The sequence below is a fragment of the Vulpes lagopus genome, chromosome 11 (assembly GCF_018345385.1).
Source record: "Vulpes lagopus strain Blue_001 chromosome 11, ASM1834538v1, whole genome shotgun sequence".
NCBI classification, from domain to species: Eukaryota; Metazoa; Chordata; class Mammalia; order Carnivora; family Canidae; genus Vulpes; species Vulpes lagopus.
In genome coordinates, this window is record NC_054834.1 from 90259631 (window position 1) to 90331719 (window position 72089).

At 38.4% G+C, this 72089-nt stretch overlaps 1 protein-coding gene across 2 annotated transcripts; it reads right to left on the minus strand.

Annotated features, from left to right (window-relative positions):
• Nucleotides 1-568: 568 nt before the first annotated feature.
• Nucleotides 569-43718, minus strand: GALNT3 (polypeptide N-acetylgalactosaminyltransferase 3). Of its 2 annotated transcripts, none has more exons than XM_041723671.1 (11): nucleotides 43506-43718; nucleotides 23369-23990; nucleotides 18706-18878; nucleotides 14174-14323; nucleotides 12027-12261; nucleotides 11422-11539; nucleotides 9543-9743; nucleotides 7045-7176; nucleotides 6748-6849; nucleotides 2505-2657; nucleotides 569-1663 (listed from the first exon to the last, which is right to left on the minus strand). In XM_041723671.1, the coding sequence occupies exons 2-11, from the start codon at nucleotides 23878-23880 to the stop codon at nucleotides 1541-1543; spliced, it is 1899 nt and encodes a 632-aa protein (XP_041579605.1). In that variant the 5' UTR covers nucleotides 23881-23990; nucleotides 43506-43718; the 3' UTR covers nucleotides 569-1540. The 2 variants fall into 2 exon arrangements, with proteins under 2 accessions (XP_041579605.1, XP_041579606.1); XM_041723672.1 differs by lacking the exon at nucleotides 43506-43718 and adding an exon at nucleotides 43182-43474.
• Between the last annotated feature and the right edge of the window lie 28371 nt (nucleotides 43719-72089).

The following is a 72089-nucleotide window of genomic DNA, read 5'->3' on the forward strand; positions in this document are numbered from 1 at the left end:
CCCCGAGATCATGAGCCGAGCAGAAACCAAAAGTTGGTTGCTCACTGACTGCTAAGCCACCCAGGCACCCCCAGACCCCAAGAATGCAGGTCTTTTAATGCAAGTTCAAAGTTACAAATAGTGAGACGATGGGACCAATAATTTAAAAATATTTTTTTAGTACAACTGAGTGTCAGCAATATTTAAAATATGAAGCTAATCATACTTTACTTCTTGAATAAGAATATAAGAGATCTCTATATAAAATGGACCAAAAAGAAAAGAGTGATAAATCTATCAGGTACCACATCTTTTTTTTTTTTTTTTTGGTATCATCTTTTAAAAATTACTCTATCAGATGTTCAAGGAATATCAGAATTTCATATAAAACTTCAAAATATCTAGCATAGAATCTTGTCCATTCCCTATTCTTTATGCCATTATCACGAAATACTTGAGTACTCCTTAAGAAATATCTGAGGACTCTATGACAGGTACTCAGAAATTAAGTATACAAAATTCATGCTCCCCTCATCTAACATGAATTATATATTTTATCCAAAACAGGAAAGAAATTTAAAGCAAATAATTACAACAGTGATAAGGATTCATTTTATTGTGTTTTCCACATAGAAGGCTTTTTTGATGAAAAAAATTCTTTACAAAGACAATCTAGATTGAATCAGTAAGAAATAAAATTTTAGGTCTTAAATGAGTCAAGTATTCTGCATTTGAAATTCAATTTCACAAACATTCAAGATTAGTGAATTTTGGTAAGAAAAAAAGGCCAGCAGAAAGAAAAGACACCTTTTCAACAGATAGTAATTTATGTTTTTTTTAAAAAAAAATTGCTTTGGGAAAACACACAGTATAGTTATTTAAGAAATGTCTTTTAAGCAAGATTTAAGTGCTTCAAGTCAAGTGGGCTTCAGACTAAAAAATATTTTAAAATTTGCCAAGATATTGAAGTGTTAAAAATATTCTCCTTATTCATTTAATTTTATGTTTAAGGAAACCTATGACAGATAAGTAAACAAAAGGCAAATAAGTTTACCTGCATTTTTTTTATATAATAAATTCTAGATCTATAAAAGTTTCCTGGTTTGTACACAAAGGCCAATGCTTGACCTTCATTGATCCATTTCTATGTAGTTAAAAAAATACAATATCAAATCTTTCTCCCTCCCCCCAAAAGCTAGAAGAAATATTTTAAATTGTGAGTGTGCGAATGTAGCTATGAGTATCTTTAAGGTACAAAACACACACATATCACTTTACTTAGAAAATTATTTTCATCATACTGTAAACATCTCTTTCCCTACATCTGGACATTTCAAAATAGTCTTTGGTATTATTAGTCATTGTGCTTTGAAACGGAAACTTAAAAAGATTTCTGTAGCAGTGCTACATAGATATTTTAAGATATAAATAAGAAAAATGCACTTGGAATAAGTTACAATTAGCTGCTTTTGCATAATTTTCAAAAACTACAGTGTATGCCTAGTCACAGTTTTATGAGAAAGAATATCTCCTTTTTCAACTCCTTAATTTTAAGGAACACTTAATCATTTTGGCTAAAAATCCATTTTTGGAGTGGATCTGATGGATTGCATGACACTAAGCTCGGATGCTCTCCATTTGCTGAAAGGCACATTTTTAAGAATGGATTATATAGAAGTTGATCCTAGAAAAAAAAGAAACACAACAGGCATTAAATTTCAAGATTCACAGTTAACTCATAAACATGAAAACTACATTATGATCTTATCTAAGCTAAAGGAGACTGACCTACCAAATGTACACTATTCTCAATTTTTAATCTTTCTCAGGTCAGCCTTGTCTGATAAGATCTTGTTGGTTTCTGTTGTAAACAATACCATTTATGACACTACTTGTTCAATTCACAGAAGGTAGTACATAAATATACGTACAGAGAGTAAGGTCTGAGTCACATTTTCAAGTAAGAACCATCCCGTCGGTATATCCGTAAGTGACAAATTCTTTAAAAATTATGTTATAAAAATCAGTCTTTTAGTGTTCTAGTAGGGCACAAAACAATTTTTAGGTAAGAATTGCTATATCCCAGCTAAGCCTTAACACATAGATTTAAAAACAGAAAAGATCTTTTGTGTGTTCTCTCAATTCTAAATTCATATTTGAAAAAAGTACTACAAGAGGAGAAAAGGATCACTTTAGGTGAGAGAAAGATAATGGCTTTTTTTCTCTCCGCCACGATTTTTAAAATGTGACTGTTGCCAGAAGCACTGTAAGAAACTCCAAAAAGACAAATATGAGCAACTATTATTAATAATGCACAAAAGTGTTGATCTGCATAAATCATGTTTTCACTATGCATAGATTCATTCTCTCTTATCACATTGATAGACTTACACAATAACAAAGTTAACAAAGAGAAATTCTGATGGATAACATTAATATGCTATGTTTAATGCATTTTCCCAGATAAGCAATTAGAGCTAATCAAAATAATTACATAAAGGGATGAATTAATTGCTCTGAGGTACCTTCTGGATCTCCCATATCTGCTCTCCACTGGCCACTGTCCTGTGACCTTTGTAGGTACATGCTCTCAGCTGAACAAGACCTTGAGCAGCATGAAGACACAATTCCTTCTGGATGTTATGCCGAATTTCATGTTGAGCCGAGTATTCAAAATACTGTGAAAAGAACAACACTATTACTGACCTGTATCCTCATCATATGTCCTCAGCTGCAAGATAATGGTCCAATAATATTGATTTTTAAAAAATGAGCAACCCTCTGAATAATGAAGTCATTATTTTGTTTATGTACTCAACAAAATAATACTAAAAAAAATAGGTATTAGAAACATAAGCTGAGCTTTTAATGACAGAAGATGCTATAACCCTTTTCCAGCCTATCACCAGCAGGTAGTTATGTAAGAGACTATCTTCCTCCCATGTCAGAAATGGAAGTAAGCAGGTGGGATGGAGGTTAGCTAGGGCAGGTACACCACAGGAAAGGACCCGGAAACGTCTAGCAAGCACATTAACTGCCTCTTTCTCTCCATAAATGTTCCTTCTCTCTTATTCATCTCAATTAATGGAGTTTCTATTAACACTAGGAATAAGTAAATGAGGTACTCTCCATGTCTTAGTTTCCTTGCCTGTGAAAATGGGTTCCTACCTCACAGGGTTATGAGGATAAAAGGGTTAATATATGTAAAAACACTCAGAACAATAACTGGTACATGGTAAGCTTTTAATTCATCTTAGCTATTATTACCAGGATTAATGTTTCTTTCTCTCCATTATGTCCAATGAACTAATTAGTTTCTTAGTTCTACTGAATTTTCCTCTCAGATGTCACCATCCCGCTTTGCTCTGTACCCCATTTCTCTTATTCCGGCACTCAGAATCTCTACCGTAATAGGTCAAGCTACCTGCAATTTCTGCAATTTCACTCTGCTGCCAGTTAGTCTTTCATAACACCTACCTGATGCCCTACCTCCCTTACTTGAGTGAGTCACTACTGTTGCTTAGAGGAAGTCCACACTCCTTAACTAGTACATGAATTCTTCCGTTTTCAAGCTTCTATCAACCACTGCCTGCACTGTACAGCATGCTCTTTTCACACAATTTTACCAATGCAGAACACGTGCACCCATAACTCTAAGGCTGCTTTACTGTGTTTTGCCTGAAATATCCTTCTGGATCCTCCTCTGCCCAGCAAATTCCTTTTTAATCCTTTGAAAGTCAATTCAAATGTTACTTTGCTTCTTTAGTTTCCCTGAGCTTGTCGTACTGAACGAGATTACAGCCTTTTCCAGGGTTCCTATGGTACACCAGAAATAACTTTGGTAGCACTCTATTGGAATTGTGAGTGCTAGTAGCTAGCTGGCTTTACCATGGACCAAAGTCAGGCAGCGTATCTTGTAATAACATCCACTACAAAGCAAATATGTCATAATGTTGACATTCCAAAGATAAAATAAGTGAACATAATGGATTTTCAATAATGAAATAATTAGTCTTAGCAATAATATTTATTGAGCCCTTATTATGGGCTAAGCAGGGGCTGTTCTAACCCCTTTATGTGCACTCCACAAACATTAGCTGAATTAATCTTGAATTCCCCTGGTCTTGGCCTCATGCTTAATTTAGCTCCTTCCACAAATATATCCATCATTTTTATAACCGATAGTTCTTCAGATGGAGACACTGAATGAAAATGAGAGGAGATCATGAAAACAGCACTTTGGTTATACTTCTTTAAGAAAGATAAATCTTAGGATTTCAAAGATGGTACAAAAGTCTGTCCAGTATTTTACTTCACCCACATTATTTTTTTTAACCCTTGAAAGGCAAGTTATAAGGAACAAGAAGTAGTTGAAGATACTTGGGCAACCAAAAAGAATATGTAAATAGCCACCTGGGAACACTGGAGAGACATAGCCTAGAATGAGGACGAATACCCTGGAATAGAAAGCCAGAGAAGCAAAGTATTAAGTGCTACAAAACCATAATGACTTACACTGCATTGCACCAGTATATTGGTCAACAGAGCCACATTACCAAAATACTTTTTTAATTTTTAATTTATTTTTTAAAGATTTTATTTATTTATTCATGAGAGACACACAGAGAGAGGCAGAGACACAGGCAGAGGGAGAAGCAGGCTCCATGCAGGGAGCCCGATGTGGGACTCGATCCCGGGCCTCCAGGATCATGCCCTGGGCCGAAGGCAGACACTTATCTGCTGAGCCACCCAGGCGTCCCCAAAACACTTATTTTTACTTGGCATATACAAGTGCTGTTACAGTGGAGTTTTATGTTACAAAAATATCATTATCTGGTCAAAACAGTAAAAGGGAGCATAAAGAAATGATCAAGTTGGATGATAGCTCTAAAACACTTAGTGCTCAAGTAAATTTGCAAAGGAGTTCAAATGCAGTGCTTAACTTAAAAAAAAAAAACAACCAAATTTAAAGGGAATAAACCAAAATAAAACCAATGGCTATATTATAGTGCTAGAAATCAGAGTCATTTTCTTCCTTTTTTTTTTTTTTTAAGATTTTATTTATTCATGAGAGACATAGGGAGAGAGGCAGAACCATAGGCAGAGGGAGAAGCAGGCTCCCTATGGAGAGCCGGATACAGAACTTGATCCCAGGACCCCAGGATCATGCCCTGAGCCAAAGGGAGATGCTCAATCACTGAGCCACCCAGGAGTCCCCATTTTCTTAAAATATAAACCAGGAAATATTATTCTCCTGCTCAAAACCTTCAGATGGCTTCTATCACACACAGAATTAAATCCAAGTTTACTAGGGGAGGCCTGCAAAGCTTTCTATGACCAGGCCCCTTTTCAACATTCCTGACCTTGTTTCCCACCCTGTCCTCCTGGACCACTCTGCTGCGGCCACACTGGCTTTCTGACGGCTCCATTTACCTGCCACTGGCCTCTCACCATGCACCCCCTCTGCTGGAACATGGTTCCTCCCCAGACCCTTTAAGCCTCTACTCCAATGTTGCCTTCTCAAAGAAGTCTTCCTGAACCTCCAAAAACAAACACCTTTCCCCCTCCCGCATGTTCACATTATCCACCTACCCTGTTTTATTTTTCTTTATGCCCAAAATTACATGTTTTTCTTCTCCTTCAAGAATACAAGTTCTCATTCCCACCAGGTTCCTCACTAACTCCTAGGCACCTTCCAAAAAATGTTTTCAAATGTCCTCTTTCCAAGGAAAATGTATGGGCATCCAGCCTAATCCACTCAGATGCCCTCCTCCATAAAGCAGTCTGAATGCTTTATCCCAGACCTTATCATGCTGACTGTAACCACTGTCTTTGAAGTGTAGATTTCCTGCAGGAGTTAGAATCTAAATTGCTTGAACCCAGTAGAATATCCTGCAAGCAGGGGTCACTCAGTGAATTTGTTGAATGAACAAATGAAAGAGTCCAATCTTTCCAGGAGTTAACTTGTAAAAGGCAAGGCAAGAAGCTCAATACTAGAAATGATATTTTAATAAGTTCTGTGCCCAGAGTAGGCCAAGTAGTGACATGTGACATTTGAGTCTTGATTGTTTAAACAAAGAGTGGTAACAAGCAGATATATCATCAGTGGAGGATAATCAAGAACATGCCTTTACCTAACAACATATTGAAATAATATCACGACTTGCAAAGAACTTATAATACTGCTCTTTTGGTATTAACACTGAATAGAACTTGCTATTTTTTTTTAAAGATTTTCTTTATTTATTCATGAGAGAAAGAGAGAGAGAGAGGCAGAGACACAGGCAGAGGGAGAAGCAGGCTCCATGCAGGGAGCCCGACGTGGGACTCGATCCCAGGTCTCTGGGATCACACCCTGGGCTCCAGGCAGCACTAAACCGCTGCGCCACCAGGGCTGCCCTAGAACTTGCTATTGAGTACGGTTAAATAAATACAGCCTTTATGCATAATTTTGCAAAATCACCTTGCCAGTAGTACCCAACATCTTCTCCATACAGAAGATCCCATTTTTAAATTTCAAATGGCTTTGTTCTATTATTTTCTCATCTGCCTTTTTACAGAATGGGTAAGCCATTTCAAATTGTTTTCAGAATCAGAATGAAGTCAGAATGAAGTACTCAGCAACTTTAATATTAATTGCCAAACTTAACCTAAAACATTTTAAACACTCATTTAACTGAATACAAAGCTGATTTGGGACTTCTGACAACCTACTCGTGTTTGTAAGTGCCAGTGAGAAGGGAGGACTTTGAGTAGTGCAGGGCTTACCTGGTTTCCCCCGAGTCCATGACACGTGTACAAAATTAATGGTTTGCCTCCTTGATTATTTTCTCCAACATCCAGACACAGAGGCTGACCAATGCTTTTTATCTAAAGGAAAAAAAAAAGCATTTTAATCTATGTGGTTGATATTTTTTCAAATAATTTCAGGAAATAGTATTAATAAATAGTAATGTGAAATCTTAAAAGCCATAAACCAAAAAGTATTTCAGCAATTTTCCCTGAACCATGTAAATATCTGTGGTGAGGCATATCCCAAGTAAAAAGGATCAGGAAAATACTCACATATCCAGATATAACAGGATTAAGGTCTGGCACATATGCTTCGGGATAAATAGTATTCAGATACCATGTAAAATTTTTACATTGAAGGCGGTGCTTTATTTCAAATCTTTTTGAAAGATCACCAAATGATTTCTAGAGAAAGATGAGAAGTAAAAAGAATGCTTAATCAAAACAGTACTGATAAAGAAGTTCAAATGCTATGATTTGCATTTATATTTGTGTCTTAAAAAAATTCTAGGCCAAAATATAAGATGTAATTTAACTGCATTCACCATTTATTCAGGCAATAAAGATGCCTGCCTGCTTGTTTCTGCCTTGAAAGAGAATTAAGTTACCACGGTGGGTGCTCACATAATGTTATTTTATTCTTTCTTTGTGCTATTCAACCTCCCTCATGAGGCAAAGATCTCTAGAGAAATGGTAGCGGGAGAATTCAAAATTGATCCTAATTTTATGTCCAAAAATTATCTGCAAAGTGAGGTGTGAGGAAGCAGGTATAAAGAAATAGTTGCTGGGGCACCTGTGTGGCTCAGATAAGTGTGGCCCTTGATTTTAGCTCAGGTTGTAGAATGAGCTCCACCTCGGCTCTGCACTAATTGAACCAGTTCTAAAATATTTTTTTAAAGATTTTATTTATTCATGAGAGACACAGAGAGACAGAGAGGCAGAGACACAGGCAGAGGGAGAAGCAGGCTCCATGCAGGGAGCCTGATGCGGGACTCAATCCCGGAACCCTGAGATCATGATCTGAGGTGAAGGCAGATGTTCAACCACTGAGCCACCCAGGTGCCCCAAGAAAACAATTTTCAAAGAACACTATTAAACTGAAAATATATTTGGTCTATAGGCAAAGTTTTAAGGAAAAATTATATTTGTTACCTAAATATGCAAAAAGTTTAAATGCCCAAGCTTACCATTTCAATTAAGGTAAATATTCTCTCTGCCAATGTCTAAGTTTTTGCAAAACGTATGAAACTCTAAAGGACTTCTGGCTAGGTTATGCATTTTATCACAAGATCTGTTTGCCCTGTGGTAAAAATAGGGGTTTACTGGTTCACTTCCCCCCTTGTGAGTGATAAGGGAGCGTAAGCTGCATTTAGCACATGCTTATCTGCTTGGCCAAGGACCCGTGTGCAGTACACTGTCTGCCCAATTTGGCCTGGTGGCCTTAAATAAAAAGATGGCTATCTGACCCAGGCATGCTCTGACTTTGCATCTTACTGACATGTTACAGGGAGATACTGGAGAGAAAAGCTGGAAAGAGGTAACCAGACCTTTTGTTATAACAGTCAAAATGTTGATGCCCTTTAATTTCAATATATACCCTCTTAAAATCAGCACTGTTTCTTACAGAGGGTTGGGTGCCATTCACTGAGGCACATTCCTAAAAGTCTAGTTCATTAACTACAGCCAGTACTGAACCTGTTGGAGCTCAGTTCCAATGTATTAGGCATCATAATTCTGCAGAGCTTTTATCCATGTGAGATCAGTAACAAGAGTGCCATAACTACTCTGGGCGACAGGCAAGTATTTCGCCTGTCAAGACGGGGAAGCAGAGAAAAGGTTGGCTGAGCACACACCCCGTGTTGAGCCAATCTCTCGACCACCCTATAAAGTGTCATCCCATTTAACAGTTGCAAAGGGGGCTCTGCCGAGGTAACCCAGCAAGCAGTGGAACCAGAACTTGAAAGAAAAAAAGCCTTGATATTCCTGGGTTTATTCTCCTGCCACATTCTGACACTGTCTCCATACCCAGTTAAAAAACCAACTTAGCACCTTTATTTAGGTGTCAATCACATCTCCCAAAACCAGTTAAAAGTGGTTCCACTTAACTTTAGTTTGAGGAAAATACTGAACCAAGGCAGTTACAAAAACTAAATATCTTCCATTTTATTTTTTTTTAAGATTTTTTATTTATTTATTCATGAGAGACACAGAGAGAGAGGCAGAGACACAGGCAGAGGGAGAAGCAGGCTCCATGCAGGGAGCCCGATGTGGGACTCCATCCTGGGATTCGATCCCGGGACTCCAGGATCACACCCTGAGCCAAAGGCGGAGGCTCAACCGCTGAGCCAACCCAGGCGCCCCAATATCTTCCATTTTAAAGAGCAACAAGGGGAATGCCTGAATTTTTTTTAAAAAGCAGTTTATTTGATTTTTCCTTAAAAAAAAAGAAAAAACTGGCATCAATAAGTTATATATGTTGCATTTAAAAAACCGACTCAAAAAATAAATTTTAAAAAAGTTTTTTACTTGGGGGCACCTGGGTGGCTCAGTCAGTCAAGTGTCTGCCCACGATCATGGGTCTCTGCTCAGCGGAGAGCCTGCTTCTTCCTCTCCCCCCGTTCACGTTCTCTTTTGCTATTCTCCATCTCTCTCTCTCTCAAATAAATAAATTCTTTTAAAAAAAAGTTTTATACTTAAACTGACTCAAATAAGAAAAAGAATATGTGAACTTGGTGTGGACTTTTATTGTAACTTATTTAGCTCTAACTTACTTGTTTAACAATTTTTGCTGCATCTGTGTTTCTCCTATAAAATATTTCCTTGTATTCATCCATCCAGACTTCTGCAAGGCGAACTTGGTTGCGAGCAATCACCTGAGTGCCTTTTGGAAAGGTATGAGGGCTTTTGCTGCGAAAAACATGTCCAACAACAGAGCAAGGCATAATCTCCAACTGCCCACCACATTGCCATACCTGATAATTAATGATATTTGTTTAATTTACAGTATTTTTAAAAAATCAGTGTTGCTTTTAAGTTCATCATTAAGATATTAATAAAAACAAAATATAGAAATTTATATATAGTCTCCACAAATAGTCTCTGTCCCTTGCCAGTTCAACTTAAATTCTTAAATATAAAAAACAATTTTATGAAATGGTACAAAAACTAAAGACGACAAAGGCATATTTTCAGAAAGTAATTTAACAAAATAGTGATTTCAGAACTTTCAAAAAAATCAAGCCCCACACTTCTCTTTTTGCAAACAATTATGCAAGCTCTCTCATACCAAAGACCAAAGATTCTTCTGTTTTTGACTTCTATCTTCTTATACAAGGCACATGACCACCTCACTTGAACCAAAGATTCTCTCTTCTATGGCAGGAATTAGCAGTCTTAGAGTGGGCAGACCCAGACTCTTATTTCCCCCTTGCATATTCAATTTTGTAATTAAGAAACAAGTCCTGGGGCAGCCCTGGTGGTTCAGCAGTTTAGCGCTGGGCGTGATCCTGGAGACCCTGGGCCCAGGGTGTGATCCTGGAGACCCGGGATCGAGTCCCACATGGGGCTCCCTGCATGGAGCCTGCTTCTCCCTCTGCCTGTGCCTCTGCCTCTCTCTCTCTCTGTCTCTCTCTCATGAGTAAATAAATAAAATCTTAAAAAAAAAGAGAGAGAAAGAAGTCCAGATAATAACCAAGTACAATCTTTTAAGCTTGTATAGTACTCAGTCATTATAAAAAAATTCACACCTATTTAGAAACAGAGGGTCAAAAACATTTATTTGCATTAACTCTAAATAAAATGGAAAATTATTAAATCAATACCTACTGACTTAAATATCTTAGCAATCAGTTCTGCCATAAATAGTAACTAAGCAAAAAATCTAAAATGAATATATGTTTAATAATCTGTGCTAGTATTAGGGCAAATGAGACAACCCAGTGGTATTTTTAATTCAACAAATTGTGCCTGTAATCTAACATGTGTTAGGGGTTGGAAATACTTAAATGGATAAAAAAAAAGACTCCTCCTTTGAGCAGTTCAAATTTGGCTACAGTCATCACTGCCATTATGTGATGGAACCAGAGCTAAAACTTAAATCTTCTAACTCCTAGTTATTTTCCCACTATGTTCCAGTCTGAAGGATGAAAGATGAATGAGAGAGTCCTTGCAGAAAATAAACTCATCAAATCAAATAAGTATATGTGGAGGCCATCCAGAGTTTGTTTTGTTTCTCATATTAACTTTTAATATGCATAGGGAAAAAAAGCTCATTTAATCCCAAGAGTTAATGTCTTTTAAAAATTATACATAAATGTTTTTCCATTCTGACTCCCTTGATAATCAACTCATTTCCTGAAGCACTAGATTGAATTATATTTATCTTGGCTAGAATTCAGTAGCTACAAGTGCATTAATTGGTGCTATTGGCTGGACACAGGCGTTTAACTGAATCCTCTTGTTACACTGGCAGCAACAAGTAAATATATTAAGTTACATTTTAAAAGAAATACCCTTATTCTAAAACTTCTAGCAGTTAAATTTTAGAAAGCACAAAAAAGTAAAGGCTGCACACATCTATGATCTGTATCAGCCAATTAGAACAGAATGTGTACTATATTGTACTATAATGTACTATATTTATGAACTTACTCTGAAAGACATTTCTATATTTTCACCTCCCCAGATTTCCATTTCTTCATCGTAAGTTCCAATATATTCAAAATATTCTTTTGATATGGAAAAAAGGCCTCCTGCAAAAGTGGGTGTTCTGAAAAATAATCCATTGTCAAACTTTGTTATAAAAAATAATTAAGAAAAAAGAGCTTAAAGAGCAACTGAATCAAATTCACAAAGAAATTAAAGAGAGATCACAATTTCCAAGGTTTTTTATAGTCTTACAATAAAGACTAAAAATGCTATCTTCAGTTTCAAGATTTGTGGGGGAAGGGAAGCACTTTAAGTATCTTCTCCCAGCAGAACAAAATTATGACGTATCTTCTGACCAAGCCCAAAGATTCTGAAGTGATGATTATGAGGAAGATGAAAGGCCTCATTTACTTCTACTTCCGACTCGGTAATATCATGTGTAAGTAAGTATATACATAAGTGGCTTTTCTATTCCCTACACAGAATGTGTGTGTTCTTTATTTCGTTAGTGAGAATTACCTTGGGGGCAAAAAATGTAGAAAGCTAAGAGGGCATACATATTCAAATAACTGAACTGACTTGTAAGACTTTGAGAGCAATCCTCTTACTTAATTGGGTAGGTTTCATCTTTCCTTCTTTGCCTCTCATGATCAGGAAGCGATTCCCAGCCAAATGAAAGACTCCAGTCAAAGTTTCCACGGTTGTGATTACTTCCATAAGGAGAAGGTTTGTTGAATTCAAATGTGTTTAGATCTATGGATGCAATATCCGGACTCACTACAGCCGTGTAGTTCTCGGCTATTCTGGCCAACAAAGGTTCCAACCAGCCGTAGAAACACTCACCTGGAAGGGACACAATTCTAATCAGTCCAATGAAAACACTGAGGGTTTTCTCTTTTGTTTTTTTTTTTAAGATGGTTTAGAGAGATGAGAATAGTCAATTGTGTTTTGAACATTTAACACCGAGGAGATTTCTTAAAGGTTTCTTATGATGAGATTGAAGGTAGAGTGAAAAGGGTAAAGGAAGAATCAGCAAAGTTGGGAAAATTTATTACACAAGGGTTTTTTTTGTTTGTTTTGTTTTGTTTTTTTACCTTAGTGAGGAAGTAAAATAACACTGGAGTATTTAAGTTTCAGATGGTGTGTTTCCCTCTGAAATGGGCCTTGAGTCAAAGGCAACTTTTTGCTGATCCATGCCACCTAACCCCAGAAATGCTCTGATTTAAACTGGTCTCCCTAAGGTGTAGTAATCAAAATCCTAATTTCTGAGTCTTAGGAGAAAATAAGTTAAGGAGTCAGAATATTCTGATTTCAGCAGTTGGAGAAGGACCATTCAAACCTGCCCCAGGCCTATCGGAAAGTGGGCCCTCGTATTACAGACGTGACTCCTGTTTTAACACACAGAATTCCAGAGATTCAGTGCTACCCAGGTCTTCCCATCAGGCAGAGGGCAGCGCTGGGCAGTTACTAGGAGGACCACTTGGCATCAAGATCGTCATCAGATACATTTGCCTGAGAGGAAGAATATCCAGTCTGACATAATTGTAATTTTGGAGCAGGAGAGGAAATATTGGAGAATGAATCATTTCCTTTTTAAAACACCTCTTTTGGAATACCTTCAGACCTCTCTTCATTTAAGAGCCAGGTATTAGGAGGGTACTGGGTCTGTTGGCTCTAAAGAGACCCAAGCAAATCCAAAAGCACTCTCTAACAATTAGCGTATAACCAAAACCATTTGCCAGGTCAAACATAATCTAAGGGCTAGCCAATTCAGTTCAAAACTAAATACTCATATAAAAAGGATAACCCGCTAAATTTATAGCTGAAGGACTAAGTGACATTTTAGTAATCCCTAATGGGAACTTTAAATACGGACTCTAAAAATACTTGCCATATACCTCATTTAAAATCATTGACACTAGAGAACAAAACCATTAAAAACAAAATAAAAAATAGTAGCAGTAAAACAAACAAAACTTGATAATATTCATAGAAAAGATACCCCAGAAGTTGGAAGGGGTATGATACCCCTAACTTAGCTCAGGAGGATGTGCAAATCTTTGAAAAAAGAATTAAAATACGGAAATTGAAAGTATTAGGACTAGGACAAAGGTTTTTTTTGTTTTTTTGTTTTTGTTTTTGTTTTTTAGGACAAAGTTTAAAGACAATTGATTGCGCTTAAAACTTTCATTCTTTTTAAACTGTAAGAATCAGCAATAACAAGGAAAAACACTTTTTTTCTTTTTTTTTTTTTTTAACAGAATGAGGATCTGAAAAAAAAAGCTCAGGCAAGAATAACTTGCTGTGCAAGTTGATCACTGAAGGATATTGGAGTTAAGGAGCCTAAAAGAGCCTCCTCTGGAGGAGGAGGTAAGAACTCCATGTAAGTGCAAGGAGGTTCCTATCCAGAGCTGTAATCTGCTTCCGCTGTCATTGCTATAATCACCAGTTGAAAATGACATTAAAGAAAATACAATTAATCATTTAAAGAAAAGGCTTCTTTGCTTTTTTTTTTTTTTTTTTTTTTTATGATAGTCACAGAGAGAGAGAGAGAGGCAGAGACACAGGCAGAGGAAGAAGCAGGCTCCATGCACCGGGAGCCTGATGTGGTATTCGATCCCGGGTCTCCAGGATCGCGCCCTGGGCCAAAGGCAGGCGCCAAACCACTGCGCCACCCAGGGATCCCGGCTTCTTTGCTTTTTAAAATAGAGGGAAGCAGAGGGAAAATGTTACAACTATGTACATATATACTTACAGTGAGCATCTAAAAATGTGAGTGTTTCAGCTGTTGCAACTGTTGCTCCTAGCAGCCTTGCAGTGATCAGACCTTTTCTCTCTTTTTGTCTGACTATTTTTACTATAGAAAATTGTTTTATATATTCTTCTAATTTATCATGTAAGTACTCTGTAAAAAAAAAAAAAGTATCAGGATTAATTCTTCCTAAGTTTATATTCACATATAACATATGAAAAGTAATGAAGAAACCACAGGGCAATGACATCTCCACATTCGTCATCTTAACAGTTGCACACATTCTTCCATTAAGATGAAAATTATATCTCTAATTCTTTAATGAAAGAAATAGCTACATATGCAAATCTTAACTTCTGAATTACTGTAACACACGTTTATAATAAAACTTATCATGTACATGCAATATCAATAAATATATTTGGGGGAAAGGAGAGACTTCTAATGTAGTAGACCCCAGGACTTAAGAAGACTCATTTGGGAATCTAAGAACATTAGCTAAGAGAGGGAAGGAAATAGAATTTGACTAAAAATATATTTGACACTTTTTAAAATTGAGATTTAAAACTGGAAATTTAAAGAAAAATGCCAAGTATCAAGAGGATTCTCTGATATTTAGGCAGTGATCAAAATAAATTAAAACCAAAATGTTCAGGTAAAATGGCAAATAGGAAAGCCCAAGGCTATAGAGCAGTTTGGGAATATTTTCTCAGAGTCAGCATAAATTTTTGAAAGCTTTGGAATCCTCTGACACACAATTTTTTTTCCTAGCAAAAATATGACAGGAGAAAGGAGCATATAAGTCAGGAATGAAGCTAAAAACAGGCTCTTATGAATGGGTACATAATTTAAGATCTTCAACATTCCAATTTGGATGAAAGACATGATAAGCAAGAGTTAAAACAGTAGGTAAAATACATTGATCACATCAGTCAAGTGTTGCTCGTATCTTGAAACAACTCTTAAGTCTGCTTTTTCACCACTAAATTCTTGATTCTTTGTTGAGTATATAATATAGTTCCTCAGGTGGCCTTCTCAGGCCTATAGTAGTACAACCTCAAAAAGATCAGGGAATGATGAGAACATCAATAAATGTCCTGGGGTAGATGTTTGCTTCTGCCGGATTTCAGAAGCCAGTGAGGATGACTTTATCTGTGATTATATCGGGTTTCTTTCTATTCTCCAGTGGTACAGATAAATGAGTTGCTTATTCAAACCTTAAACATTCATAAAGGAGGGGAGAGTCATAAACAACTTCTGTGGAAACTAAATCTAAACGTTGTTACCATAGAGTAACAGACTTAACTTTTTAACACCTTCTAAGTATTCAGAATTAATTCTCTGAAAAACAAGCAGGGCTGTAATTTGTCTTAAAATATAAATCATGGATATTATTCTTTTAATCATAGGCTTGACTTGTAAAATAGAAACTTATATAAAAACATTTCAAAGGGGACGCCTGAGTGTCTTAGCCTCTGCCTTTGGCCCCAGGGCGTGATCCCAAAGTCTAGGGATCCAGTCCCACATGGGGCTCCCTGCATGGAGCCTGCTTCTCCCTCTGCCTGTGTCTCTGCCTCTCTGTCTCTCATGAATAAATAAATAAAATTAAAAAAAAAAAAAAACAGAAAACATTTCAAAGGCCTTAATGGGACTGATTTTTTTTTTTTAATGGAGTCACTACAGATTCCTTCAGTAAACTGTCCCACTGTTTGATGTGTTAAGGAATTTTTAATTTACCTACAACTTCTGAACTTCCTGTATATTTTAATCTGCCTAAATTCAGCACCCACCCATACCCATCTTTCTGTGAAGTTAAGAGCACAAAGCTGTGCAATCAGATCTCCTGGGTTTATCTATTTATAGCACCATTACTTTTAGCTGTGTGACTTTAGGCAAGTTATTTTATTTTACCTGCACCTCAGTTTATCTCTAAGATGAGGATAATAACACCCTCACAAGGGATTGCTGGGAGGCTAAACTGAAAGATTGCTATACAAATAAAGCATTTAAAGGCAGGGCTTACCACATGGCCTACTCTCTGAAAATGATGGATTATCTTTTGTTTTACTACCATTGGGACTTACTTATCTCTTTGTCACTTGATTTTCCACATATTTTTGCTGCTTTTCCCTAAACCAACTGAAATCAGGGGCTATAGTTTGTTTCTACCTCACAAACTCCTTTACAGTGACTAGGGACACATTTTCCACAGATAGATCTTTGATTCAATAAGACAAATGAGTTACATTGGTATGCAAAGATATCCCCCACCAAGGAAACTGTTGCAAATGTATTGTTAATTGCTATAAAGAATTATAAAAATATCCAGACCCTTTGGCCAAGCAGCCTAACTTAACCAAAGATACAATTCAAACAGAGGAAGCTGACATAAGCACAAGGATATTCACTACAGTGTAAGGTATACTAACACTCGGAGTGAATGAAGGTGAATGGTTAAGTAAAATGCATCTGGTCCATCATCGTCAGCAAAAATAAAGTTCTGAAGGTGAGAGAAATGGACTAATAATATTATTATATGAAAATGCCACATTTCAAATTTGGATTTCTGACATGGATATAATTAGATAAACATTATGTATTTAGACAGTGATTAAGAGAGAGAAAGAAAAACGAAAATGAAATAGGAAGATCATGATTGGATATCACTTTTCTGATTTCCTTTAATTCTATTAATTTTATTTGTACAATTAAATAATAGAAATTACCTTCAACTGAAGGCTTACTACAAATAGCCTTACTGTCCCTAATCTCTCACTGCTTGAAAAATAAAACAAAATAAAAATCATCTGAGAAGAAAGCTCAAAAAACCAAAGATGGAAAATATTTTTTTCTTTTCTCTTTTCTTTTTTCTTTTTTCCTTTCTTTTTCTTTCTTTCTTTCTTTCTTTCTTTCTTTCTTTCTTTCTTTCTTTCTTTCTTTCTTTTTTTCTTTCTTTCAAGACAAAACATGAGAGGCATGCAGAACTTAATCAGATGTCACTTTAAGCTCTATAGGTTGCAGACCAAGTAGAAAGAATCAGAAAAAATTCAGAACATTTCAAGCAGTAAATAAATTAGTTAATCACAATTGAGTGGTGATGTAACCTGGGTAAGAGGACTGGGAATTCAAATCAGAGATCTGTATGTAGTGTGTACCCATAAGTAGGGGACTGGAATTATAAAATGTCCCCATTTGGTGAATATGTTTCACATCCAGGCCAAAAATCTCTGATGGTAAGCAACCTTACTCCACCTAGGTGTTAATTTAACCTGAGAACAGAATCTCAGTCCACTCATGATATTTTGAAATTATAGAAATGTTTTGGAGTGTATTTAGAAATCATTAAATAAGTCAGGTTAATAATTTTATGCTTTATTCGCTTATTATAATTCCCTAAGTCTGTATACAACTTGTTATTGATGATATGTCACTTAATAAACAGTATCTTTATTTTCCTTTCTTCATAGTACATAAAATAATGGTTTACCTTAAAATAGATGTTGCTTTGGATTTGATGAGAGAGTATTACTATTCCCATTCTATAGGTGAAGAAACAGCTAGTTAGTAATTGGAGTTGGAATTTGATCTTAAAGAATTTGGATCCAAACTCCACTCGTTCAAGAATAAATTTTGTGATCGTTGAAATAATCTTTATCTGGTTGGTATTTAAAATACTCATGATGAAAAAAAAAAAAATACTCATGATGTTTGAAAATTTAGCAACTTAGGGTATTTGTCTGATTAACCTTGTGATTCCAATTTAAAATGTATAATTTAGTAACTGACAAGTGACTTGTTATTTTAAGCAGAAATACATTAAAGAATTTAGCTTACTTTGTAAACAATATTAAAATACTTAGCAGCCAAAGCAGAATGTATAACTCTATAATAATTTCAACTACCCATTTATATTATTAATTAATGTATTATTTATATTAATTATATTAATTATAATTATAATAATTATATTAATTCTCAAAACAAACCTAAGAGTTATGTATTACTTACATATCTCTTCAATTCTATGCTACATGGTTGGACATTTCTTATAATCAATGGCATCTTAGTTTAATTGGCTGTGAGGGGGGTTTTTTATTCAAGTGGTAAATAAACTAATGACATATTACATAACAAATTTGAAGAAATATGGCATTTCCCACATTTTACAGATAAAGAAACTGAGGCATAGAGGGATTATGTAATTTGCCCAAGTTACATACCTGGTCAAGAGCAAAACTGGGATTCAAACCAAGGCAGCCTGACTCAAGGCTCAAGTTTGTATTCTTAACCACTACACCTTATGATAAAAGTCTTACATTCAGTTATGAATTATGGTACTTTGAACATTTCTGAACTCTGAAATATTTAAATATGGACCCCCTTAGATTCTACTTTCATCCATCATACCTACCATTCAAGGTGTTATATTTAAGTTCTGAGGTGGTGTACAGAGAGTACAATAAAATAAAACAGACTTTGGACAAAATCCCATGGATTTACTTGGGACACCATCTCATTTGCATGTGCTTTCTTACCATCTACACTAGCATCATCCACCAAAATGATTTCCTTCAGCAGTATGGCAGGAGAAGAATAAAGCACACTGTGGACAGTTCTGAGCAGCGTGGACCAGGCTTCATTGTGAAAAACTATTATGACACTGGTGGTAGGCAGGGGAGGACAGCGCTTAAATTTTTGTTCAATACATCTAGAAGTCAAAGAAGTAGAAGAACAATTATGAATTTTATTACTTTATTTCACAGCTGTGTCATTACTAAAATTATCATTCGAGGAATGATTTTATCATTCAAACTTTATCATCTTAGGAACAATAGTGGATAACTTTTTTTTTCCATGTAAGCTGATCTTAATGCTATATAAATGTAAATAGATCAAAACAAAATTTTTTACACAGAGTTCATGTCCACTGATGTAGATTACATGTCAAGAATCAAAATATGCTATTGTAAGTTTTCTCAACAGTATAATTCTAAAATAGCATTTTTAAAAAGGGAAAATAACCTATGGGTGAGACAACCTGTAAAAATGGCAAATACTTGTAATTGCTCAAATAAAAACGAAGTTTTTCTCCTTCCCTGTAAAAATCCTCCATTTTTCTTATTACTTGCAATTTTATAAACAGTGCAACTTTATTAAATGACTATTTATCTTTGCAGAGATTCTTATTTTCTTAAGTATATAATATTTTTCAAGTTTTAAAAATCAATTTATTTAATCTATACTGGAACCAAAAGGGAAAAAAATGGCTTACCATATAATCTAATTTTTATGATGTTCATGATTCAGCAAGACTAAGTTGCTACCATATGCCATATGCCATGCTGTTTTAAAAATTTTGCTCCAATAATCTAATCTATAGTTTACTTAAATAAGACCTAGCATTTCAAAATACTAAACTTAGGAATTTTAAATAAAAATCCTAAATCCGGGTGCTTGGGTGGCTCAGTGTTTGAGCGTCTGCCTTTGGCTCGGGTTGTGATCCTGGGGTCCTAGGATCAAGTCCTGCATCAGGTTCCCCACAGGGAACCTGCTTCTCCCTCTGCCTATGTCTCTGTCTCTCTTCCTGTGTCTGTCATGAATAAATAAATACAATCTTTAAAAAAATCCTAAATCTGTGTTAAAAGTCTTGTGATCCTGTTGCCCTACGAAACACTGATGGGCCTAAGAATAGAGACCGTAAGTAGTTTTTGACTGATTAATGGTACTACACATTTGTTAACCACATTAGTTACAAATTGATCTTGAATTCATTTTTATAATTTCTTCCTCAATGAAAATAATCTTCACATGAAGCCTTTGGGTGTGGGTGGATCTGTACAGTCTCCAGCCTTTGAGACTGAAGCTGACCACAGTCCCTTGCCTAGCGAGTTGAGGTGAAGATCAAAAGATACAACATATAGTAGAGGGCTTCACAACACTGTCAAACCAGAGTAACCCTGGGACATAAAATATGTGTGGCCTATGGTAAAGATAAATAAATAAAATAACCATCTTTACGTTTTTTAAGTACAATCATAAATGGTTGTACAATTTTAGATGACAGTATAAAATCCTTCCACACAGTCAAAAGGCACCTCAAATATAGTGTGTGAACAATCAAACAGTGCTATTCAAACCCAAAGATAAGGAAGTAAATCATTCACTTACGGAGATAGGAGCCTTGCACACTTCAATTGCTCTGTGAGGGTCAATGGTGAAACCAGAGACCCCAGTATGGTACCAGAGGCCTGGGAAAGCCACCCTAAGAAAGATATCCTACAAACTCTCAGTAGTCACTTTCATAGCCATACTTCAGTTTGAATGTGTGTCAGATCCTCTTCTGAGGAGAGGTCTTTAGGGTGGGATGTTTGTAGTGATAAAAAAGGAATTAGACTGACATAAAGTATTAACAGTGTGTGTCAACACTGCTAAGTAAGAAAAGGAGAGGAAGGCTACGAGTGAAAGTGATTTTGCTCTCTCATGCCTTCATGATTTCAAATATACATACATAGTCAGAAGCAAATAATCACATTCATCCTCACTGACAAATGAAAGCAAATGATTTATTTTAAATTGAATTTTGGATAAATTACCAATTAGAAATAAAGTCCAAACACAAACTTGCTCATAATTATTCTTGACTCACAATTACACAGAAGGAAACAACTATAGATAAGCTTGTATTTTTAAGACATAAAGGTCTACAAATCAACATAAACTAAAAGTTAAAATTATAAAAAAATTCCATGCTATTTTCCTTTAGAAAAAAAAAACCCTTATGATTTATTGTCTTATAAGCATTTTCAGAAGGGAGTTTTGGGATTAAAAAAATTTCCTCAATATTTATTTGTGTGACTAATTAATATATTAATCAAGAATTACAAAAAGTTTTGAAATTTTAAATATAAAACTTCACAAAAATTCACATAAATAAAATGTGATCACTTTAATCTTGCAAGGCTTTCCTTCAGTTTAGGCTAGGAGTTATCTGCTTAACTGATAACTACTAATACCAAGTAAAAGTGTCATGTTGTATCATCAATGCAAGTGATAATAAAATTGCACAGTATGATTTCATAAACTCCAATTATTCTGAAACAAAAAAAGCATGTTAAACTTATGCTTTAGAAATTGTTCCACATGTCATTTAAAGTAGTGAAATTAAATAACTTGCCAAATTGACTGCAGATTCCCAGTCAAACCATTTGTAAAATTTAGCATATAGATATGTGCTTTAAATTATCAACTGTATGACCATCTGAGTTTAGGAGACTCTGGATCTATATATATTTTTTAAAGATTTTATTTATTTATTCATGAGAGACAGACAGAGAGAGAGAGAGAGAGAGAGAGAGAGAGAGAGAGGCAGAGACACCGGCAGAAAGGAAGCAGTTTCCATGCAGGGAACCTGATGTGGGACTCGATCCCTAGTCTCCAGGACCACGCCCTGGGCCAAAGGCAGTGCTAAACCGCTGAGCCACCCAGGGATCCCTTGGATCTATATTTTTAATCAGCATGGAAAAGATCAGCAATTCTTCCGAAAATGTGTTCCTTGCTGATATAAGTTAAATTTAAAGTAAGGAAGTGTTAAATCTTCATGAATTCTTCACAGTTCTAGGTATCCAATTCCTATTCAAAAAAGGTTCTTTAAGTGCTTAGTTGTTTTTCACTTACAATTATTTCATTACTGAGTATTATTGTAGCTCCTTGATGTTATATTGGGAAAAAAAAACATATCTTGAGCTGACAGTGACTGTCATGTCAAAGAATAAAAATTATGCTTCTTGACTTGTGATGTGGATTGCTTTTCAGTCAAGACCTCTTCCCAAATCAGTCAAATGCAATCCTGCATTTTAAACTATTAACATAAGAAAGGAACTATTCTGTGCCTTATTATAAAGGTAGAATATTTTATGGACATTCACTTGTTTCTTCACACATTCATTTGAAAATGATGAGCACCTTAACCTTGAATCACACAGATTAGGATAGAGAGACAGAATTCTAATCCACACAACTTCAGAACTGAGAGATTCATAGTTGGAACAAGTATTCATGATCATAAATCTAGAAAAATATGAGTGAGGCCATAGACTTAAGTCTGTTAAGTCAGGTTCACTTCCAAACATAATTCTATCATGATCAGAGAGCAAATGTGTAAGCTTCGCTTGCTTACGGTCTTACACTTTCAACAAATCAACAGGTGGTTTGAATCAATTAGCTATTTGAATCAAATAGAGCATTTGAACACTACCTCAAAGATAACGAAATGGTTAACATTTTGGACAGTACAGTAGGATCTGGAGGGAAACTGTAGTAAAGATACTGTGTACTTGAGATAACATGTAAATAGAGTGACATAAAAAGCAATGCTGGGCTCTCAGAAGGTAAAGGGAGACAATTCTATACATATGATACCACACAAAAATCTATAGAGAAAAAAAAACATCATTGAATTAGCAATTTAACAACACTGTTCCGGGGATCCCTGGGTGGTGCAGCGGTTTAGCACCTGTCTTTGGCCCAGGGCGCGATCCTGGAGACCCGGGATCGAATCCCACGTCGGGCTCCCGGTGCATGGAGCCTGCTTCTCCCTCTGCCTATGTCTCTGCCTCTCTATCTCTATCTCTCTATCATAAATAAATAAAAAAAAAAAAAAAAAAAAAAAAAAAACCAACACTGTTCCTTAAAAGAAAGGTTACAAAAGGTTACAGGGCATTCTGAAATACAATTACAGTACTGAAAGTGGCCACAAAGTCTGTGACTTAGTTCATATAATATTCTTATCTAACAGCTCCAAAGTCTTGGCACTTTTTAAACATCTCTATTTATTCTATAGCAATACACAGAGGAATAGAAATAGCTCCTCTGCCTCCCACATTCCCTGTAAAACCGGTCCCATATTCCCTTCTTAATAGATTAGAAAACTAAAGCATTTAAGATAAAGGATTTTTTTGTGGTTCCACAAAAGTCAGATTTAAAATTTATTTTCTAATTTGTAAGGTAACAACTTTTCACATTTGCAACGCCTCACCAAGAATAGATACGGATAGCCTCAATAATAAGCAAAACATAATTAAACAGCAGTTGCTGTTATTTTGCCTCAGAATGGCTGAAGAACAAGCAAACTCCTTAGTTGATGCCCCTCCCCTGAAACCCTAATGTTAAACAGTAAACAATGAATATTCTTGAACATACTCAGGAGGTCGAGTGTCTGGTCCAAGATCTCGGTGTAAAGAAATCCTGTCACTTGCAAAAGCATTAAAACAGTGTTTTGTTTCTCCACGTTCTTTTTCCTTCTGCTCTTCAACACTTAAATTGGTTGTCTTGAATGCTTTACCAGAAGCACCAGGTGCATTAGAATCCTGAGGTGGGCGGTCAAGAACCGGTTTCAATTCTGCTGCTGTATAGTATCCTTGCAAACAGGGTCTCTCACCAGCATCAATGTTTTGCCTGACAGGTGCTCCTATTTGCATTTTTGGCATTGCATCTTTAATATTGTTTACAGCTTCTAGCATGAAATCAAACATCTTGTTTTTGTTTATATTTCTTTCCATCTTTGATTCCTCTTTGGAATATTGAATACTTACTTCTCTTTGCATTAAAATCAAAAATATTATAAAGAAAAAAATTACTGTACCAAGCTTCCAGAACTTTTTATGATAATGTCTTTTAAGATGTAGTTTTACTAGTCGCTTTATGTGAGTCATTCTGGCATTAAAAGCTTGCCACTTGACAAATAACAGTTATAGTATCCTCTGTTACTTATATTTTTTTATCATAGATTTGCTGGCAAGAAGATTTCATTAAATGGCAATACCTATAAACAGAAATGATAAATGGCATCAGTAGCTATTCATTCCTATAGGCATGGCTCAATTCATTCACTCAACCAACAACTAAACATAAGCTATAAACAATGTACTCTTATGGTTAACAAAAATACAAAGATATTTTACCCTCAAGAAAATTACACTTTTAGAAGAACATATTTGCTGTTATTAGCTATAATATATTGAGGCTATAAATTATTAGAGATTTATCTCCAGGAAAAAATACTTTGTAAATTGTGGCTAATACCTACTACATGATAGGCATGTGATTGTTTTTATAAACAATTTATAAACCTTTACTCCAACTAAACCAGTTAAGATTATAAAGCAGCTTCACCAACAAGTAAACTGGCATGCTTCAAATTTGTTCACCTGATTACACTTGTGAATCCTGACAGAACCAATAAAGACTAGAAAATTAAGAGCATCTATCGCGTTCTTATACCACAGCTATTTGCAATAGGCCACACAAATACAAAATCTAATAGCAAAAAGAAGACAGCACTAAACTTTACTTGATGTGACACTAAAGAGGCAACAGAAATCACTGAGTTACAAAAGCAGTACTTAGTTTAATAAAATACTGCTTGCAGTTGACCCTAAGAACAGAATACCATGTTGATTAAACTCCAATTTGGGCCACCAGAAGAGAAAGAAAGGAAAAGAAAAAAAAGAGAACATTGATGATAGCCTGAGTCACAGTGAAGGCTGAATTTCTTCATGATGTTTTCAAAATTGTAATATGAAGGGGTTTCAGCATATAATTTATACCACGCACCATTATACTCAGTCAAATTTGCAGAGGCAGAGGGGAAGGAACATGCCCTTTTCCTTAAATTCTAAACATATTTTAAGGCAAATTTAATTTATAGAAGTGAAAATTACATTTGACACTTTATTCAGTTTCTCTCATATTGCTAAATTTAAAATTAAAAAGCCAAGTTCTAAGATGGATTCTCTGGCCTTTAGTAAGACATTTTAAGCTAAATAAAACAGGCAGAACTTGAATAGTTCTATATACTATTCCTAATTGGAAAGATACATACATATATGTATGGAACAAGCATTTTGACTTCAAAGAATAACTCAATTACAATGTATGTTGCTCATAAAAATGAGATTCCAATATTTCTGAGTTTTGGTTACCTTAAGAGCCTCATATAAGAATTAAAATGACGTGGTAAGCTTTTTACATTATTTAAAGCCATAATATAGTTTCAGAACCACCCAATTGCTGCCGTGTAATTTCTTGTTTACCAAACGTTGTGCTAGGCTCTGGCTACCAAATTAAAGATAGCTCTTGCTTTCAAGGACCAGAGACTAGTATGAAATATGGCATGTCGACACGCAACCACAAAACAGTGTGACATGTGCTGAGATGTAAGACTATGAAAGCAATACGGAAAGTAAGGAAAAATCCTGGGGAAATTTTCCCAAAGATAACATCTGTGAGCAAAATCTTGAAAGATAAGCAATTTTTAGACAGGTGGACAAGAAAGCAGAGAGAAAAGAGAACGAATGATGGATACAAAGACATAAAAGCAATACAAGACATGGGCAGTCCTTGAGTACAGCAGAAGTGGAAGATAGGACATAGCAGGAGGGGAAGCCAGGAAGTCAAAGACCAGCATACAAAGTGAGTTTGGAATCTGCCAATTTTGTTCTGAGTGGGAGGAACTGGGTAATTTTTTTTAAAGTTTTTTAAAAAAATTTTTTTAAAGATTTTATTTATTTATTCATGAGAGACAGACAGAGGCAGAGACACAGGCAGAGGGAGAAGCAGGCTCCATGCAGGGAGCCCAACGTGGGACTTGATTCCGGGTCTCCAGGATCAGGCCCTGGGCTGAAGGTGGCGCTAAACCGCTGAACCACTTGGCCTGCCCGGAACTGGATAATTTTGAGGAAGAATCATAATCATATTTATGCTTTAGATAAATCACAGGCTCCTCAGTACCAGTAAAGGTGACCAAAGAAATGAGGAAAGTAGGAAGGATAGAGGGGACTAATTCAGGAGTCCAGGAAGTTGAATCAAACTGCACTTGGTGAGAGAAAGGAAAGAATGGGAAATGGGTGGCTATAGTGATGACATTAACAAAGGCAGGGAATATAGGAAGAAGAGTAGACTTGGAGTAGGAATTAAAGAGATGATTTGTTCACTTTGGGAAACAAATTTGAGGTGCTGCTAGGACTCTCAAGGTGAGTTCTCATGAGTAAAAAGATATATAGGACTGAAAATCACGGAAAAGCTCTGTGCCAGAGATGACTCTAGGGAGTCAGTCTTGGGGTACAAAGAGTTCACCTGCAGTATATAATGGAGACCAGAGAAATAGCTACATTTAAGGGGTGACAGGAAAAAGGATAAACTGGAAAGAAAAATCAGGGAATATGAAAACAAAATAGAGGCAATCAAGGGAAAACAGGTTAATAGATAAAGCATCCATGTCAAGTGGATATAGATTTTACAACCTGCAGTTTATCCTTGAGAGATGTTATTTCTTTCACAGTTGGTTCATCTTTAAAAGTAAACTGCACTAGAGCTGGTCCAATGGGCTTTAGTGCAAAACCAGGAATGAACCCTGGCAGAGAATCCACTAGACTAGTTACAGTCATGCCTCGAAGATCTAGGTTTAGGATTTAGGGCACATTCAGACGAATAGGGCAACAATCTAATCTAAGAGGTTTTAGGGAGATAAGAACAGGCAATAGTTGAGGCTTCATAGGATAACGGTCATCACCTATGAAATACTATCTGATCACCTTTCTTTAACTACAGCTTGATAAATAGATATAAAATCAACCTATGTTCATCCTTCTTCCTATCCCTGAGTTGATCACCAAAAATCCCCTTCTCCAGTGCTTCTAGTGATACTAGATATCCTGAGCAGCTAAACGTAAGCTAGATCAGGAATTTGAGAAGGAGTGAGCTGGTCTCCTTTGGACGTTTTAACAACAGATAAAGCAAGAAAGGACCCAAGGAAAGTATAAAGGGAGATGACAGGACCAGGTACTTCTCTAACAGTGATGGTTTTCCCAAAACATTATATGCCAGAAATCATATTTGTGGGTAGGATGGTAAATAAGAAAGAAGGATAGAACTAATGAGGTAGTTGGAAGAAAGTCTTTTGTTTTGGAATAAATTATAAACTAGAGAAGTTCTTCATCAATAAGGCAATAATCTATCATTGTGTGTTTGTCTATCTAAGGAAGCCACTCAATTAGTAGGTTTTAGTTTAGGATATCTCCAATGAAGGAGTAAAGGAAAACTCATGAAGGGCATACAGTGTCTCCCTATTCATGGTTGTTTTTCTGGCACTTACCAGAATATTGGTGACACAGTGAACACTCAAAAAATGTTTGTTGACTGGAAAAGGAAAGAAGGATCAGGATTTCGCTTATTAGAAATAATAAACAATAATTCACTTTTGTTAAATGTTGACTAGGTCCCTGATATTTTAACATCACACAGATTCTCATTTAGTCTTCCAACAATCTTGTGAAGTCATTCCTATTTTCCTGACAAACAATCAGAGTCAAATAGATTAAGGGGCTTGCCCAATGCCATTCATTTAAGTGGAAGGGTACCATTCTCCCAACTGTGTTCAAACTCAGGTCTGATCTAAATTACTAAGCTTTTAACTGAAGTTATCTGAAATAAGATCTTTAATAGCCAAGAACTGAGACTCTAAGGGGTGTCTGGGTGGCTTGGTAGGTTAGACAGTTGACATGATTTCAGCTCAGGTTGTAATCTCAGGTCCTGGGGTTGAGTCCCACATCAGGCTCCACACTCAGAAGCGAGTCTGCTTGAGGATTCTCTCTCTCTGCCTCTCTCTCCCTCTGTCCTTAACCCCACTCAGCTCTCTCTAAAATAAATAAGTAGACCTTAAAAAAAAAATAACTAACACTCTAAATGTAAAGAGATAAGGGAAAAACCTAAAGAAAGAACTACAAATAGCTTCGTATCAGATAAGGTTTTCTGGACAAATGAGTTAAAAAAAAGAAAAGAAAAGAAAAAAAGAATACAGCTCTTTTCAGAGCATATTTTTAGAAATAAAGATTGAAGATGAGATTGTAGATTTTAACAACAGAGTATCAAGAGATTGAGATCTTTTAGTGGCAGAGTCTACTAAAGTAGGAACATGATGCTTTCCTCTCTTCATATTATTTCAAAAGGGAACAGTCGTCTTTTATTAATTGCTGATCACTTGAAGATTCCAACATAAATCTCCCAGGGACTTTTATATGACTTTTTTATATGACTTTTTTGTCCTTTGCTGCTAATATGCAATATCAGGCTTCCATTAATAGAAATTACACTCAACATTAAGCTTCTCTATGAGTGGTCTTCAACTCTGGATACACATTAGCAGAAAACTCTTTTAAAAGAGTGCCTTAGGCTTCCTTCCCCTCTAGAGAGTTTGATTTAATTGTTTGAGGGGCAGGGCCTTGGTCCTGTTTTTGTCATTATTTTAGGCTCTCCAGATAGTTCTAAAGGGTAGCAAGTACTAAGAATTACACTGGTGTAGGTCATAAGACTTTGGGCAAATCAAAACTAGCACCTGATAAGGAAAGGACTGCATTTATCCAAAGGCAATCCCACTATTAATTTATAATATTTCAAAGACAGGTTTTTCAAAATAGATTCTTGATATAAAATGAGAAAAAGTTATTTTGACATGAAGAGATTAAACCCAAAGCAAGAATGACCCAAAGTTTCTTGAAAAGGCTTAGAGGTTACTGCTGATATAAATGAGACACTGGTTCTACTGCAAATTAGTGTTGTAAAATTTTTTACATATTTTATTCCCATCACAAAGATGGAAAAACACAAACTCTGAACAATAAAACACATAATCCAACATAATAAATGAATGGGTTAAAGAAAACCAGGATTCATAATCCCCATTGCTGGGAATAACATCATGTTCCTAGACCTCACTACTTACCAAATTTGAAGACCTATGTGAAAACAGCCAATGAAACAAAACAAATTTCTTCTAGAATCAACTTCCAATTAAACTCAGAAGTTTCAGAGATGAAAAAACAATAAATCAGCCCAACAGCAAATTCAAGATATAGAATGATTAGCAGATGACGGTCTTGTTCTTACTGAACTCTTTCTAAAGCTTTAAATACACCTATCTAAAATGGTCACTTCCTAATGATAGAACATCAGACTCATAGGAGATAGGAATACCATGAAATCTTTTTTAAAACTAGAAAAAAATTAAATTCAAAGACCTTCTAAATTCTAAATTTCTAAAATTAGAAAAAAATTCAAATTCAGAAGCCCTCTGATCTTAAAAAATATCAATGTATATGCTACTTTATATGTAGATATTACAAAAGTGTATTAATAATAAATAAAAATATCCACAAAATGATATTTTAAAAGGCTAAAACCATATGCATGAGTCTAGCAATCTGAGACTGGGTTAAAATCAATGGATTATTATTGGGGCAAAAATATATTTCTATAGGAACAGAAAGAAGTGAAATACCACAAATTAAAATAACCTAACCACAAAGCTGTGGCTTCCACTTATGTGGATTATGGTTTCTCAAACTCTAGTGTGACAATGAATCACCTGAGGATGTTGTTTAAATGCAGATTCAAATGGGAAAAGATCAAGATCCATTTTTAGTGTCTGTTTGTCCCTTCCAGGTAAAAAAGACACACTGCAAAAACTTTAGTTATTAGTTTAACTTAAAAATTCCAACTGAAGCAATCCTCCAAAGTAGAAAAGTAGTGAAAAGCAGAACATTTCATAACTGCACGTGAAAATAACATTTAATAAAAAAGAGGAAAGTAGTTCTTTCCATTTCTTATTCCTATATTTGTGACAATAAAATTTTACATCCTCAGGGATTCAGGATCTAGTTCCAGGTGATTTTAACTGGCACAAAGCCTAATTGGTATATGAAACTTGCTTATTATAGCATGAATTAAAGCATGCTATAAAGGGTTAATCACAAAAATCTAAAGATTAGCAAAAATGTAGCATATATTGCAAATTAAGAAAAGTACAATATTGCAAAATTAATGTATATTGGATCATTGCCACACATTATCATCTAGATTTCCTAATCAAATTTTTAAAACAAAACAAGAATAAAAAAAAAAAAAACTTGTCCTAATAATAAACTTTATGTGCTTGGGCAGAAATTCTATTAAATGCCCTCATCTGCTGGTTAGGGAAGGGAGGAGTGGCAGGAAGTCATTTCTGCTTGTATTCTTTGGTAAAATCAAATGTCATGGTGAATTGCTATTGCGGTTTGTTAGTTTTGATTATGCTTAAGTCCGTGTCTACATCCTCACCAGCAATTCTTCTGAGCAGGAAGTAACTTGTGGATATATGACAGGTGACAAACATTGATGCAAAGCAAACCGCATGGAGATGGCTACATGCTGCCTCACAGGAGAAGGCAGACATACTCCAAAGATCTCAGCTAAAGACAAAGTATTGTGCTGGCTGGCTGGCTGGAAAATGCCACCAGCGGACAACTAACTGCATGCAACTGTCATAGAGCAGGATTACTTTCTGAAGAAAAGTGTGTCTGCCGGTTATATGACAAAAAGCCAGAGTTGACCTCCAACAACTCAGAGGCACAGGTTTTAATACAGAAAAGGGTGTGTGGTCAAGCATCCAAATTCTCAGCTAAACTTGGTCAAATAAGCATCTCCATTAACAATATTATCTTTGAAGGTGAAAGGTTATAGACAGGATCTTGATTTGTGGACCAGCCAATTCTATCTTTATAGTTTGGAGCAAACAAGTAATTATGGAACTACACTATCCTTTGTGGGGAGTGTAGGATGGTGGAGAAGGGGAGCTCACATACGTCTCCTGCTACTGTGAAGAAATCTGCAGCTGTGAAAGTCTATACTGATTATTTAGGGCATATAGACAGTAGAGGAATTTTGAGGAGTAATTTGAGTAGTACCACAGATTACCCACTTAACTATTACTTCCCCTGGGCAGAAGTACCAAATTTTAAAAGATTTGTCTGTCTGTTTACCTTGTAAACATAGTTGATGACTCTTAGATTAGTAAAGAGACAGAAACTACATAGTGATTTGAAAAAGAAAAGTTTAATCTATTATTAAGAGAGGATTGGAGTAACAAGGAATTTGTTAGTGAGGGTAAAAGAGAATTCTAAATAATATAGTAGTAGATATAAGGGGTGACCACTACCCACAAGGCTGAGATGGGGGCCCAAGGAAGAACCCTCCCCTCATCAGTGCTGAGATCCAGAGATCTCTATGGAGAGAGCACAGTGTCAGACCCCTGATGGTGCAAAAGTGACACAAGTGTATCACTAGTGAGACCTGCCAAAAAATCTGCCCTCTGGAGTCCCAGAAGAAGCCACTCAGAGATAAATGTCAAACACTGGAACTTGCTAGGTGCTGAAGATAACTGCTGGCTGCTGATGGCACCTGGAGCTAAGAAGCTTGTCCTCTGCAGGAGTCTAGTGAACTTTTATGTATAGCCTGGGTTGATATGGTGGCAGACTGGTGCCTGTGTTAAAATTTGGGCAAGTTACCTAGAAACCCAGTTTTGGGGGGCCCCCAGTGTGCAGCACATGTATGAAGCTAAACAGAGTGCAAGGAGCAGTGACCAAGGCTAGGGAACTGGTCCATGATGTCTATGACTCCAGGTCAACACTACTGCCCAAGTCAAGCTCTGAAGAAAGTACAGGGTAGTGGCAGCTCTAGAAAAAGATGTGCTGTGCAGTTACCTGACACTAGGGAAAACTATGTAGAGGTTGAAAAGTAGAAGACAACTATGCCCAGAAAGAGCCTAACCAGAAAGCCACCCTGGAACCAGGAAAGGAAGCACCTTCTGCTTTCAGTGTCCTTCCAGTTTCCCTCCATTATTGCAGAGCAGAAGAGAATAAATTTGGAACTGAGAGACAATAAATTGATAAGCAGCACTGTCTACCTTTTCAGCTACTCAGTTTCCATCTGCACATTTCTCACACATTTGAACTCCTGTACAATAGCAACAACTCCATATTCCACCTAACAAGATGCAAGTATCCTACTTGTAAGTAAAGAAGAAACCTCAAAATGAGATGCAGAGTACCAACAGCCATTGTATCCATTACTGTGACCATGTTAATTACTTATCAAATTCTGTCACAATCCCACCTAATATTCTATTACTTAAAGACTAGTAAACTTCATATCTAACAACTTCAATGTAATATTTAGTTTAAAAAAAAGAAAGAAAATATTGCCTCAAAAAAAAAAAAAAGTACATTAAGTAGAGTGACAACTGAATGCCCAGATATGTTACTGAAGCCCTCCCGAATTTTTGTGATTCTCATTACCCTCTGGTTCGCAACTCCTTCACTAAAACATCTAAAGCACTTGCTACTTTCTGCTCATCAGATACAGTCAACATAATATTATCAACATAGTAAACCAATGTGATATTTTGTGGATGTTGGGATAATTAAGATTTCTAGGACAGGAGAACTGACCTGGCTCTGGGCCATGCTAGATAAAAGCAAATTGCCTTTGGTGGTCCTTGTAAATTGGTATGGAGAAAAAGCAATTAACCAAGTCAATAGCTACATACTAAATGCCAGAGGCTGTGTTGATTATATCAAGTAAAGATACCACATCTGGTTCGGTAAGCACATTTGGAATCATCCAATGATTAAGTTCGTAATAGTCCATTCATTCTCTAAGATTCATCCAACTTCTGCACAGGCCAAATAAGTGAGTTAAATGAGATGTAATAGGTACCTCAAGTCTTATTTCAAATCTGTGATGGTGGCACTGATCTCAACAACTCCCTTGGGGATATAGCATTATTTCTGATTTACTCTCTTAGAAGGAGGAAAAGTTCTAAGTTCTTCCACTTAGCTTTCCTATCACGATGGTCCTGAATCTATGACTTAGAAAACCAATATAGGGATTCTGCTAGTCATCCAGAATGTTGACTCCAATCATACATTAAGGAAATAGGGAAATAAGCACAGCGTAGACCTGCTGACATGTGGGCCCCCTGTGAGTCAGGCGAGCTAAGATTCCATCTATTATCTAATTACTATAATTCCCCATTATGAATAAAGGGCCACAAAGTGTATTCTGGCTCCCTAGGAACTAGTAGGAAAGGTCTGAGTATTTTCCCCAAAGCATAGCCTCTCTAATATATGGCTACATGTCCTTCTGGGGAAGGCTTCTGAGGAAGATTTGTGTAGCCTTCTCACGACTAGGCCTCAACTTCAATCAAAGGTCTCTGGGCCTGTGAATTGACTTACATTTGGAAACTGGGTAAGAGGTAATGATGCTCAACTGTGGCAACTAAAGCCAATGTTTTTGCCACCAGGCCTAGTGGGTTTTTTTCTGGTACATACACAAAGTGATACTGTGGTACTGCTCATCTATTTCATTCATCCCGTTTGAAAATCAATGCCTTCTGATTACATCTATGTCCCTGATTTCCATTATTGTATATATCCCTACTTGGTCTTTGGTGGTTAAATGTTGCCCCTTGTCTTCTGCTACTGTAGCATCCCATCATCTCCACTGAAACTAGGGAGCCAATCTTGAAACCAGGGAAGCCTCACATTAGTGAGGCTTTTTTCTCAAAATCTTAGTAAAGGGAGAGTGTACTGGGGCTGTGTCGTGGAACATAACTGGAGGATGGGCATATAGGTTGCACACAATAAGTTCAGTGAACATTCCTTTCATGAAGGAGTCCCAAAACTCACAAGTAATAAACAATTTCCATCCACTCATTCTCTCTCTTGAAGCCTCAGACTATTAGGGATAGGGGAATGTGGAAACAAATGAGTAAGACTGCTTGCTGCTGGGTAGCCCGGGTGGCTCAGCGGTTTAGCGCTGCCTTCAGCCCAGGGCGTGATCCTGGAGACCTGGGATCGAGTCCCACGTCAGGTTCCCTGCATGGAGCCTGCTTCTCCCTCTGCCTGTGTCTCTGCCTCTCTCTTCTCTCTCTCTCTCTCTCTGTCTCTCATGAATAAATAAATAAAATCTTTGAAAAAAAAAGACTGCTTGCTGCTCCATTGCTATCACTTTGCATTTCTACAGGCTTATCTACAATTTACGAGGTAATCATTCTCCACATCTCAGCTTCCATTCCCATCTTTAAAAGTGTCAGCAAACTTTCTATAAGTCGCTAAATAATAAATAAGTTTTATTTTGTGGACCGTAGGAGTAGTTGTGCAACTACTCAATTCTCTTTTTGTTGTGCAAAAGCAATCATACACAATACACAAACAAATGGGCAAAGCTAATTCCAATAAAATTTTGTTTACAAAAACAGGTCAGGGATAGAATTTGGGCCAAGGGCTGTTGTTTGCCAAGCCCTGGTCTAGAAATCCAAAAAAGCTTCAGGCTGAGCATTTACGTTATTTCCTTGTACTTAACCAGTCTCCATTAGCTTCCACTTCCCAGATGTAAAAGAATCAAATAGTTCACAAATCCACATTATTAAAAAAAAAAAAATTAGGCATAAAAGCAATGTCTGTCTTAAGATTAGACTATATTTACACCTATTTTGAAATACAGACTATCCCTCCACTTATCTAGTCACCATCTGAAATTCCTGCATTACACACCCCTCATGGGTAAAGCATGAAAAAGTCTTATTAATACATTTCAGTTGGAAATAAACCAGGGTCAGACTAAACTTTAATTCTTCTTAAAAGCCAACGTCAAGACCATTCATAGACAATTACCACACATTGAGACCCATGAGAATGCTGAATGCAAAGCTCCATGTAGGGAAGGAAGGGAGGGGTACCTAATTCTGTGGGATTTGTACTTACTTTAGGCAAAGGGGAGAGGCCCTGAGAGATTTTAAGGTGATGACCTAATCCCACATCTGAAATTTAAAATGGTTATTCTTGAAGCTGTGCTGAATATGGATTTGGGGGCAGTTGGTGGGGTGGGGTGGGGGTCGGCAGCCAAAAAGAAGACTGAAGGGGATTAAAAGACTATTAAAGTAATCCAGGTGAGAGATTGAGTAGAAGGGGTGTGGAGACTTGGGAAGAGATCTGAGCTGAATTCAGCAAATGAATCGATGAGGAGGCTGGGAACTTTGCTAAATTGTTAAGTGTGCAAAGATGAGTTTTTGACATGTTGAAAAAGACCAGCTAATGAGTGCTCTGTTCTAGATTATCTGCAGAGGAGGACCTAGAGCTAAAAAGCAGGTTATGAGGCCATGAATGCTAAAAGAGGTAATGATAGAGGGCAAAGGGTATAAGGAGATTGATGACCCTTGAAAAGCAGCAAGTCTTAACCAGTTCAAAAAGATGGGTCAAATCTGAAAAAACAAAGGTCATGGTCAAAAAGCTCAAGTAACACAAAGAAAATAATAATTTTAATGGAATATTCCTCAGCCATTAGAAATGACAAATACCCACCATTTGCTTCAACGTGGATGGAACTGGAGGGTATTATGCTGAGTGAAGTCAATCGGAGAAGGACAAACATTATATGTTCTCATTCATTTGGGGAATATAAATAATAGTGAAAGGGAATATAAGGGAAGGGAGAAGAAATGTGTGGGAAATATCAGAAAGGGAGACAGAACATAAAGACTCCTAACTCTGGGAAACGAACTAGGGGTGGTAGAAGGGGAGGAGAGTGGGGGGTGGGAAACGAACTAGGGGTGGTGGAAGGGGAGGAGGTCCACCAGCAACTGGGTGGCAGGCACTGAGGGGGGCACTTGACGGGATGAGCAATGGGTGTTATTCTGTATGTTGGCAAATTGAACACCAATAAAAAATAAATTTATTATTAAAAAAAAGAAAGAAAATAATAATTTGCATCAGAAACCTTTCAGTTCAGAAAACTGAACTATTAACTGTTCCCCAAAAGGACCCACTCTGCCATCAGGTATTTAGTACCAGGTGTTCTTTCATCCTTACCCCTATCCATCTGACTCAGAATTATCAAACTCACAAGATATCACACTACTTGCCTCCATCAATGTATCAATCGGTGTGAGGATAACTTCTAAATATTAACTTCTGTTCCTTGATAAAAATATAAAGGTATTAATCACTAAGATCTAATTTTTAAAATATAAGCCACATATTAAAATATGCTCCTTCTGTGAGGAATCTCACAAAGTTGATACTCCCAGGTATTAAGTGGGACTTAATTTCTTGAGACTACAGTCTTCACTGTAATCCATAGTTGGGGTGGGGGGTTGGGGTGGGGGGTGGGGGTGCAGGGGAAGACTGGTGAAATATTCTACTTAGTGCTGGAAAGGGGGAGCTCAAACTGGAATCTGAAGGGTGAGCTTTGGCTAGATAGGCCAAAGGAGGAGGGAAGAGCGTTCCAGGCAGGGATGATGACACTTGAAAAGACAGAGGCAGGAGGAACATGACATGCAGTGTGTGCACTACACAGGAGCTAAATGGTGGTGCCAGGCCTTTAGGCTGAGTCAAGCAGCTTGCCTTATCCTAAGGCAACAAAGGGCTTTAAGTAGTTTTGAATGTTTTGAAAATAAAATCCCTCTGGGTACAGCATAGGGAACTAACCAAGAAGTATTCAGATAATCAGGAGGGAGGCATTCGCAAAAATCCAGGCAAGAGATGATGGTAGTGACAGGAATGGAGAAAAGTAGATGGATCTGAAAAATATTTATGTTAAGAGGTAAAACTGACAGATGCCTTTTTTTTTTTTTTTTGGTCTAGTCTGATTATATTATTTAAGTAAAAGCTGTCCCCCTTAACTCCTCACCAATAGCAATATACTCAGTTGTAAAACATTTATAAACAGAAGCTAAGATTTCACTCACAAAGTTAACTCCAGTAATAAATGGTAAAACTCAGATCTTGGAACAAAACCAGAAGGCACAAAAATAACAGAATTCAAAAGAATAAGATGGAGATAACAGCAATCTAAATTAAACAGACTAATTAAGTACATGAAACAAGTTTCCTAATTCCTCAATTTCTGTGGTTGCTGCCCATTAAAAAAAAAAGACTATACTGACTGCCCAGTGTCTCCCCGTGCCATTTTCACCCCAATATTTTTTCTCCACAATAGGCTTAGAGGAAAGAGAAATATTCCATGCTTTGTAAATATCTAAAAGTGATGTGTGTATACACAAGCACAAAAGCAGACTATATATATGTAAAGTTCATGATAGAAGTATGCATAGGATGTCGCCCCCCAGCTCAGGTGTATGTGGAGGTGTGTGTGGGTTGGGGTGGGGGGAGGTATGCAGTTTCCTAAGTGAGGTAAGATCGCAACTGAGTCTTAAGAACCAGAAGAGTTCTAGAGATACAGATAAAAAGTAAGGTATCTCAGCAGTGGAAAGTAACAAAAGCACATAGGAGAAAACAATGAAATCTGTTGTTGGAACATAAAATTTTGGTTTACAGAGTAAAACCATAATTAAGCAAGGGCCAGTTTCTGTGGTACCATTTTAAGGACCATGGGTTCTATCCTGAACTACGTGAAGTTATTAAAAGACTTAAGCATAGTAGAGAGAAATACAAGTTTATATTTTTAGCTGAGGGGTTCTGCTGAGGATGGATTTGAGCTTAACACCATCTGGTGAGATATCAGGTAGCAGGTGGCTATGGCACCCCAGTTAGGAGTTCATGAGATCCTGAACTAGAACAGAAGTAGGAGAATTTGAGAGGGGGGGAAGGGCAGAAGATATTAACAGATTCAGTCATCTAAAAGTTGTGGAGGTTAAGAGAGTAAAAAACCACCTCTGGATTTCTGCCATGACCCCTGAATAGTGATGCAGATCCATAACCCTTTCTCCAAAATACCTGGAACCAAAATGTTTTAAAATTCAGAATATTTTGAAAAATAGAATAAAGCAAAATTCAGAGTATTTTTGGAAATTAGGAAGGAGATATGGTTTGCATACCCAATAAAAGAGTATGCCCCCAGCTGTGCCTGGAACAGTACCATGTAATCAAATATCATAGTATATATATCTGCAGCAAGACACATCCCACCAAGTGGAATAGATGATAAATAGCTGACAATGCATTTAGGTATTGTAGAAAGTTGAGTTCAAGTTTTACTGACAAATGAGTTACCAAAAACATTTTGGTTTTCAGAGATTTTGGAGGGGGGGTGGTTGGGGATTGTGGATAAGAAATGTTAAATGTAGTAATACCTATAAATAAAGTATAGGAAGTAAAACAGGTTGTTTTTGTCTTTGACGGGGTGAAGGTTCTTATTTACTCGTGTATAATCTCAGATAATTATGACCTCTTAAAAATGTCCACCGGGCAATGGTATAGATGAACGAACTAGTTGGGACAGTTTGAAACTAAAACAATTACAGGGAAAATGTATACTCAGGGAAATATTCTCTATTTAGTGTCAAAAATATGAGCCCAACTCAGAGAATGACTCAAGGAAACTTCATCTGTCAATAGCCACTAATGACCTAGAATTTAGAGTCCCACTTGTCTGTGCTTTACCACATAAATTAATGCATTTCGGTCTTTTGCCATTACTGGCATTGATTTGAATTCAATGTTGCTGTTAGCAGTACATTAATTGTGTTAAAATCACCCAAATTATATAAAATGAATTATTCTGATATTAACTAGATGCATAATTAAGTGACTGAAAATATGTCCTTCTCAATCAGATTTTCTAACCATAAAAGATCTGTCATAACAAACACATTTTTCGACACTTTATGAACCAGAGAACTGAATATGTTCTGAAGATGATTTCGGCATAGATCACTTCCAAAATATTTAATGTACTACTTTTCTTTTGGAGGAAAATTCCTTCTATCAGGAGTTAAAATTAAAAGCTTCTACGGAAAGTTTAGTCATCCTATCAGAGTTTCCAAGCCTGTATCCCTACAGGTCACTTAGGAACCTAATCCAATCTCTCAATCTCCCAATCTAGTCATTTTAGGGGTTAGGGGTCTGATTCCTAGAGTTTGTCTCTTATAACTGTTTCATAGTAAACAAACAAAAATTAACAGACTACAAACCAAGAATAAACTGGATGTTTACTCTAATAGTTTTTTTTAACACTCCATCTAGCACTATTAATATGCCATAAAATTTAGAATTTAGAATAGAGCTGAACAGAATTATTTTTCTCTTACAAACTTGACAATTGTTACCATCAATATCCCTTCAGAGAAACCCTTCCAGTTTTTCCTGTCCCCAAAACATACTACACTATACTGAAAGATTCATTTAATATACAATAATGTACAGTGAGGTTTCACTGTACATTCCTATGTTTGATAAATTTAGTCTAACACCAACTCCTAGAGTCTCAAGCCCCCCAAGAAACGTTTAATGAGGATTACAATATAATTATATATTTTTAAAAATGTACAGCTTTTCTTTCTTTCAAATGTGTGTGTGTGTGTGTGTGTGTGTATAACACAGCACACCAATAGAAAAATCAGCCTTCAAAATGCAAATTCAATAGGATGCCATTATTTGCATTGTAGGTTCCAGCCCATTTGTGGTCATAGAAAAATCAATCCAGTGTCACGAGACCAGTATTTTTTAAATAATATAGAAAATCCACATTGTGAGGTTAAATATTGTTTTGTGAGCCTTGTTTCATATATATATAAACACACACACACAGAGTGTACTGCATTGAAGGTTAGAATATATTTCTTATTGAAGACTGCAGTCCAAAGAGAAGTTTTAAAAATACTAATGTTGAAGAAATGTGCTCTCCAGCCAAAAATCTAGAGTGTTGCCAATGGAGGAATGACCCTGGGCTGCTGCCTCATAAAATATATTTTAGGCCAATACAATAAAAGATCAGAAGACTAAATTATATTGTCCGTGTTGACTCAAAAAACTAACTGTGGCTCTGAAATACCAGGAATGGATTAAACATCTCAATCCACATGGCATCTTCAATACACATGTGATCTACAATAAGAGAAGAATGACATTCTCACTCATTCTCCCTGGAGTCAGGCATCATCTGGACAAATAGAAATTAGGGCAAATCAGAGCTGGACAAAGAACAACAGACTATTTTGTACTCACAAAGGTCTTACACACTGTATGAAAGACAAAAAGATAAACATCTTATAAGTGGGATTAAGGGTGGTGAGATAACATGAGCCTTGAGTCAAGTCTCTGGAAATAAAAATGCCATGTCTACCACTAACTTGCTGGGTGAACTGAAGTTAGAATACCTCTCTCAGCTTTGGTTTAATCACAAACTGTATGGACTGACTGAATATCCAAAGTGAGAAAGAAATCCTGATAATGCTAGGGTAAGAGACGATTCTTGATTTAAGGCCTCATTACCTTAATCTAGGAAAGTTTTTTTTTTTTTTTTCATTTTACAAATAGTTTAACTGAGGCACACTGTTACTCTAGCTAATGCAAACATGTTACATTTCTCCTTTAAGAGTAAAGGTAGTCTAATATCTGGCTCAATAATCAACAAAGTTTAATACTCTAGATTTGAGGTGCAAACATCTACATCTAATTTTTAAAATAGTATTTAACATATGTTCTTTCTCTGTATGGAGATAAGATTAGGAGGGCCAGCCAGGGCGTTTGGACAAAAGCAGAAACCACTGCTTGAAAATATCACAATTATATCCTGTTTGTGTGGTTGACTTTTTACCTTTAACTGCACGTTAAAAAAACTAACTAAAAGACAGAGAGGGACGCCTGGGTGCTTAGCGTTTGAGCATCTGCCTTTGGCTCAGGGTATGGTCCCGGGATCTGGGATCGGGTCCCACATCCGGCTCCTTGTATGGAGCCTGCTTCTTCCTCTGTGTCTCTGCCTCTCTCTTTCTCTCTGTGTCTCTCATGAATAAATAAAGTCTTAAAAAAAAAATAAAATAAAATATGAGAGAGAGAGAGGCAAACCATAAAAGACTCCTAACTATGGGAAATAAATTGAGGATTGCTAGTGGGTGGGGGGATGGGGTAACGTGTGATGGGCATTAAGGAGAACACTTGATGGAATAAGCACTGGATGGTATATACAACTGATGAATCACTGACCTCTATCTCTGAAACTAAATAATACAACATATGTTAAATAAATTGAATTTAAATGTAAAATTTAATAAAAACAACAACAATGAACTATAGGAATTGCCAAGGCATTTTGTTAAGAGTGCAATTTAAAATATATTTTTAAAAACCAGCCAAGATAGAAGCAAGCAAATGCAGACACTGGAACTGCCATTTATTATTAGAAACCTCTGCAAAAATGCTGTAGTTAAAGCAATATAAAAAGAAAGATGCTTGGTACAAATAAACTGTTCAGAATGCTTAACATGTACGATAGACTTCAGATATTAAAAGTAAAAGTTAAACTTAAAGAATTCTAATTGTAGGGTATGACTTAAACCTCGTGTCTTTTGGCCACAGACTCAGAAGAAAATGTATACAGCCAAGGAGCAACGGCGTTTCTCACAACCAGAAAATGCAGCAACTTTCTGATTTTTTAACAATGCATTTTTGAATTTAATTGTCTTCATTGTATAACTTTCATAGCACATTATGCTGGCTTAATAACACTTTCTAAAAATCAGAAGAATCGTTAACTCTGTGGGGCTCTAAAAACAGCAACAGCTTCCGACCAGTCTGAAGCCAAGTGTCTGTGAGGCGTCACGGAGAGGGAACCCGAAGGGGAAGGTAAGCACCGGTTCACCCTCAAGTCTTGAGCTTCAGAAAAGCCTGATTGGGCAGGGAAGGAACCTGGGCCTGGCACACGCAGGCTCCGCCGCGGCAGGGCCCCGAAACAAACTTTCTCTGGACCTTGGAGTCCTGTGCGAGGGCCACGCAGCCCGCGACTCCCGGTCCCCAAGCCAACAGGTCCCGGCCGAGGCGGCGCGGCGGGAGAGCGGGGGCTGCGGCCGCGGTCGGACCCGGAGCGGGCGCTGCCCCGGCCGGGGGAGGCACCCGGAAAAGTGAGGCGGGGGGGGGGGGGGAGGGAGGGGGGAGGGGGGGAGGGGGGGAGGGAGGGAGCGGGGAGGGGGGAGGGGGGAAGGGGGAGAGACCGAGCGGGGAGGTCCGCGCCCGACCGCAGGGCGCTTTCCAAACCACTCGGAAACCATGTAAAGGGCTCGGCGGCGGGCGGCTTCCAGCCCAGGACTGTCTGGGGTCCGGATGGGAAAGTTGCCTGGCAAAGCCCTGCCCTTTCCCGTCGCGGGCCTGGCGCCCCCGCCCGCGCCCCACCCCACCACCCCCCGGCACCAGGCGGGAGCAGCCCGGCCACCTGCTGGCCCCCGAGGAAGCGCGGCCGTCCGGCGCCTGGCCCAGCCCCCCCAGTCCCCCACACCCCCCAGTCGCCCAGCCACCTCAGTCCCCCAGTCCCCCAGCCACCTCAGTCCCCTAGCCCCCCCAACCTCCAGCTCCCCAGCCCCCCAGTCCCCCACGCCCCCAGTCGCCCAGCCCCCCCAACCTCCAGTCCCCCAGCTCCCACGCCCCCCCAGTCCCCCAGCCCTCCAGTCCCCCACGCCCCCAGTCCCCTAGCCCCCCAACCTCCAGCCCCCAGTCCCCCAACCTCCAGTTCCCCAGCTCCCCAGCCCTCAGGCCCCCCAGCCTCCCACGCCCCCCCAGTCCCCCAGCCCTCCAGTCCCCCACGCCCCCAGTCCCCTAGCCCCCCAACCTCCAGCCCCCAGTCCCCCAACCTCCAGTTCCCCAGCTCCCCAGCCCTCAGGCCCCCCAGCCTCCCACGCCCCCCCCAGTCCCCCAGCCCCCCAGCTCCCCGGCCCTCCAGCCCCCCAGCCCCCCACGGCCCCCCAGCCCCCCAGCCCCCCACGCCCCCCCAGTCGCCCAGCCCCCCAGCTCCCCGGCCCTCCAGCCCCCAGTCCCCCACGCCCCCCAGTACCCCCAACCTCCAGCCCCCCAGTCCCCCAGCCCTCCAGTCCCCCACACCCCCCAGTTCCCCAGTCCCCCAGCCCCCCACGCCCCCCCAGCCCCCCACGCCCTCCCACGCCCTCCCAGCCCTCCAGCCCCCCAACCCCCCTCAGCCCCCCCAGCCCCCACTCTCCAGGGGCCAGCTGCGGGCCACCAGGGCTTGGACCCCGGCCCCTCCCGGGAGCCAGGGCTCGACCCCCCGGAGCGCCACCTGCCCCGGGCTCGGCGCAGGGGCAACCGAAACCCCGCTCTCGAGCCCCCTCCAACCGGCCTCCGCGGCCGCCCCGCCGCCGCCCCGACGCCGCCCCGGGCCCGCCGGGCCCCCGCCCGCTCACCTGGCGGCAGCGCTCGGCCGGCGGGAGGCAGCGGCCGGCGGGGCGGGGGCGCGGGCGCGGGCGCGGGCCGGGCGCCAGGTGCAGGTGGGCGGCCGCGCCCCCGGGCCGGGTCCCGTCCTACGGTCGCCGCTCGTCCCGCTCCGCCGCCGCCGCCGCCGCCGCCGCCTTCCCGCTGGGCCGCCCGCGCTGCCGGGAGAGGCCGAGGCGAGGCTGCGCTTCCTCGGCGGGTCTCCCAGGTGAGCTCCCCGCGGCGACGTCGGCAGGGCCGAGGGCCCCGTCCCGCGCCTGCGCGCCAGCCGCCCGCCCCGCCCGCCGCTGCCCTACCTGAGCGCCCCAGGTGAGGCCGCCCGGCGCGCGGCGCGGAAGCCGTCCGGGGGGAGCGCGGCCGCCACCGCCGCCTGCCGGGCGCACGCCTCGCGGCCTCCCCGGGGCGGGGGCACTGGCCGCCGGCGGCCGAGGCGAGCTCCGGCTCACGCTCCCCGGCCCGCCCGTGCGGTCCGCCCGGAGCCCGGGGCGCCCGGGGCCGCCGAGGGGCCGCTCATGTCGGGGCGGCGCGCTCCCTCGGGGGGGGGGGGGGCGCCCGCCGGTCACGCCCCGCGCCGTTGGCCGCGCTTCCTCCCCGGGCCCGGCCCTGATTTCATCACTTGACTCGGTGGTTTCCGCCGGTGCGAGCGCCCGCTCCGCCGGGGGCGCCTCACGTCCGAAGGCGGCGCCGCCCCCTCCGGGGAGCCCGCGGCGCTGCGCCGAGCCCTGGAGCCCCGGGGAGCCCCGCATTTTGCACACGCGCTCGCCTGCGGAAGGGGCCTTCCCCTGCTGCGGGTGGGCCGCAAAGCCCAGCGTCTGCGGGGAGGTGACTGGGGGCCGGGGGGCGACACAGGGGTCTTGCCACTGTTCCTAAGCACAGAACTTGTTTTTAAAAACAGCATTTCTCCCCCCCCCCCCCCCCCCCCATGCCCCATGATAGTTGCAACTTTGTCTCAGCCTTCCTGCCGCCGTTGGGAGAAACACGGACACCCCCAAAAGCAGGACTTAAGAAAAATGCCCTTCCTGTAAACTCGTTCACTATTTTGGCCGGATCTTCAGTGTACACAGGAATATAAATAGAAAAGTAGCCGAGAACGTTTTAGTAGTAGGCTTGATGACACGGTGGCAGGTTTTTCTGTAAAGTGTAGCTGTGGTCTTCCTCCTGCATTTTGACACATACACTTAGGGTTTTCCTCTTACTGGTGTGTTAGTGTTATGTGTGACCTAAAATTAAATCTAGAAATACTAGTTAGTATGATGTCAATAGGTGTAACTTTAGGACTTGGCTAGTCTGAAATTGGTTTTAGCCTCTACAGTACTTTTTTTTTTTTTTTTTTTTTTTTTTTTTTTAGATTTTATTCATTTATTTGAGAGAGCGAGAGAGAGCACAAGTGGAGGGGAGGGGCAGAGAGAGAGAGACAGACAGACAGACAGACTTGTGCTGAGCAGGGATCCTGATGCAGTGCTCTATCTGGGACCCTGAGATCATGACCTGAGCCAAAGTCAACCACTTAACTTACTGAGCCACCCAGGTGCGCCCCATTCACAGGGCTATTTCATACCACACCTATTTAAAACTTTGGTTAGTTGTTTGCATCATAATTGTTTTGCGAGCATCAGGGAAACTTTTTGTGTTTGAGACATTTTAATATCATTACCTACAAGCAATTTTTGACCTTTCCCTCTCTCTCCCTCCACAAAAAAAGTTCAGGAGCTACTTATATGTATGACCATACTGACTTGATAATCTTTGTCCTTAGGTCCAGAGCTGAAAATATCACCTACCAAAATCCACCCCCACCCGTTCTTTTTGAGGTTCTGCAACTTCCTTTGCTGTTTGCCTCTAGATGGAGTTTAGAGTCTCAGTCTTTGGGAAATTGGAGAGAAATCCTAAATGTATAACCTCAGAGACTCTATCCCTTGTCTTGCATCACCCATCACTGAATGAGGCAGGAACCAAAGACTGTCAGAATTTTGAGGTACCACCAGACAAAGAACAACAATTTTCACTGACAAGAGCAGAAGAACCGAACAAATGGATATAGAATAGCAATTTGAAATCCAAGGACTGAGATTCATTGACATCAAGACAAGTAAAGTCAAATAATAACTAGAAAAAGAAGCTAGGGCAGACCTACAAAAAGAGAGAGCAAGAAAATGGGACCAAAATGCTGCATGAGAGGTGAAAAAAAGAACAGAGCAAATATAAAAATCAGAAGTTACTAAAAATTGACTGCCAGTTTTACAATAGAGACAGATAATTTAAACAAGGAAAGCAGTATTTTTGGGTTTGGCATACCTACCAGCATTACATGTACTATTTCATTTCATTCTGAAAGCAAAGTCTTAAAATTAATGAAAGTTTTTTACTTAATAATAAAATTAAAATGCCGCAGGCCCAGAAGAAAAGTGTTATGTTGCAATGTTTAATGCTCTAAATCCAATGAGATAAAGTATCATCTTATTCAAGATTATAAAATAAAGCATTTGTGTTATAAAGGAGAAGTTAGTATTTGTTTATAAAATAAAACCCAGGAGACTTAGTGTAGACATGCTTCTCAGAAACGAGCTTATTTTTAATACTTTTAAAACTGTAATGGCAGTTAAAATAGAAAATTAAGATTTCACACAGGAAAGAAGAAACATATCTATCTACACATGGAGAAAGAAAGAGAGAGAGGGGGAGAGGGAAGTAGCCATAAAATGCTTATTTATGTAGATTTAAAATAATATTCACTGCTTAATAAGTTTTGTTAGCATTTAAATTAATGCCAAGACCAGCATCAAACCCTTAGTAGGTACTCAGTAAATATTTGTTAAGGTAATAAATTGATTAATTAAATATCATGAAAAAACCATTATGCGTAATGTCTTATGCCAAATACAAATCCAAAGAATGGTTTAACCAAGCAGTACGGAAAAAGGATCTAAAGCAAGTAAGAGTAATAGACTAAGAATTTGAAGGACAAGCGTCTAATAACAATCACTATCAGTTATCAGGTACTGATGTTTCAAAATGTACTATGCAAAGCACCAAGTTACTTTACTTTTGGGCTTAAATTTCCTCTTCCTCAAAATAAAATACTGGTACAAGGTGATCACCAAGTTCCTTTACACACTGACTCATATGAATTCCACGATAAGATAATGGTCATGCAAAAAAGAAAAAAAAATCCTCTGGATATAGGAATAGCAACTAATGGAAAACAAAGACGAAGGAATGGGAATTACTTAACAGAAGTACAAATTTTAATTCATAAAATTATAATATATAACTAGTAAAATTATTCAGATTCACTAAGTTTAATTTTAAATGTCTTTAGTTTGTTAATTGTTTAAATTGTTGATGACCCAGGGCTTAGCAACTTTAGCTTGAAACCTACTGCCTGCCTGGCTTAGCCTTTAAAAACAATTCTGCCTTATGTGGAAACTGGAGTCTCCAGTCAGATCTCAAAGTCAAATTGAGAGTCTTGGCTCCAAGACTAAACAGATTGAAATGATTTCTACTAAAAGAATTGAAAGGCTATTGATTTAAAAGGAGAGTAGTGCTGGTATCATAGTGAAGAGCCACAAATATGTGGGTATTTTTTTATAACGATTCAGCATAATTCTACATTGTGTTTAAAATATTATGAGTTAAACCAGTAAAAACATGAATAGATTATTTTTAGTATGAACTTTTTTAGACAGTGTCTTGTGTGAAGATTGCTTATGAGGGTTTCCCCCTCCTAAGAATATCAACGGAACAACCATCTGGTACTTTCAAAGAGGTACAGATTTCTATGAGGGCGCTTACTGACAAAATGCAACAGAACAATGTCTTGTTAATCTTGTATCTTTAATGCTTGGCGCATAGTAGGTGCTCAATAAATATTTGATGGAATGGATTGAGCGCAGAGTTTCAAGCTTTTAAGCATTAGCATAAGAGCAAAAAGAAATACCATGCTGAGTCAGGCTAATATTCAATCCAGCTAGCTCTAAATTCTTACTGTGGCATCAAAGGATTTTTTTCTGGGAAAAGATAGTGATCGTCCTGCATGACGTTGACCCCAGATATATACTCCAGGTGTCCCTGACTCACTCTTTCCTAAATGGATATTTTTCTGTAAAATGACTTTTTAAATCGTAAGTCAATTCATATTTATTTTAGAAAAATCAAGACAAATAAAAGGAATCAGTCGGAAACACCACAAATTCCTCCCATGTAGATGAATCAGCGCTAACTACCAGACCCGTTTCTACTGTTTATCTCTCCAGATACTTTTGAAAAACTAGGGAGAGTGGAATGGAAGATACCGAGGGAGACAGAAACATGTTTTTAAAATAAAAACTAGGTCATATTGGGATCTTGTTTGTAGCCAGAGTTTTCTACCTAACATATCTTCCCATGTCAATGAATTCATTGTTTACAGCATTGTTTTTAATTATTGCGTGGTTTCTTTTTTGTATGAATGAATTTAACCAGTTACCTAATGGATAATGAAGATTGTTTTCAAATTTTGCTGTTGGAAACAGTGCGGTGGTGCTCACATTCTTTAGTGCTCACTATCTTCATCTCTTGAAAGATTTACAATACTTGTCTTCTGACTTTATTAAGCCACTTTGTATCAGCCACCCAAGATCCTAAACAATGATGATATTAGGGGAATGACAGCAGAAAGGCAAATCATCAAAATATATTAATGATTTAGCACTTCCTATTTGTAAAAATATTAATCCTAGTTACCAAAACTTTATGTAAAGCATGCTTATTATAATTAAAACTTATTGGAAGGACACCTGACTGGTTTAGTCAGAAGAGCATGAGGTTCTTGATCTTGGGTGGTGACTTTGAACTCCACGTAGGGCATTGAGATTACTTAAATAAATATTAAAAAAAAAAAAAAACACTTCATCATTTTAGACATGGGGAAGTAGAGTGTGCCCTTAACACGGAAAAGTCAGCTCCCTTACCTTCTCCTGATGATAGCATACTCAGCTTCCCATCTCTGAAAAATCTGTGTGTCTTTTTTAACTTCTCCTAATTCCCTCCTGCCCAGTTGAAGGCCCTAGTCTCTTATGGAACTCCTAGGTCAGCCCAAATCACCTTGGTGTTTCTTCATTCCAGTGCTGTGGCATAAAGTAAACTTTCCTCTTCCCTTGCTCCTTGCCTTCTCCTTAATCCAATATCAGGAAGGGGGAATTGTGAAGAGACACTACCTGAGCATGATATCATTTGTTGCCAAACAAGTTATGATAATTTGTTAAATAATTTAAGTCACATTATTCTTTTAGCATAATAGCTCTAAGGTATCAGACCAAAAGAGAGAGCATTGTTGTGACTGAGAGTATTGATTTTTAATGCATTTTACAAGGGGAATTTTGAAAGAAATTATATTTTTTCAGTGTCTTTGATTTTTTTAAGATGTATTTGTTTATTTTAGTGAGAGAGAGAGAGAGAGAGCAGGGGAAGGGGCAGAGGGAGAGGGAGAGAATCTCAAGCAGACCCCCAGCTGAGTGTGGAGCCTGATGCCAGGCTTGATCTCACAACCCTGTGATCATGCCCTGAGCTGAAATCAAGAGCTGGATGCTCAACCAACTAAGCCATCCAGGCACCCCTTTGTGTCTTTGATTTTTAATTTATTAACAGAAAAGTAATTTGATGCCCAAGATAATATCTTATCACCATATCTGCTTCTCTACATCTTTAAAAATTTGAGAGAGAAAGAGAGAGCGTGCACATGCTCTGTGAGTGAGTGAGGGGAGGGGCAGAGAGAGAGGGAGAGAATCTCCAGCAGAATCCCCTCTGACTGTGGAGCCAGACCTGGGGCTTGATCCTACCCCCTGAGATCATGACCTGAGCCGAAGTCAAGAGTCCAGTGCTTAACCAGTTGAGCGACTCAGATGCCTCCCTCCTCTACATCTAATCACAAAATCAAAATGTCCTTGTTCTTCACTTCCAGGATTTTCAGCAGACTCTAAGACCACAGTATACTCCCCACTTCTGCAAAGCTTCAGGAATGGGGGTTTCTGACGTGCAACTGACATTTGGGGCTTCACACACAAAAAAATCACTGCTGGGAGATAAAAATCACTACTAGGGAAGGAAGTTTGTTTATTTCAACTGGAGCAGTTGGTGAATAACAGAAAAAAAGGAGTGAGAATGGAGATATTATAGAAAGAGGTTAAATGGCTTAGAAATGACAGGGAAGGAGAAGAGTAGAGGAGAGAGGAATCACCCATGTGGGACATCCTCTCAAGGCTTAAGGAGAATCTTTGGGGACACATCCCCCTAGGGCCCGGTAATGTGGCTTCACTCCTGAGAGTGAATAGGGAGGGAGAGGAGGTAGATCCGGAATAACATCCAGTTTCTTTCCCTCTCCCCTTTCCCTCCACTGCAAACTGTACATCTTTGGAATAATTAGTTAAACTCTGTAGTAAAGATGTTAGCCTTCATCAACATACAGTGTACGTTTGATTCACAGTGAGATGATATCCAGCAGGACCTCTTCTAGCCTACAGAGTATTCTGTGTGAATTAGAAAATGCCATCCATGAGCAGAGAGGGTCCATGGCTTGGCAAGTGGAGGACCCACTTGCCATCTACTCAAAGTAGATGCAAATCTACTCCAGGGCATCCAATGGGCTGAACAGAAGGAACCCAGGCTGCATTTCAACCCTACTTGCCCTTTGGTGGGATGCTTTTATGCATATAAAATCCGGTGTCCAATCAAGTGGAATCCATTTCCTCACCCTTTGTATCTGAAGTGTCTGTTCCACTTGCATTGACCAATAGAATACAGTAGAAGTGATGTTATGTCACTTCCAGTGCTATGCTTTTTTTTTTTTTTTCAGTGCTATGCTTTAAGTGATTTTTTTACCCTCTGCTTCTGTTCTCCTGGAAGGTTGCGATACTATAAAGAAGCCTGTAGTGAAAGACCTTGTAGAGAGAGGCCCAGCTGTCCCAGATGTTCAGCTGAGTTCAGACCCCAGGCGACCCCCAGCTAAATGCAACTTTGTGACTGATCCCAGGCAAATACAGCAGAAGGACCACCCAGTCAACCCACAAAGCCATGAGAAATAGTTCGTTGTTGTTTTAAGCCACTAAGTTAAGGGGAATTTTTAAAAATTTAACTATTTCATCTAAACTTGGTGTCTCAACAAGAACAAAAACATAAGCACCTTTTACATTTGTGCACCCTCTGTACTCTCCAGAGGATGGTTTTGAGATGCAAAAGCTTGGATTCATTAGAATTTTGAAAGTTGAAGCCTTGAATAAACACAAAATATGTGCTATAAACCATATATTTTAAAAAGTATGTGCTCAGTCTGAAGCAGCTTTCTGTCTCCACCCCAAACCTTGATAAAATTTGTGCAGAATGGGGAAAGAGAAGAGAGTTGGGGGGGTTGGAGATAAGGGGCGTTGGCTGCATGCCTGAGCAGAAGCTCTGGAACCTCACCATTCAGGAATGCCATATTGCATAACTACTCGGGCCACCATTCACAGAAGAAGATGTGCAGGAATGCAAACTTGACCCTAAAATGCAGGCTGTGAGGGGACTCTGAGAGCAAAAAAGAAGCTACTCTGGAGGATAGTAAGACCTCAGGGTTATGTCTTGCCCAATGTTGAAGAATGATAAGAACAGAAAACATTTCTAAATGGGGTACTGGACAGCTCCAAGGCTCTTGTACCCCAGGAAGATTCAGAGAGCCCCGGAAATGTTTACCAATATAGGATAGAATAATCTAGATCTGGATGTCTTTGTAAATTAAATTATATTGGAAGACAGACGTACCCATTCCTTTACCTATTGTCTGTGGCTACTTTGATGCTACCAAGGCATAGCTGAGAGGTTGTGGCAGAAACTGCATGGTCCTGTAAAGCCCAAGTTATTTACTACCTGGCCCTTTATGGAAAAAAAAATTGCCAATCCTTGCTTCAGATGAAGCACAGAGAGCTAGGAAAACCTAAATTTTGTACAATAACCCATAATAAAAATGAAATGTTAGCCATAACTAAAAGGTGCATTGGGACCGAGATGTAGCATCAACAGATGACAGCCTGGATACCTGTGATGGCCTAATGCCAGTTGTCTCACACAAATACATTTCCTGACTCCCATTCCATACCTTGGGACACCCTAGGAAGGACCTATGGAATGCAGTTGTGTTCCTCATGAAACAGGATAAATCTCAGCGTTACTAATAGGTCATTACCATGGGGTGTTCTAGGGATTTGAAGGAGAAATTAAACTTGAGTATAGACATAAAAAAATAATTCTACATGGAGTATCTTATATATCTGATTCTATCTTCAGAAACTAGCACCCACTCCAAGGCCTTCCATAGTAGTGAGCACAGGATTGGTGCAAAAGAGATCTATGTCAAATGGTCAGCCTCAGGGGGATTTCCTTGGTTGCTTACCTTACAAAACTGCATGATTGCATCATTGCCTTTTTGTATAGGAAGTATGTAGTCACAACTCATGTCTTATCTAAGCTTTCTCTGATAATGATGATGCACATTCCTTTTTAGTTCCATTCTTCCCTCCATTGTGAATTTTTTGTTTTGGGTTTTTTTGTTTGTTTTGGTGGGTGGTGGTGGTGGTGGTGGTTTTAATTCCTTGCAACAACCATTCTCTTGTTCCAAACCTCCAAAGTGAAAGAGAATGGTGGTTGGGAAACATATGAAGTGAGTGGGAGGAGACGGCGGGGTAAGGGTCTTGAGGTCTGTGGTTTATGTAACAAAGAACACTGGTAAGAGCTTTGGATGAAAAGGAAGTTGCTTATAATCTGCTGAGATGACTTTATGTTCTTGTACTGAGAAAAATTGCTTCCTGCTTTGAGCTGGGATGTGAGGCAGGGAGAACATTTACTAAGTACTCACTTTGGCCCAGCAATTCTTCCTACATTATCTCATTTAGTCTCCACAAAACCCATGTACAATCTCTCAGGGCAGGAGACCTCAAGAGGAGCTTAATCGAAGACACACAGTTAATAGAGTTGGGCTGTGAAAACAGGTCTATCAGACCCAAAATCCATGCTCTAACAAGCACATCATGTCATAAAAGCTATAAGATTATTTTCCCTGATTCCAAGGATGAATGATTTGTATCATCAGCTTGTCTTTAAGGCATTCATTGATAATTTCTATTTTCACAGTTTCTATTTTATTTGTAAATAACATATGGAAGAGTTAAGCAATATACGTTTTTTTCCACATGTAAATCTTACAATATCTTCAAATATATTAAGTCCAAAGTGGTTAATTTTGTTTCATATAGAGATTCTTTTAAATATAAGATGCTGCAAAACAATGTCATACCAAAAAAGCAAACACAGTGATTTCTGTAATCAAGACATCGAGGATCCCAGGCATCTCTAGATCACACAGGAGGATAAAACAGGGCCCAAAGCTATCTTAATACAGTCTTCCATTTTAGCAATAAATACAAGAGTTGTTCATTTGGGCACTTTAAGTATAATAAAAATTCCCCCCAAAGTTAAAATTCTGGTATAATTATAATAACTGGTAATGTTATATTTAAAAACAAAATCCCCCAAAGTAATACTTTGTACTATTTAATAGTAAAATTTTGGCCATCTAGTTATAACTAGAAAACTGCAATTAAAATATTTCCAAACTGGTATTTTGACATAAAAATATGAGTCTCTCCTACTTTTAAGTAATCTACAGCTTCAGTTGAAAGTGAAACGCTTGTGAGGAGTTTTGGACCAATAATTCTTAATTAAATCCAATCTCTTGACAGAAGCAAAAATGTGAATTGAGAAGATACAATAAAATTCGCTAATGTAAAAAATGGAATTGTGAGTTTTGTAATTTAATTTTATTAGAGCCCATACAAACACAATAATGTATGGAATTGCAGCATGTGCACTGAAATCATTCTAGAGTCATATAATATAAAGCTATTCAGTGACAAAGTAGACTAAAATAAGAATCATCATGCATAAATATGTTTTACAACATCTCAATGAAATAGTTTTCAAAATAACTCTTATTTCTAAATATTGTCAAACATGAAAGACCTAAGAGAGACCATCAATTAGTTTTATGGAATTTGACCTTTGGTAGTATCACAGGCCATAATGAACTGGACTGACTAGTTTTGCCGTTTTGTTTTTTTTTAAGCAGCAATTAAATCTTACCATAATCTCACAAAAATCAGGAAATAATGTCCCAGACCACATACAAGTAGATGAGTTATAAAGGACTGAAAATTATATTTTCAAAATATTTTTCTTAAATATAATAATGGCAATGGCTGTGTTGTGGTTTTTGCTTTTTATTGTTTTTACCAACTAGTGAGCAGTGTCAAAAGTGTTTATTAAATACATATAATATATACAAAATGATGAGGCAACAAGCAACCGTGTACCTACCACTTCCTTAAAGAGAAAGAATATTATTCTGATACCTTCTGTGGGACCATTTCAGACCCTACCCTTTCCTAACTTTGAATTTTGTATTAATCATTCCTTTGCTTTTCTTTAGAATTTGCCACAGATGTTTGTATACCTAAGCAAAATACTGGTTAATTTTGTACACCTTTTCCTTAGGGTCAGTTCCTTTTTTTTTTTTTTAGTTGAAGAATAATTACCCTTAATATATACCCTAATAATAATTAATTTCAGTTGTACAATATAATAATTCAACAATTTTTAAAAACATTTTGTTTATTTGAGAGAGAGAGAGAGAGAGAGAGAGAGCACTACAGCAGGAGGAGGCACAGAGCAAGAAGGAGAGAGAAGTGGACTCCTCCCTGAGCAGGAAGCCCAATGCAGGTTCGATCCCAGAGTCCTGGGATCATGACCTAAGCCAAATGTAGACCCTCAACCAACTGAGCCACCCAGGCACCCCAAAAATTCAATAATTGTATACATTGCACTCATCACAAAAAGTGTATTCTTAAGTCTCTTTATTTCATCCATCTTATTTCATCCACCTCCTTTCATACGTTTTTTACATTTTTTAATTATTTATTTTAGAGAGAGAGCATGCATGAGTAGGGAAGGGGTAGAGGGAGAGGGAAAGAATCTGAAGCAGACTCCCCGCTGAATGTTTGATCCTATGACCATCATAACCGGAGCGGAAATCAAGAGTCAGAAGTTTATCTGACTGAGCCACCCAGGTGCCCCTGCACATTTTTACATCTTATATGTTATAGAAATGTATGTATAATATTCTGCTACTTGATTGTTTTGTTCACTATTTAGATGAGATTTCTACATGTGTTTCTCAAGTTGCTGTTCCTGTTTAATTTCACACTGTACTGCTTTTATCCATTCTGCTCTTGATCAACATTTGAAAAATCTCCAGGTGCATGTGTGAGAGGGAAAGAGATTACAAACAATATTGGTAAGAACATTCTTCTACTTGCCTTCTGGTACATGTGAAAGAACTTCTCTGGGATAAACGCCTAGGAGTGAAATTGCTAGGTTCTAGCAAATTTACCTGATAATGCCTGGTTATTTTCCAGAATGATTATATAACACATCCTTATGGTTTTGATGTCATGCTCCTTTACTGAACTATACTGTATATGTGTATATATACACATATATACACACACACATATACACACATATATGTACAGACATATAGTTAAATATATTACTATTTTAAAAATATTTTCTGAAAATAATTTTATATACTAGAAATATAAATAATAGGATTAGTGCTGCTTTTATAAAGAACCAAGAATTGTGAAAGATGTGGTTGATTGGGAATTTTTGTTATTTGTTGCCAGGAAACAAAATATTAAGGAAAAAATGGAAAGAATGTTTCAGTCATGTCTTAACAGATGGAAAAACAAATGTATTTATCTTTCACTTGCCTTCCCATTACACTACTGATGTCTTCATTTCTAGGACTGAAATAGGCATTTGCTCCATTCTCAATCTTGGTCTTTGGACTTCTAAAGAAGTCCAAGGACTGATTGCTGACATTCAAAGTAATGTGTTATGCAAGAAACCAATTTCAGGGATGGAGGGAAAGCTGCTCTTCTTTAGCTATAACTCCTAAAAATTGTCAGAATGGGAGTACTGGAAAAGATTCCAATGTCTTTTTGTCTCCTCCATAATTTTTTTGTACTTTTTTTTTATTTTCTCTTGTAACAATCCTCCACTTTAAGTTGAAGAGGGTTCATTAACTGCTCAACTGGGTATATTTCAAATATTCTAAAAGTTTAGACTTTACTTAACTAAAATCCTCTGGGTACAATACCACCAGAAGCACATGCTTCTCATTTATATCTAATAAGATTTCTTTAATCAGTGCAGGCCTATAAAAATGTGTTGTTCTTTAGAAGAAACATTTTGTAAAATGTCAAGAAAGAGGTTTTTTTTAAAAAAAAAACAAAAAAACTCCTTTTGTGTAAACATCCTACTTTTCAAAGCTTCCTAATGCTATAAGAATCCCAAAGTGTTTAAATTAGAATCAAACAAATGATATTATCTTGAACAATTCCTTGAATGGTATCGTCCCAGCTCATGTGTTCAACTGCTTAATGTGTGCACCCTGATGATCTCTTGCACTAGGACCAGAAAGCTGTATAACCCTGTATTGCGATTAGTGGCACAGTGACTTAGATATTTCATGATGTGTTCATTCCAGTGGGGTAGTGTATTCACTGATAATGTTTTATAAATACTAAATGAGTTATTTATAAGAAATTACTGTTATTAACCTACTGAGGACTTATTGGACATTGAACACTATGATAAGAAACATATGGCAGGTCTCTGCTAAAAGTTAAATGGAGAATTGCAGAAATTTTCTAAGATTTCCAAGCAAAATATATATGGGCCCTAGATTATTTGGTCATTGTTATTGCTTTGTTGATGGAGGGCTACTCAGTGCAGAGATGCTTTCTAATCTACAATCCAAGATTGCAAAGCAAACGTATCAGCCACTAAAAAAATCAAGTATCTTAAGCTCACATAATAATGATATTAAGAGTGAATATTAATGAGGGGTGCCCTGGGTGGTATAGTTGCTTAAGGGTCTGGCTCTTGGTTTCAGCTCTGACTGTGATCTCAGGGTCCTGAGATCGAGCCCCCGGGTGGCCTCTGTGCTCTGCTAGGAATCTGCTTGAGATTCTCTCTCTCCCTCTCCCTCGCTCCTTCCCACCATTCATGCACATGCTCTCTCTGTCTCCCAAATAAATACACAAATCTTTTTTTTTCAAAGAAAAGAGTGAATATTAGCAAATGCTTATTATGTGTACGAAGCATCTTACAAACCTTATTTCATTTAATTTGCACAAAAGCTCTATGGGGCCGGTAACAGTATTACCATGTTACAGATGGGGAAAGGGAGATTTAGAAAATTGTGTAGGGATCCCTGGGTGGCGCAGCGGTTTAGCGCCTGTCTTTGGCCGAGGGCGCGATCCTGGAGACCCGGGATCGAATCCCACATCGGGCTCCCGGTGCATGGAGCCTGCTTCTCCCTCTGACTGTGTCTCTGCCTCTCTCTCTCTCCCTGTGTGACTATCATAAATAAATAAAAATTAAAAAAAAAAAAAAGAAAATTGTGTAAATTACTCCAGACTAGAACGCTATTGAGCAGCAAAGTGAGGATTCAGCTGATGTAGGCTGATATAGAAGCTTGTGTCCTTAATCACATTGTGCAATTCTAAATAATAGTGTGAGTTTTCTAGAGGTAGCTTCTTTCTCACATCTAAGAACTCTGATGGTCCAAAAACAAGGTACATATGCTTATGTGTGAATGAAATGACTACTGTGTACATTGTGCTGTGGGGAGTAATACAAGGACTCATTCATAGTCCCTTCCCCCAAGAAGCTTACAGTGTCAGTGAGGGACAGGAGAGGATACAACACAAACGCATATAATTATAAGCAAAATATGACAAGTCTCATATGAAACACACTATGGTGATACACAAAGGAAAGAAACCCTTTTGGCTAGAGGGACATGAAGGGCCTTTGAAAGCAGGTGACATGAATCTTTTGAGGGGGTAGAAGGGAAGGTCGGGATTTTGCACAAAGCATCCCCTGCATCCAAAAGCTCAAGGCATATTGGGCATGACTTGTTCTATTTCAACTTGGTTGAGCTAGGACAGATTATGTATAAAGAAGACCTAGATACCAGGGATAAAGAAATTGTCTTAAATTATTAGACAAAGGGGAGCTAATGAAGGTTTTGAAGTAGGGAGTGACACTATTCATTCAACAAATATTTACAGAGTGTCAGTGTGTGCCAGGCACTGTACTAGATAGATGCTCGGGGGAACAGGGCCAGTCCATTCCCTGCCCTCATAACTCTTAAAGGCTGATGGCAGAGAAACAGGCCAATTTTCATCACCAGTGACAAAGTGATGGTTGTGCACAGAACAGGGACAAAGACTCTGAGTAGAAAAGAACTTTAATGCTCTGGTTTATTTTCTCTGATTGCCTTTTTTTTTTTTTTTTTAGAAATAAACATTTTGTTTTAGAATAATTTGAGGCTCCATTAAAAGTTATTTTAAGATAGTATTAAATAATGGTCTTTTTTATTTTAAAAAAGTACATAATAAATCTGAACTTCACTGACTATGTTTACAGATATGCAAACATCGACAGATATGTAGTTTCTAGTACAGGTGATTTACAAAATTCATCTCAATCTCTATTAAAACTGCTATTTGATCATTCAAGGCATATCATTCCATGTCAGAACTCTGTGGGACAAATGTCAAAAAGACAAAGGCTACATTTTACAGATTAGTTCCTAGCACAATCCAAACTGCTCCTGTGACTAAATAGATATCCACGTTGAGGGGGTGTCTTTGGAACTTCTTGACTCTGATTCCTCTAAATGTAGTAAATCACAAGGTTCTATTTGAGTGGAAAATTCTGTAGTGACCAAATAAGTATCACAAATACGGGAAAGCCAGTTTAAAAAGAGGTCCACAGGAAATGTATATTAACTAATTGCCTGACAGTAGTCAATTACCCTTATGGAAAAAAAATCATGTGGTAAGACTTGCTTGTATTAAAAGTTTTCATAGGCTTGGAAACATCAAACTCAGAGATTTTTGAAAATGCAGAACTAAAGAAGATTACTGGATTTTTTCTAAGATGATAATGTCTCAATAGAAAATCACAGTAAGGTAAGCGCTCTAAAATCTAATCCACATGGAGACTCAAACTGATAGATGGTAGGGCGGTGAAGGAATAAGAAACCAGATTGCAGCCAAACTTTAAAAAGAATTTAAATACATTAGTGTGAGTTTCCTTGAAACAGCTCAATACCTGATGTTGACAAATGTGGATACAGCTGGTAAAATGGTATGTGTTAATTACCAACATCACATACCTATTAATGACTCTAAAATACTTCTTTGAAATAATTTTCTTTCATCATCAGATATCTGTATACATTTAGCATTCCTTGTTTATACTTTGAAATCTATATTATTTTTTTCTTTCTCCTTTCAGGATTAAAATATAAAGTTTTATGTTCCCTACTCTATCTACTGTAAGAATATTCTAAATATTGAAGATTATATTTGCTCAAATAAACTGTATTGTTATGACAGAAAGAGCTTCTCATTGTTTCCATACCAGTGATATTTCACTCCAATGCTTACTTGTTCTGAAATTTCACAGCAACAGACATTCCACTATATATTTTAGCTTTATCTAGTATCTATTAGGAATATGTTTAACTGCAATTTATGAGAAAAAAAACCTGACTAATGGTGACTTAACAAATAGAGGTTTATTTTCTGGAATACTGGACAGCAACATGCAGAAGAATTAAACTGGACCACTTTCTTGCACCATACACAAAAATAACTTCAAAAAGGATGAAAGACCTAGATGTGAGATAGGAAACCACCAAAGTCTAGAGGAGAACACAGGCAGCAATCTCTTTGACCTTGGCCACAGCAATTTCTTTCTAGATACATAGCCGAGGGGAGGGAAACAAAAGCAAAAATGAACTATTGGACTTAAGATAAAAAGCTTCTGCACAGCAAAGAAAACAATCAACAAAACTAAAAGGCAGCCTATGGAATGGGAGAAGGTATTTGCAAATGACATAGCTGATAAAGGGTTAGTAGGCAAAACCTATAAAGAACTTATCAAATTCAACACCTAAAAAACAAACAATCCAGTTAAGAAATGGCGGAAGACATGAGTAGACATTTTTCCAAAAAAGACACGCAGAAGGCTAACAGACACATGAAAAGATATTCACCATCACTGATCATCAGGGAAATACTAATCAAAACCATGATGAGATACCATCTCACACCTGTGAGAATGGCTAAAATTAATAACACAGGAAACAGCAGCTGTTGGCGAGGATGGGGAGAAAGAGGAATAAAAATTAGTACAGACACTCTGGAAAACAGTATGGAGGTTCCTCCAAAAGTTAAAAATAGAACTACCTTATGACTCAGCAATCACAGTACTAGGTATTTACCTAAAGGATACAGATGGCCTACTGCCTTCTGATTCAAAGGGGTACATCCACCCCAATGTTTATAGCAGCATTATGAACAACAGCCAAGCTGTGGAAAGAGCCCAAGTGTCTATCGACTGATGAATAAAGAAGATATGGTATATATGGTATATAACATAATAGAATATTACTCAGCCATCAAAAAGAATGAAACCTTGCCATATGCAATCATGTGAATGAAGCTAGAATATATTATGCTAAGCAATATAAGTCAGAGAAAGATAAATACCATATTATCTCACATATATGTGGAATTTAGGAAACAAAACATATGAACATATGGGAAGGGGGAAAATGGTTGAGGGAAGCAAACCATAAGAGACTCTTACTGATAGAGAACAAACTGATGGCTGATGGAGGGAGGTGGGTGAGGGATGGGCTAGAGGATGATGAGTATTAAGGAGAGCACTTGTTATGATGAGCACTGGCTGTCGTATGTAAATTTTGAATCACTAAATTCTCCTGAAATCAAAATTGCATTTGTGTTAACTAACTAGAATTTAAATAAAGATTTGGAAGGAAAAAAAATAGAGGTTTATTTTCTCACATAGCTAGTCTGGAAGTAGGTGGTTGCTGCCTTTGGTTTAGTTAGTAATATAATCAATAACATTTATTTTTCTGCCTCACTCTCATTAACATGTTGGTTTTCCTCCCGCCTAGTTACCATCTCAGGGTCACAAAATGACTGCCACTGGCCAGCAGCATATGTGTGCTCAAGCTAAGACAGCATGGAGTTACTTCTCCCAGCTACTGCTGTCTCTCTTTGTCAGAAAGGCAAAAGCTTTCCCAGAAGCCCTCTTAGGAGCTTCTTACATCCTAAGGCCACCAAGAGTTTCAAAGGAGGCTGCAAAAGCAGGAAACAAGATTCTCAAGAATAAGATTATTTCGAGACACTGCCCAGAGATGGGTACGTTGTCATCACACAAAACTATAAATTCTCAGCAAAGAAGGTAGGGAAACAGATATTTGGTAGGCAGAAAGAATCTGTTTAAATGCCCTTATCATTTGAAATAGAAAATTCTTAAAGACTGCAATTGTGTCTAGTCCTTTCCTTACATGTAGGACTGAGTTCATATCAAAAATTGTGGACAGTATAAATCCTGTATCAGATACAGATATAGATATATGGACTATGTTCTTAAAAAAAAAAAAAAGATTTTGTCCTTTTGAAAGAGAGAGAGTAGGAGCAGAAGGAGAGGGACAAGCAGACTCCATGCTGAGTGTGGAGCCCAACCTGGGGCTCTATCTCACAGCCTGAGATCATGGCCTGAGTTGAAACCAAGAGTTGGCCACTCAACCAACTGAGCCACCCAAGTGCCCCGGACTGCATTCTGTATATTAAGGCAGTATCACTAAATTTCACTCAGTTGTACTAATAGGAGGGGCACTATACAAAACTTAGCTGGGATTTCTCTAATAAAATGCCATGCACTGAGTGGCTTAAATAGAAGACGTTTATTTATCACAGTTGGACGGTGGGATGTCCAAGCTTAGGATGCCACCAGATTCAGTTTCTTAGGATGCCACCAGATTCAGGTGGAAGCACATATCCTGGTTTACAGATGGCCTATCACCTTCTTGCTGTGTCCTCATATGATGGAAAGACAGCACTCTTCCTAAAAAAGACACTAATCTCAGCATGAAGGGCCCATTTCATGACCTCAGCTAAACATAATTACCTCTTAAGGGCCCTACTTCCAATTACCATCGCATTAGGAGTTAGAACTCAACATAGGAATTTTGGGAGGGACCAAAATATTCAACCCATAATATATATAAATGTAAAATACAAGATTACATATATAAATGTGTATAGTAACATATATGCAGATTTTGATTTCAAATTTCTGAATACTTATTATGTATTCCCATGACCCAAAAAAATTATAGACACTGAAAAATGCTAATAGAAAAGAGTTCCAGCTTTTAAGACATTAAAGCGAAGACGTAAAAGCTATAAATACAGATCCAAGCTGAACTAAAATGTTATGTAATCTATATAATAATATCAGCCTTTTTACTTGATGGCTATTGCATATTAGTAATATAACATATTTTTATTTTATTAGAATTTTCTAACAATGCTGCTAGGAAGACTTTGACCTCATCTTAAGGATTAGGAAACTGAGGGACACCTGGCTGGTGGAATTGAAAGACCATGTGACTCTTGGTCTTGGGGTCATGAGTTTGAGCCCCATGTTGGGTATACAGATTGCTTAAGTAAATTTTTTAAAAGCTTTTAAAAAGGGTGGAGATTAGGAAACAGAATACTGAGAGGCTGAGCAACTTGTTCCAGGTCATCCAAGTCATAAGCAATGGATCTGAAGTTCGGAATAGCTCTCTTTTTCCCCAGAGCCATGCTTGTGCATTGCACACACACCACCACAGGCTGCTTACTTCATTGTGTAAATAGAAGCTTCCCTCATAACGTTGCTTTGTTTTACCCTTTTGCATTCCTAGCTTTTTCACGGGTGCCTTAGGTAAAAGGGCAAATGGAAACCAGATCAGATTATGGAGGTGATAAAAATGATGAGCGGTGAGATTGTGAAGAGAGACAATGCTCAGAGTGAGAGGTGATCGAAAGGGTGGAAGAGGAGCCAAGAGAAAACTCTTGGGATTCTGAAGGGAGCAAAGAGGAAAGGGGAGAAAAAGGATTGAATTCCGACAGGGTATTTCTCCCGGCTGTGGGTCAGCAGAATAGCAATATCCCACCCCGTGGCCCTGCTCTCTGATCTCTGGCCATGCATGTGGCTTGGCATTGTACCTCTACCAGCAGGATTCTGGGAGAGGCTCGTGGTAGTGACTGAATTACACTTTCCCTAGCTATTCTTGGGTTCCAGTTCTCCCTTGAAGGTCTTTTATGGTTAATCTGAAACCACATACATATTTAACTCTCCTTTTAGTTACATTCCAGAAGCCTGTTCTCAAACAAGCATAAGTCAATGCTCTAAATTTCAGTAACCACAAGCTGAGATTAATCTGCCCTAATGTCACTGTGTTCCTCCTCTTCGAGTGAGTTTAAAGAATGATGTGCGGAAAGCCTTGCCCAACTTGCCACTCCTTTTACTCCACGATTAATGTAGCACAGGATCTCATATATGGAAAGGAGCTTAAGGTCTCCACCACTCAGCCAGCACTGTGATCTTCCCATCCCTCTTTAACATCCTCCAAAGTGGTCTTTTAGCTATATCTGAATGCTTCCTATCCAGGGGGTTCACCACTCCTGCAGCTAGTCTCTTCCATCTTTGGACAACTCTTTCCGAGACAGCTTTTTTTATTTGCCAGTCAGGATAACGGAGATATTGCACAATAACAAAGGCCCTAAAATGTCAGTGACTTTTTAACCACAGAAGCTTCTTTCCTGCTGACATGATGTGCCTACACCAGGTCACCCTGGCCCTGCCCCACTTTGACTCCCCTCTGGGAAAAGAGGAAAAGAGTAAAAGAGTTCAGGGCAAATCCCAGGCTGTACTTGAAGTGTCTCCATTTCATTAGCCAACAAAAGTCACATGAAATCCCAACCCGGGATGGAACAAGGAAAGGGGAGAAACATCCCAGAGAAAGATAGCAAATATTTTGAATAATACAACCTACCACGTACTTATTGAGTCAAAATCCTATTCCAAGTAACATCCCACCTGTGGTTCTTGCTCATCATCTTTTCTCTCTACCAATTCTGAGTTAGGAAACTGCAGTCATGTTCTCTTTGAACTGTCTCCTTTCTAGTCTACTCAGCTCCAATTCTTCCATCAACCTGTTCCCTATATTTAGTGCTCTCACCTAACATCCTCTTTTAGAGCCAGTTCAGCCATCTTAGGTCCCCTGGTGAGAAAATTGTTGGTTTATTCTCCAAAGGAGGGCATCTCCTGACATGCCCCGACTTGGGATGATGGGTTTTGGCTGATGCTGAGTGTACAAGACCATAAAAATGTAAGAAAGAAAGAAAGAAAGAAAGAAAGAAAGAAAGAAAGAAAGAAAGAAAGAAAGAAAGAAAGAAAGAGAGAGAAAAAAGCTTTCCTTTAGAAATACCTTATTTTATAGCTCTCTGTGTTTTTCATCAGCTCAGATGCTTAAACTTTTCACAAACTTCCAAGGTCCTTTGGCTATTATACATCAGAACGTGGAAATCTTGTGAGTACTTCTGAGGGCAGATGTCATATCCTTGACCACACTTTAGTTAATTTAGCTATTTGGAAAGGGCTCTGAATGGGAAAAAGTAGTTGTACTGGCAAAATTGCCCAAGCCTCCGGTTGTTGTATAGGACTGGTTCACAGTGTGGACTTTGCAAACAATTGGACTTAGATCAAACCTGACTCCACTAAATACTACCTTTGTGACCTTGGGCAAGTTACTTAACCCTGAGCTTTTATCTCCTCATCTAATGAGATTGGGATAATAATAGTTATTTTCTTCATGTGGTTTTTGAGAGGACTAGATGACACAACAGTGGAGCTCAATGAATGTATTCTCTTGTTACCATCCTGGGATCCTAACACTCAAACCTATCTCTGCTGTCACTTAAGGAACGGGTCCTTTCACACCCCCAAGCCTCTCCATAGCTATGCACACCTTTTCTCCCCAAGATACCCTTCTGGCCTTACGAAATCTTTCATTCCCAATGTTAAAAGTAAAACTGTAAGGCCAAGGTAGAGTCACTTACTCCCAAGACAGTAAACCAATATTTAATTGCATTTTCAACCTCTCCAAGAGTGGAATTTTAACACTATCAATCCGGAGTTTTCTGGTCAACACCAATAAGGTAATCTATCACATCAGCCTCTCCATCTCCCAAATGAAGATGAGGTGATCCACCTAATGAGACCCCCTGCCCTTCTCCCTAGGGGAAGATGACCTTGCCTGAAAGAATCCTTTCTTCTCTTCTGCTCTTAACTTCCTTGCTCCACCCTTATTCCTATAAAACCCTTCCGTTTTCTACAATTTCTCAGAGCTCCCTTCTGTTAGATCCCTTCCCTTTGTTAGATGGGACACTGCCTGACTCATGAACTGCTTAATATAGCCAATTAGATCTTTAAATTTACTCAGCTGAATTTTTGTTCTTTATACAAGCTCAACCAGTATCTCTCAAAGTGTTGTCTAAGAACAAGCTATGCGGAGAGGCACTTGGGTGGCTCCATCTGCTAAGCGTCCAACTCTGGATTTCTGCTCAGGTCATGATCTCAGGGTTGTGAGATTGAGCCCCACGTCTGTTTCTTCACTCAGCTGGGAGTCTGCTTGAGATTCTCTTTCCCTCTGCTGCTCCCCCCTGCACAAATGCCCACACTCTCTCTCTCTGTCCCTCTCTTTCTCCCTAAAATCAATCAATCTTAAAAAAAAAAAAAAAAAAAAAAAAAAGAACATGCCACATTGAAATCACCTGGTGGATCACTTGGCCCTATTTCAAATTTACTGAGTATGGACCTGGTTAGTCTGCATTATAACCAAGCCCTCCAGGTAGGGTTGCCAGATAAAATACAGGACTTCCAGTTAACTTTGAATTTCATGTAAAACATATTTTTAAAATATGTACCATGAAATATTTGGGACATACTTTTGCTAACAAATATTTTTTTTTGTTTTTCTTGAATTTTAAATTTAACTGTGCATTGTGTATTTAGTTATTTTTTTATTGAAATATAGTTGACACATTGCATCCTGCATTTTTAATTGCTAAATCTGGCAAACCTATCCCAGGGATTTTGATGCCTACTAAATTTGAGAACTGCTGATATAAGAGATTTGGCGAAAATGTCAAATTCAACTTCATGAGTTTCTTCTCAAGGGGAAAAAAAAGAAAAAAAAAATGAAACAAGCTACAGAAAAAAATCTACATATCTCATATGAGTCCCCAAAACAAATATGCAGAAGAGCAAGGGTACAGTTTTCTCTTTTTCAGAATAGGTTAGCTTTTGTTCCAGCAGGTCACAAGAGCAAAAGTAAATAATCCAGTAGCCAGAGAAGAATCCGTGTCCTTATTTCTCTCATGCTAGTCTGTAGGTAGCTTCACCTTGAGCCTTAACTGTCTCTTCTGTGTCTTTCTTTCTTTCTTTCTTTCTTTCTTTCTTTCTTTCTTTCTTTCTTTCTTCTTTCTTTTCTCTTCTTTCTTCTTTCTTTCTTTCTTTTCCTCCTTTTCCTTCTCCTTCTTCTTTCTTTAATTCCTTTCTTTTTTTTGTTTTCATTTTTATTACAGAATTTTCTCAAATGTGCACACAAAGAGACAAGTACAATGAACCTTCACATACCCATCACTAAGCTTCTGTAGTTATTCACTTTTGCCCATCTTTTTCATTTATAATCTACTTTCTTTGGTTTTGCTTGGTTTCCCTTGGGGTTATAGTATTTTAAAGGCCTTGCTTTTTTTTTTTTTTTAAGTTGTTATTTAAATTCCAATTAGTTATCACAGTATAATATTAGTTTCAGGTATACAATATAGTGACTCAACACTTCCATACAACTCCCAGTGCTCAACATGACAAGTTACCTTCCTTAATCCCTATCACTTATTTCACCCAACCCCCACATCCCCTCCCTCGTAACCATCAGGCAAGTTATTAAACCTATCAGTACTTCAGTTTCCATACTGAAAATGGAAGTGATAATAAAAGCACACCTACAACAAGTGTAAAAGCACTTATCTACAGTTAAGAGTTCATTTCTTGGTTTGCCTCTCTGTCATTTCCCCCCCATGATCATTTGTTTTGTTTCTTAAATTCCACATATGAGTGAAATCATATGGTATTTGTCTTTCGCTAACTGATCTTCATTCCTTCCTTCCTTCCTTCCTTCCTTCCTTCCTTCCTTCCTTTCTTCTTTCCTTCCTTCCTTCTTCCCTTTATCTCTTCCTTTCCTTCTTTTTTCTTCTTGGTCTAATATTCCTCTGCCAGTCAGCAGCTACCCATATTCCATTTGGCACTTCCTCTTTTGCTCTCCCAGAAAGCATATCGGGTGTGTCTTCCTCTGCCCCAACTTCCAAACACCAGAATACTTTGCCACATAGCCATCCTTCCCCTAATATCCAACCTGGTTTCCCTCAATTTCGGTCCTTTAATGGAAGCTTTCTAACTCACAACTCTTCACTTTTATATGTAATACAGTAATGCATTGTTTGTATGGTTTGTGTGCAGTTAGAGTCCTTAAAATAAACGTTATCTTAGTGAATTTTCATACTAACTGCATAATCTCAGCACTTGAAGCACTGAAGCTCAGAAAGTTTGAGACAGCAGAACTTTAGTCTGAGGGGTTTTATTCCTAGAGCAGATCCTTTTCACTCAGCTATTACTTCACCTCAGTTTATGATGCTTATGTTGCTCATCTGTCATTTAGAATAGTGATTAAAACACTGCTGTGTGACTTTGGAATTTTTTTTTTAACCTTTCTAAGCCATTTCCTCATTTGTCAATTTAGGTTAGCAGTAGTACCTACATCATGAGGCACTGAATTTAATGAGACAGCCTGGGTCTCAGGGTCAGCACGTTGTAAGCACTTAGGAAATATTAGCCATTATTAAAACTATCCTCTGGCTACTTCATCTTCAGGCCCAGCTCTTCTCAGTGCTGTCTTTCAGCAGAGATTAAAAAAAAATAGTAAATCTAGACCAAAATTAGCAAAAAGAGAAGTATGAATGGCTGCACAAGGATGTAATGGTGATCTATGCTAATTTGTCTCTTAGCAAACACTTCCTCTTTCATACCACCCCCCTCCCTGAATTCCCACAGCTTTATTTCTATGTACAGTAACAGTTTTAGTGCTCTTAGACTCAACAGTCTGGAGAAGAACTAGCTGAAATAGTAGGGTCCTTAGTCAAAAGTAGGGACTAAAGTGTGGTACCAATTATTTGCATCTTGTCTAACTTCTGCATTTATATGAACCTTCTTCACTTTTCCTTTGTTCCATAGTAATTGTGGTATCTGAGCGCCAGGGGTTTGGAACAACATTATCACTATGTTCATCTTCTTTTCCCAATAGGATCTTTAAATGATAATAGGCAGGGTGATAGCATGGTATCCCTAGAGTATGAAATAGAGTGCCCCCTACATGGGTAACCTCAATGCATTCTTTCAAATTGCATCTATTTAGGGCTGTTTTCTTCAGAAAATACTCAGGGCAATGATTCCATGGATAATGGGAAACAAATGGGTTTTGCACAAGGCAAATGAATGTCAAACTACTGAATAAGAAAGAGAGACCATCTAGATCGGTAGGTCTCAAGTGGGGGTCACTGTGCAGAATCAGAGGAGATGGAAGCAGAATTCTCTTCTCATGGCTGAGCCAGCACTTGCGCCACTGCTGCCTTTCTTCTTAGACACAGCACACCACTATCCCAAAGAGAAACCAAAGATATGTGTGGAGCACAGCAGAGTGGACTCCTCCAAATATTTCTTTGGAAGAAATGTGATATTTGATCCTTTTTTAAAAGCCTAAAAGTGCTCATCAGTAGGGGTGGGGGGAATGGAATTTTAGAGGACTTTGTTATGTTTATTTTTTATTTAGAGTCTGTGGGCTTGGTTTGGGTGTTTTGTTTTTTGGAACTATACTTTTTTTGAAAGGTGGAAATGGGTAGACATTATAATTATTTCACTGCCAGAAACTCTAAATGTCTTAATTAAATTTAGACTAATACTGCGTACAGATTGCTTGCCTTTTGCTGTTGAGACAGGTATCATAAACCCTTTACTTCTCCATCTGGAAAATGCTGATTTGTTTTTCCTCAAAAAAAGATGTGGAATTGTTGCTCCTTTATATCTAATAGGTTGGATTATGCTCAGGTATTCCATACAGGCCCTCCCATGAAAGAAAACTGCCTTAGAAATTTTCAGTGAGTCAAATACTCTGTCATTGAGGAAGTAGGCTATACCTGGGCGCACACTTGACCTTTCTCTGCTGCCTGAGATTCTAAGACTCTGATGAAGACCATTTTAATTGCTATCTTATTCAACAAAGAGCTGACTCCCACAAATACTGAGTGAGCAAGTAGTGTACAAGACACTCATTTAATATTTTCAACTTCAACTATGTATATCATGTGTGAGAGATTCATCTACAAGAAAAAGAGATGGGGAGGAGGAGGAGAGACTATCCCTGCTCTCAGGGAACTTCAGACCTTCTCACAGAGAAGACACGTAAACTTAATGGCATAACAATACATGTGTTACCTCCATGGACTGAGAGTTTTGTGGGGGGGGAGGGTGCTGAGAGGGTTGGGTGGGGTGGTAGGTCCTTGTAAAGATAACTAAGTGCTATTTAAAAAGGGGAAATTGGTGGTGGGCAGACAGAAACTACTGCTGAAATGCCTCGCCCTAAGTGTTAATGTAAACATGCTTAAGCTTACTCTGGTCAGTCTCACACGATAGCTCAATGGTCGTTGCCAACACGGAGTTATTAAACTTGGGCAAGTTATTAAACCTATCAGTACTTCAGTTTCCATACTGAAAATGGAAGTGATAATAAAAGCACACCTACATCCCATGGCCATGAGAATTAAATGTTAATTATGTAAGGTAATTAAAAGAGTGCCCACACATAGTAAGCCCTCTAATCGTTTGCTATTATTACCAAGTGTTTGATGTAATATAATCCATTAAATTTGTATACTGTCTGGATAGCAGATGCCCAGTAAGTTTTTTTTTAAGTCAAATATAGTGCACTGTGCTAAACAGTGTATTTTTAGAGATACAAGATATTTTTAGAGAAGACGATGAAAGGAACGATATCCTAGTTGTAAGTAATATTCACAATAACCACAATTAAGACAGTGTATGATAAATGTTGCAGGGAAGAACCGATAACGTTCTATTGATTGTACAGAAGAACAGGAGGTCAGGAAAAGAAAGAAAAACTATAATTGAGAGCCTAGGGGAAGGAGTGGGTGTGTATTCCTGAGTGGAAGGAGAAATAATGATCCTTGAGTCTGCAGTGGTAGGGTAAGTAGGCTGTTGCTCGATGAACTGATGTAAGGAAGACATTCCTGGCAAAACCAAGTATGTTCAAAGGCAGAGAAGCACAGCGGGGGTGGGGAGGCTCTGAGTGTTGCAGAGAAAAGTAAATCATTCAAGGTAGATAGGTCATGAGGTATAAACTTGAGGCCATCACTTGACTGATGGAGACACAAAGATAAGTAAGACATGGTAAGAAGTCTTTTTGGATGATACATACTGAAGATTGTTTCTTGTTTCTCATATTCTTTCTCCCTTGCCTTCCTCCTATTCCTCCTCCATTCCGCTTTCCTTCAAAATATATTTATTGATAGCTATAATGTGGTAGAGAAATGTGCCTTTCCTTATGACATATCTTTGTCAAATAAAAATTTTTCCAAGTTACAGTGACCCCAAATAGGGTTCTTTCATGAAATACCTTGTTTGTGCAGATGTCTTCTCTGACTGCCATATCCCTGGAGGGCTTGGACAGTGTACAATTCTTTTTACAGTCCACGGGGGCTTAGTAAAGAGCAGACAGGCAATAAATAACTGCAGAATTGAATTGCTTTGAGGTCTTAAATGCTCTAGAAGGTATCCTCTTCACAACTTGGTAGCAAATTCTTTCAGGAACTGTGAGTTTGGTGTTTCTTATGGGAGCATAAGCTTGTGGAGATCCTTCTCTAGTTTGACAGCATCTACATGCTGATTTTTTTTTAGGCATTAAACGTTCACAAATGAGTTTTTTTTTTTTTTAGAAGATTAATTGAATCTCTTTTTTAAACTTTTATTTATTTATGATAGTCACAGAGAGAAAGAGAGAGAGAGAGAGAGAGAGGCAGAGACACAGGCAGAGGGAGAAGCAGGCTCCATGCACCGGGAGCCCGATGTGGGATTCGATCCCGGGTCTCCAGGATCGCGCCCTGGGCCAAAGGCAGGCGCCAAACCGCTGCGCCACCCAGGGATCCCACAAATGAGTTTTTTTTTTTTTTTACCTCAAATCAGTGCCTATCACTGTTTCTGTTTTATACAGTGAATTCTTTGCTTCTTCATATTTTCATTGTGAAACTATTCAACTGAAAAAACAAATTTTGTCAAATCTACTAAATAGGTAGATTCTTTTTTTTTTTTTTTAAATGGGTAGATTCTTAAAGGAGGTGGAGACTTTGGGCAGTTCTAAATCTAGAATTTATCCTATTTACATGTACTTATGTGTAAGTAAGCTCAACGTTACTCAACGTTAGCTCAACGTTTATTATTTATTGAAGAATTATTTGTAGGAAAAAGAAAGAAGCAGGTAACAACCCATCTACCTTTCACTTTAATAGGGAACTGATTAAGTAAATTATGGTAATTCATATAATTAAATATTACATAGTCATTAGGAAGAATAATGTAGATTTATATGGGCTTATTTGGACACATGTTTAAGTTTTTAAAAACCATGAAAAATAGAAAAATAAACTACGGAATAGGTATAAGGAAGAAAATTGCCATTTGTAAGACATAAATATTTATCTCTATGTTTTATATATTCATTTATTGCATATTAATGCTGTGTATGCACTTATCTTTGAAAAGATAAGCAGGAAAGTACAAGTAGTAAGAACTTCTGGATGGGAATCTGGACAAGGCAACAAGCATACTTTTCATTGTATCTCCTTTGTATTCTGCATTTTTTACCATGCTAATGTATTTTTCATTAAAAATGATCTAATTGAAGAAGGAAAAGTAATGGACAGTAGCCATTTTTGTCAATTATACAGTGGTTTGTTGGAGACTAAGGAGTTTATACAATCTTGACATTAATCCCCATATAATAAACCAATATTTCCCAGCCCTGGTTTTATTACAAGGGCATTTTCAAATAGCTCAACTATGTATAGGATTATCTTAAAGATCTTAAAATAAAAATAAATGATAATTTAGTTTTAAAGGGAAACACTTTAGGAAAGAGAGGTGTTTTCAAAAAGGGAGCAGTGTTCTAGGGAACAATCCATTTGCATTCCTGCACATCTTCAAACCGAGTACAAACTAAGAGTGTTCTTATGGATGCCAGAGCAAAATTGCTTTAGTTTTCCTACATTTAAAGGTCAAAAACACCAGAGAGCCTATCACTCTTAACTTTAGCTCATTTGAGTAATATTTCTCTTTGCTCTGGAACATGGTTAGCTCTTGGGGAAAGGAGCCAATTTTTCAGTTTCTGCTTTTCATGGTTTCTGTCTTCTCTCGGCTTCAGGGCAGGTCAGCCACACAGATAAGCATTATGCCCAGAATAAAACTGGCTTTGTTTATCTGGACTAATAAATGAATGGAACCAGTTATTTTCATTGGCTTGGCCTGGAAAGGAACCAAACTAATTTTCACAGACCTTAAATTGGACCTAAACCAGGCTCCTTGTCCGTATGCGTAATAAGAGCAGTAACGATGGACTCGAGGATAGAAGTAAACATTTTTTTTTTGCAAAGGTAATACATGTTTATTGCCAGGAAAGGAAATTTGGCTAA

Bases quoted from the DNA above. Each gene is read 5' to 3' on its own strand.
- GALNT3 (XM_041723671.1), bottom strand. From the start codon at position 23,880: ATGACTCACATAAAGCGACTAGTAAAACTACATCTTAAAAGACATTAT. The intron at 18,879-23,368 runs GTATGTTCAAGA...TTTGACTTCTAG, and splicing joins CCAGACACTCGACCTCCTGA to ATGTATTGAACAAAAATTTA. The intron at 9,744-11,421 runs GTAAGTTCATAA...ATTAATTATCAG, and splicing joins ATATAGAAATGTCTTTCAGA to GTATGGCAATGTGGTGGGCA.